Source organism: Lepidochelys kempii, chromosome 1, assembly GCF_965140285.1.
Source record: "Lepidochelys kempii isolate rLepKem1 chromosome 1, rLepKem1.hap1, whole genome shotgun sequence".
Lineage (NCBI taxonomy): Eukaryota > Metazoa > Chordata > Testudines > Cheloniidae > Lepidochelys > Lepidochelys kempii.
In genome coordinates, this window is record NC_136380.1 from 221201623 (window position 1) to 221273711 (window position 72089).

A 72089-nucleotide genomic window follows, 5' to 3' on the forward strand; every position below is an offset into this window, starting at 1 on the left:
AAGATTTGGCAACACCAAAACATTTAGCTGATTTGTGTCGATTTTTGCCAAATTGTTTCGGCCAAAAAAACACCCTTGATATTCTGAAAAATTGAAACATTTTCTAAATAAAACATTCTGATTTTTCAGTTTGAAATGATTTATTTCAAAATTTCATTTAGTCTTATTTTTTAAAAAAAATTAGAAATGCTCAATCAAAACAAATCATTTCATTATGGGTTGGACTAAATGTTTTATCCGACACAAAACAAACTTGTTTTCAACTTGTCAGTTAATTCCGAAATGATTTTTCTCTTTTTTTTCCAATTGCCAGCAAACTGAATAATCCACTATTCTCCTAACTCTAGCATCCAGTCCCTTGCTTTAACCATTAGACAGCACTGCCCTTTTAATCTGTGGTTCTTGTTTTGCAGTGCAAAGACGTGAGAGGAGCAACTCATGACTGAGCAGTTGCATGTAGGTGGTTTTGTTTTAACCATCAGGAGGATGATGATGATGATTGTTATATTGCCATAGCACCCAGGAGCCCTACTCATAGATCAGGAGTGCAATATGCTAAGTGCTATATAAACAAAGAACAAAAAGACAACCCCTGCCTCAAATTACACTTTTTATAAATTACAAGGAAAGAGCTGACATGCTTATTTAAACCATGGTAATTTTGATTCATTGAATTACACAATGTATGTACCAGAAGAAACAATGGGACAGGAGTGGGTGGGTGGGGTTTTATGGCCTTCAGTGCTCAAGAGGTCTGACTAGATATGGGGTTCTCAAACTGGGGGTCAGGACCCCTCAGGGGGTCATGAGGCTATTATGTGGGGGGGGTTGCGAGCTGTCAGCCTCTACCCTGAACCCCTCTTTGTCTCCAGCATTTATAGTGGTGTTAAATATATTTAAAAGTTTTTGTAATTTATAAGAGGGGTTGCACTCAGAGACTTGCTATGTGAAAGGGGTCACCAGTACAAAAGTTTGAGAACCACTGGACTAGATGATCATGATGATCACTGCCTTAAAGTCTATGAGTTTGTGAGATTCTCAGCTGGTGTCTACTGACTTCACTGGAGCTACACCTGTGTACATCAGCTGAGGATCTGGCCTCCTGTGTGCAAACCTAAGCTGTTTACGTAAAGGTGTCCTCTACCAGGCCAAAGAATTTTATTTTTGGCCTAGAGAATGGACGTTTCCGTACTTGCCACATATTTATTGTTGTGTTTACAGTAGGCTACTGACAAAGTCTTAAAAAAGCCTCCCCAGTGGTTCCACTGGTATCCGCAGTCTTTAACCAGACCAGAGTGAGTACAGAGAATGCTGACCTTGCATTGCAAGGAATTAGAAGCTGATTAGCTTGCCAGGGTCATTTGTCCTCTGACTCTTCTACACAGGCAGAATATGTAGGTACAAATTGGTGCCAAGGATGTTTAGACTTAGATGCTCGCTAGTGAAGATGTACTTTTGTACCCCTCAGTTATCACACCAGATCCTCAGCAGTGAAAGACTCCATTGAAGTATTTACTTCAATGGAGCTATGTTGTTTTACACCAGCTGAGGATCTGGTCCCATGGGTTGGTTTATCAGGTATAAATTATTCAAAATGAAAATGCAACACATTAAAATACAACTAGAATGGTGCTTCATTTCAAAAGACACATCTACTGTGGGTGGGGAGCTAGGGCAAGTTATCTCAAGTGCCTATTCACAAATGTAAGAAGCCTGGGAAACAAGCAGGGAGAACTGGAAGTCCTGGCACAGTCAAGGAATTATGATGTGATTGGAATAACAGAGACTTGGTGGGGTAACTCACATGACTGGAGTACTGTCATGGATGGATATAAACCGTTCAGGAAGGACAGGCAGGGCAGAAAAGGTGGGGGAGTTGCCTTGTATGTAAGGGAGCAGTACGACTACTCAGATCTCTAGTATGAAACTGCAGAAAAACCTGAGAGTCTCTAGATTAAATTTAGAAGTGTGAGCAACAAGGGTGATGTCATGGTGGGAGTCTGCTATAGACCACCTGACCAGGGGGATGAGGTGGACGAGGCTTTCTTCCGGCAACTCACAGAAGTTACTAGATCGCAGGTCCTGATTCTCGTGGGAGACTTCAATCACCCTGATATCTGCTGGGAGAGCAATACAGCGGTGCACACACAATCCAGGAAGTTTTTGGGAAGTGTAGGGGACAATTTCCTGGTGCAAGTGCTGGAGGAACCAACTCGGGGCAGAGCTCTTCTTGACCTGCTGCTCTGCTGCTCACAAACCGGGAAGAATAAGTAGGGGAAGCAAAAGTGGATGGGAAACTGGGAGGCAGTGACCATGAGATGGTCAAGTTCAGGATCCTGACACAAGGAAGAAAGGAGAGCAGCAGAATACAGACCCCGAACTTCAGAAAAGCAGACTTTGACTTCCTCAGGGAACTGATGGGCAGGATCCCCTGGGAAAATAACATGAGGGGGAAAGGAGTCCAGGAGAGCTGGCTGTATTTTAAAGAATCCTTATTGAGGTAACAGGGACAAACCATCCCAATGTATAGAAAGAATAGTAAATATGGCAGGTGACCAGCTTGGCTTAACAGTGAAATCCTTGCTGATCTTAAACACAGAAAAGAAGCTTACAAGAAGAGGAAGATTGGACAAATGACCAGGGAAGAGTATAAAATATTGCTCTGGCATGCAGGAGTGAAATCAGGAAGGCCAAATCACAGCTGGAGTTGCAGCTAGCAAGAGATGTTAAGAGTAACAAGAAGGGTTTCTTCAGGTATGTTAGCAACAAGAAGAAAGTCAAGGAAAGTGTGGGCCCCTTACTGAATGAGGGAGGCAACCTAGTGACGGAGGATGTGGAAAAAGCTAATGTACTCAATGCTTTTTTTGCCTCTGTCTTCACGAACAAGGTCAGCTCCCAGACTACTGCACTGGACAGCACAGCATGGGGAGGAGGTGACCAGCCCTCTGTGGAGAAAGAAGCGGTTCGGGACTATTTAGAAAAGCTGGACGAGCACAAGTCCATGGGGCCGGATGCGCTGCATCCGAGAGTTCTAAAGGAGTTGGCGGATGTGATTGCAGAGCCATTGGCCATTATCTTTGAAAACTCATGGCAATCGGGGGAGGTCCCAGACGAATGGAAAAAGGCTAATGTAGGGCCCATCTTTAAAAAAGACTAGAAGAAGGAGGATCCTGGGAACTACAGGCCAGTCAGCCTCACCTCAGTCCCTGGAAAAATCATGGAGTAGGTCCTCAAGGAATCAATTCTGAAGCACTTAGAGGAGAGGAAAGTGATCAGGAACAGTCAGCATGGATTCACTCAAGGCAAGTCATGCCTGGCTAATCTAATTGTCTTCTATGATGAGATAACTGGCTCTGTGGATGAGAGGAAAGCAGTGGATCTGTTGTTCCTTGACTTTAACAAAGCTTTTGACACAGTCTCCCACAGTATTCTTGCCAGCAAGTTAAAGAAGTATGGGCTGGATGAATGGACTATAAGGTGGATAGAAAGCTGGCTAGATTGTCGGGCTCAACGGGTAGTGATCAATGGCTCCATGTCTAGTTGGCAGCCGGTATCAAGTGGAGTGCCCCAAGGGTCGGTCCTGGGTCCGGTTTTGTTCAATATCTTCATAAATGATCTGGAGGATGGTGTGGATGACACTAAACTGGGAGGAGAGGTAGATACGCTGGAGGGTAGGGATAGGATACAGGGGGACCTAGACAAATTGGAGGATTGGGCCAAAAGAAATCTGAGGTTCAACAAGAACAAGTGCAGAGTCCTGCACTTAGGACGGAAGAATCCAATGCACCGCTACAGACTAGGGACCGAATGGCTAGGCAGCAGTTCTGCAGAAAAGGACCTCAGGGTTACAATGGACGAGAAGCTGGATATGAGTCAACAGTGTGCCCTTGTTGCCAAGAAGGCCGATGGCATTTTGGGATGTATAAGTAGGGGCATTGCCAGCAGATCGAGGGACGTGATCGTTCCCCTCTATTGGACATTGGTGAGGCCTCATCTGGAGTACTGTGTCCCGTTTTGGGCCCCACACTGTAAGAAGGATGTGGAAAAATTGGAAAACGTCCAGCAGAGGGCAACAAAAATGATAAGGGACTGGAACACATGACTTATGTGGAGAGGCTGAGGGAACTGGGATTGTTTAGTATGTGGAAGAGAAGAATGAGGGGAGATTTGATAGCTGCTTTGAGCTACCTGAAAGGGGGTTCTAAAGAGGATGGATCTAGACTGTTCTCAGTGGTAGCAGATGACAGAACAAGGAGTAATGGTCTCAAGTTGCAGTGGGGGAGATTGAGGTTGGATATTAGGAAAAACTTTTTCACTAGGAGGATGGTGAAGTACTGGAATGCATTATCTCGGGAGGTGGTGGAATCTCCTTCTTTAGAAGTTTTTAAGGTCAGGCTTGACCCTGACCTTAAGCCCTGGCTGGGATGATTTAGTTGGGGATTGGTCCTGCTTTGAGCAGGGGGTTGGACTAGATGACCTCCTGAGGTCCCTTCCAACCCTGATATTCTATGAAACACCAAAGCATCACACACGACTGTTATAAAACACACACACGCTGGTGGCAATCCGAAATAACTCAGCTGAAGGTCAGTGAAGCTGCATAAGTTCACATCCAGCGTGAGTGAGATCAAAATCTTTAGAATGGCCCTGGTGATTAAATTAGACATCTCAAATGAATACTTTCGGCCAGATTCTCAGCTGGAGCTATGCCAACTTATACTTGCTGAGGACGTGACGCTTAACCTGACTGAATATGTTAACTGCTGTTTGCTATTGTGAGACAAATGTTTAAGAAAGTTTTGTTCTGTGTTTGTACAACACCTAGCGCAAAGGAGTCCTAGTCCCTAACTACAGCTTCTAAGTGCTACTACAATACAGATTATTATTTATTAATTATAAGTGAGCTTTCATATCCTAGTTACAAAATTCTGCTCTCAGGTCTCTACTGTGTTTTTTTTTACTTCCTTCCTGTATATAAAGGTGTATGGGACTTCTACACAGGTAGGAAGAGCAGAATAGGGAAGCTGATCTCTGTTGCATAGATCTCAGAGCGGCATTTTTTCCGCTACATGTCATATCACGTGTGACCATTGGCCAGTGATTAGATCCCTGGACTGGGTTTCTGGACTCATGTGGTCTAACTTTCCACTACCTTGCATAGTCATTTACACCTGAAGCTAAATGGATAGAAACTAATGTTTCAATCCTACAAACACATACACATCCGAGTAATTTTAAATGATCAGATCCATTGATTTAAATGGAACGATTCAGGTGCCTAAAGTTACTCATGTGTGAAAGTTTTTAGTGGCTAAAAATTCTCCCTTGTGAACTTGTTAAACCCCAGTATTTGACTTGGTATTTCAGTCTTTCTAAGTTTAAATTAAATGCACATAAAATCGTATGACTGAAAGTGACCTAGAGAGGTAATCTAGTCCAGTCCCCGGCCCTCAAGTCAGGACTAAGTATTATCTAGACTATCCCTGACAGGTGTTTGTCTAACCTGCTCTTAAAAATCTTCAATTATGGAGATTCCACAACATTCCTAGGCAATTTATTCCAATGCTTAACCACCCTGACAGTCAGGAAGTTTTTCCTCATGTCCAAGGTAAATTGCCTTTGCTGCATTTTAAGTCCATTGCTATTTGTCCTATCCTCAGAGGTTAAGGAGAATAACCCTTCTCCTCATCACAACCTTTTATGTACTTGAAAACATGTCTCCTCTCACCTTCTTAGCTTATCTTCTCCAAACTAAAGAAACCCATTTTTTTTCAATCTTCCATTATAGGTCATGTTTTCTAGACCTTTAATAATTTTTGTTGCTCTTCTCTGGACTTTCTCCAATTTGTCCACATATTTTCTGATGTGTCTAGAATGGACACAATACTCCAGTTGAGGCCTAATCAGCATGGAGTAGAGTGGAAGAATTACCGTACTTGTGTCTTGCTTACAACACTCCCGCTAATCCATGCTAGAATGATGTTTGCTTTTTTGCAGCAGAGTTACTCTGTTGACTCATATTTACCTTGTGATCCAAAGAGACTTCTTTGGAAATGCCACTTACATTTCTGCTAAGGTGCTGTTTTATCACTGACGGGATGAGTTGGGTTTTGCTGAATACACAGAACATCACAGTCCTCTAGTGGTAGAAAATAAAAATGTATAAACCGGCTATTAATGTAACAGTTCCTGGTGGTTATTATTCCACTCAAATATTGTACACTCTTTTAGTGGTTGGGACTGATATTTTAATTACTTAGGTAAATAGAAACTGAAACTAAATAGAAAACTAGATGTTTGGCAAAGTTTTCTGATAAACTGGAAACTTTATTCTTCATTTAAAAATAACGTGATTTTAAAAAATATTGTGGATTATTTTGATTCTCCTGAATTTCAGTGGCTATTATCACTATCCAGAGAACCAAGGGAAATTCACTGAGAACTGTATAAGAAGTACAGTCTACATATCACCAGATTGGCCTGCAGAATCTTAACACCCTGTCTAACATGCAGCATCCTCTGGTATTACAGTTTTGGACCATTCTCAGCACCGCCAATGTCCAAATTCTGGACCCAGATCCATAGTCATTCTGTGACCTCACGGGGCTTTGCCACTACATTTGAGTGCTAAACTGCAACTATGTTTGTTTTGCACGGGAAGAAATGACTGTACAAGGTACAAGACAGGGAAGAATCAGCCCCTCAATGATTTTGTGAGGTAGACAAATAGCCCCTAAATGTTAAGGATGACCAAACAGATCTTCACTTCTAACCTAAATCAGATGTGAATTCAGTGCTCCCTGGATGGACTTCTGTATTATCTCTGCTGCCTACTCTCTCTCTCTCTCTCCAAATCTGTATATAATAGAAGAGTAGAAATACAGCTGAAATACTCAAATGGAGGGAGTGAAAATAGCACCAATACAGTTCAAGAAGTTTCAGATTGCATTAAATGTGAATGTGCTAATCAAATCCCTCTCTAAAGAAAACAGGGAGGGACCATGTATATTTTGGAAGACAGGACTAAAATATATGCAATCTTGACCAATTAAATAGCAGCAGCAACATGACCACTTAGCGCACATCTAGTGCCTTTAATTCAAAGATCTCAAGGTGCTGTACAAACATTAGTCAGTTAAAGTCTCACAACACCCTTGGGTGGTAAGCATTCCCCCCATTTTACAGATCAATAAAAAAAGAGGTCCCATAAAGGCAACTGCAAAGTGGCTCACATACACAGGAATCATCATATGTAAGGTGTAATAAGAGGGCAGGCTGAACCACTGCCGAATAGGAAGTGGGTGGTGGGTGGATGGATGGGGTTGATAGTGGATTCATGAATCAACAGCACCACACTATTGCAGCAACAACAACAAAACAATCCCACGAATGCCATGTTGCCAGTATTAACAGGACTATCTTAAAATAAGTGAGGTTGTTATTCTGATCTACTTGCCACTCAGGCCGCTGTTGGAGAATTGAGTTCAGTTTTTGTCACCCCATTTCAAAGAAGATGTAGAGCATTCAGAGGAGAGCAATTAAATGGATAAATGTTTTGGAAGTTAAGACCCAGAGGGAGGGATAAGTGAATGGGGTGTGACCATTCTGGATGACAGACAGCTGAGGGGAAACACAATAAAAGTCTGTACATAAAGGGTTGTTACAAAGAGGGCAGGGATCAATTATTCTCATTAGTCAGTGATACCAGAACAAAGAGATGGGCATAATCTGCAGCATGGAAATTTGGCTGCATATGGTAAGAAGCTATGTCTGCTAAATTCACCATCAGTGTAAGTAGGTACTACTGACTTGATTTCGGTTATATGACCTCCTTTGGCTTCACTTCTGCCACAGATGTTGACCACGTATACCAATGGTGAATTTGACTTTAGAACTCCAGGCAGTGGAACAAGCTGCTAAGGGAGATGGTAAAGGCCCCATGGGAAGAGAGATTTAAGACAGATTTTCAAATTCAGAAGGGATATATAGGGTGGTCTAAGTTAGACTCTCTGATATTCAGATTCCCTTTGGCATACTTACATCCACTTACCACTGAGTAAGGGAGTCTCTTTAAGCTGGGGTCATTTACATGTCAAGTAGATATAAAGGGGTAACCTACTTAGACATTCTGACACCCTCCTATAGTTTGTTTTCCTTGTTAATCTCCTCTCTTCTGGCCATTTGTAGACTCCCTCTACACTTAGCCTCACCTCTGAGTTCAGACACCGCCTGTAGTGGGATGGATGAGGGTTAATTAAATGAATCTTACTGCAATATGAATGGACTGGAGGTCCCTTCCAGCCCAATGGATTCCATGTGAGAGTGTGGGAAATCTGCCTTACTATTAGAAAACATCCTGATGGGTTAAGATGCTTCCTCAGCTTAGTGTCATCCCTTGTGCTGCAGCCACCATACTATCTTTAAAAAGAAAAGGAGGACTTGTGGCACCTTAGAGACTAACCAATTTATTTGAGCATAAGCTTTTGTGAGCTACAGCTCACTTCATCTGTAGCTCACGAAAGGTTATGCTCAAATAAATTGGTTAGTCTCTAAGGTGCCACAAGTACTCCTTTTCTTTTTGCGAATACAGACTAACACGGCTGTTATTCTGAAACCATACTATCTTTGTTATGCCAACTCACAACCACTTTTTCAACACATGACTGTATATCTGTAGAATCTTCACTCAGTCAAATATCTGAGTGGGGAAAAAGGGCAAAGCTGTAGGAAACGTGCTTAAATACTCATGTCTGCCATGTAAACAAATACTCTACGAATAAAGCTGCCCTCATGCTCCAGCCTTCTATTTCGCCCTGCTTTTGTGGCTGACTTCTGACTGGCACATAGGGAATGCATTTAGCACAATGCTAAATCTGTGTGGCAAACCTTAGCTCCAATATTCTGCTTGCCCCGCATGTTGGGAACTCCTTGGAAGTAGTTCTTCGGTACTGAAGTGGGAGTGGGGAAGACAGTAATTCTATTAAGAAAAGATCAAAGGGAAATGCACAGTGGCCTCCTTGTGAAAAGACTTCCATAATTCTGTACTGGTGCTGATTGAATTCCATTGCTGAATTGCTAGTTTCCCAGAATATTATGGCAGACACTAGAGTGTGAGTGTATGCTCTTAGCTCACCTTTTTTTTGTACAGTGGCAGCAGTTGTTTGGCTGAGCTGCAGGCTCTAAGAGCTGTGAGGGGAAAAGACCAAGAGCTAGTAACATGAACTACTAACATGCTACCATGTATTTGAGTTGTGGGGGGAAGGGCAGATTAAATGGCTCTTAGGAGCCTGGCAGGGAAAAGTCACCCAAGAGCTCATTGTGTCAATGTACCCAAACAACGAGCCAGACTGGAAATGCTCTTCTTTTATTTATATGGCTTCTGCCTTTGCAGGGAGTGGAAGGGAGAAAACATTTATGCCTGTGCTTTCCCCTTACCCACTATTGTAGTTTAGGGCTTGTTGTTAGAGTTGGTCAGGACTTTTTGACCAAGTCTTTTTTCATTGGAAAATGCCAGTTGATCAAAACCAAACTTTTTGTGGGACTGTGTCAGTTTTCAGAAAATTTTCATTAGGAAGGTTTCTTAGATCAAGGGTGGAATTTCTGGTCAAATTGGAAGGGATAGAGAGAGAGAGAGAGAGAGAGAGAGCGTGTATATGGGGTGTGGCGGGGAGGATATCTCTCTCAATTTCACCTGTTGGAGCTTTTCCACTTTGCATAAATAGAGAGAGAAGCTGGGTGAGGTAATAGCTGTTGTTGGCCCAGCTTCTGTTGGTGAAAGAGACATGTTCCGTTAAAGGATTTAAAGAGACTCTTCTTCAGCTCTGTGAAGCTCAAAAGCATCCTGGGACCAACGCAGCCACAATAGCACTATAAATATTCATTGGGTCAGACAGAGAGAGACTGGCTCTATTGACCTGCAGTTATGGGTAGGACACTTTTGTCTGGGATGTGGTGAATCAGGCAGAGGAGAGATTTGAACTTAGGTCTCCAACATCCTAACCACCAGCTTACTGGGTAGGGTGTCTATGGGTGGGGTGTCAGCTTACTGGGTGGGGTGTCTACTCCACCTATTCTGGTCTTGGTTTCATCCCCCTGCAGAATAAAAACAAATTCTAAAACCTCAAAGTTTTTCCTGAAACAGAAGTCCAGTTTTCTAGCCAGCCCTACTTGTTTTGGCCACCAGGTCCTGAGACAGAGCTTCAGCATATTATATTAATCTGAATTCAGATGCAACAGGAACTTACTGAAGGTGCATGGTCTCTTGGATAGGGCACTGGACTGGAAATCAAGAAACCTGTGGTTCTAATTCTGGCACTGGCTGACCTTGGGCAAGTCACTTTGCCTTTCTGTGCGTCTCTTTCCCTTATGTCTCGTCAATTTAAATTATAAGCTCTTCAGGGACTATTTGTTGCTATATGTTTGTGCAGTGTTTAGCACAAAAGAGCCGTAAAGTTAGAGCAACTAGGCTCTTCTGTAATAAAAATAAATAATATTTCAAAACAGAGGACATGAACATTACTGAGATGACACTGCCAGGGGCCTATTTACAAATCTTAGTGGCTCCTGCAGGAAAAAATGAGGCCCAGAACCTAGCATGGACACTTAAAAAAACATGCTGAAAACCGTTCTTTGCTTAGCTCCAGCAGGAGCTGTCATTTCCAGATACAGTCTGATAATGAATCTCCTGAGCTAAAGGGAAACCAATTTAACAGGGAGAAAAAAATTAGGGCAGCCAGCAATACTGATTAATAAATAGTTTAGCACTGGCTATGATGCCAGGGACCCCAGAGGAGCTGTGAACATGATGGGGATTGAACCCTGGGAGTAAAGAGACAGCGGAGAACTGGTTACTGAGGCCCAGAGGTAAAATGTATCCCAGTAGCCAGTTCTCAGCTGTCTCTTTACTCCCAAGGTTCAGTCACCATCACGTTCACAACTCCCAGAGTCTGGTCCCCATAATGATCTCCGCTCCAGGTCTGTCTTGTGTCCTTATTGCTTTTGCGCTTCCTAGATTTAGTCCCCCTACAATGCTCTAAGCTCTGTGGACTTGTAGAAATCTGACATTTCCTGGCAGCTCAGCAACTCAGTTTTTAATTTCTCCTCCTTGCCAATGTAATGGGCTTGAGACTATTGTTTGCCAGATCTCCAATCTGTAACAAGTGTCAGACAACACAAGTAGCATGTAGCTCTACTGAGGTATCCCTGCTACTTGAGTATTTCCTAGCAGCACTGAAAAGAAGAATAAAACAGTGCAAAACATGGGCACTCTCTATAGAAAAAGAAATTCCCTTCCACTGTAGAGCCCTGGGCTTTTTTTCCTTTTCCACTAGTTGCTGCAGTCATTTTCATACGCTTGACTTGTACAATCTTCTCCTGACAGAAAGTCATTTGAAAGGCCTCCTTGCTCTCTGTTAGACATGAAGGGGGCAGTCGTATGCAACCATGTCTCCAACAGACAAATGAGACAGAGGTATGCGATCGGCATATTAAATAATTAGCCATTCTTCCCAGTGTCAGTTACTGCTTCGTGTTGCACTGTGTCCTGTTACATGGGACAGATGAGTGCTTTCCTCTCTAAAATGTGCCAGGTTGCTTTCAGATTAGATACATAGTAGGAGTATTAGGAATGCCTTTGATTTACTAATAGAGACTAACATGGCTGCTACTCTGAAACTAATACATAATGACTTTTATCCCAATGAGTCATAGAATCGTGGGTCCAATCTGACAAGGTTGAGAGCATATGCAAACCCAGCAGAGCCAATGGGCCTCATACTTCAAGGTCCTGGGCACCTACTTCAGTAGGTGTCAGGGATAGAAGGCACTCAGCACCTTGGATGGTCATGGTGTGTTGAGTTGAGTAAGAGTTACTGGTGCATAATGTCACTCAGGATTTGGCCCATAGACCATAGAGATGAAGAAGATTATGGCGCATCTAGTCCATATCTGAGTCACAGCAGAATTGTTTTCTACAGTATGCTATTTTATTCCAGAGGAAAGCACTGTCCAGTGGACACTTCAGCAGTCAGCCTTTTCCTGTGTGATACTCTGTGTAGTTTGTAGCCACTTTTGTGTGGATCACACTAGCCTACAGCAGCAGTAAAAATCATTCTTTCCACTTGCCTTTTATCTGAGGATCTTGAAGCATCTGTAAATGTTAATTACTTAAGGTGCCCACCCACCCTTGGATACGCTTCTGGAATGCACCATGGCAGCTGTTTAACAGCACACAGCCTCGCTAGACCATAATGGCTGAATTTGCCATTAGTATAAGGGGATGCAAATGCATAGAAGGCAATGGAGTTGCAGCCAATGACACCAGTAGCGAACTAAGCCCCGTCCGTGTGAGAGAGTAAATATATACGGCGGTATTGCTCTTCAGTGCTGGTTTCAGTACTGCTGCTGAAGTGTCATAAAGAAAATCCAGTTAAAATTCTCCCCATGAATGTGATCAAAGTTGGAGAGGCGCAATGTCCCACTAGTGGACTCCAGAGAACCCTGCCTTCTGGTTCAGAAACTGCCCCAAACGTCTCATCTCTGCTTTTTCAGCCAGTTACACAGCACAGGACACAGTCTGACCCAGGCAAAAAGCCTGGTACACCTGTTTGCTTCTCAAAAGCAAATCTGGCTCTTTGATGTGAGTTTTATTAACATGGTGCAAAGCTTTCACACTTCCCTATCACGCAGTGCACAAATACATACCAGAAGTGGGACATCACAAAGCAGAATTCCTTTTCCAATTGAAACAGCCAAGGGAATTTTGGGGGAATGACAAGCCCTCTCTAAGTGGAATTTCACCAGCTGGCTAGAGAATGGAGCACAGAAGCCTGACTTCTAATCACAAGACCACACTGCTCATCCCTGGTTTGTGAGGATGGGGAAGATGAGTTGAATCATTCATTTCCTTCCTCCTATAAATATCAGCCATCTTCAGCTCCAGATAACTGGGAGCGTATGCAACAGAATTTCACTAGAATTTCATGTCCTATCATTTCTTGTTACGATAAGTGCTTAGGAATCTGGGTCTCTAAATCAGTTTGTGGTGGTCATTGTACAAACTAGTAACAAGCAAGAGAGTCCTTGCCCAGATGGCTCACAATCTGTATGTCACACAGGATGCAACAGTTGGATGGAACAGACAAACAGGGTTGTGGTGGGGTGGGAGGATGTGATACTAAAGTGACCAGAGTTTAAAAACAAGTCAAGGCTTGCCATTTGCCCAACCAATGCCAGATGGCAGAGATTGGTAAGCATCATGGACAAGGTAGATTTTAAGGAGGGATTTTAAAGGGGTTAAGATGTTGGCTTTTATGAATTTTGATGGGGAGATTTGCACGTGGGAAGGTGGAGGAAGCATGGCAGAAAGTACAATGGAGATTTACTTTATAGGGAGATGCAGGCAGGCCTGCAATTGAGGCTGGCATCATTGGAAGAGTGAAGATGGGGGGGGTTGTCTTCATCTGCCATATGATCAGATAGGGGAGTTTTGTCTTTAAATTGTCAGGAGTATTCTACTGCAATACCTGCGGTGATGTTGGATTTATAAGTAATAATACTTTGTACTTCTGTAGCACCTGCTTTCAAAGGGACCCAGAGCGCTCTTCATATATTAATTGATTGATTAACCCTTACAACATCCCTATGAAGCAAGTGTTCTCTCCATCTTATAGACAGAGAAACTAAGCTATAAGGAGGTTTAGTGAGTTTTCGAAGATCACACAGCGTATTAGCAGCAGAACCAGGAATAGAATCCAGGTGACCTGCCTCTACTCTTCTGCCTTAAGCACAATATTGTCCTCTCCACTGGGTGGAACTCACCCTATGCACAGAGCTTGGACAAGGTCTATGTGCCACATAAGTCTCATCTAAGCCTTCAAAATAGGGCCTAAGTGGGACTCAAGTGTTACATAGGTTTGGTGCATGCCATCTGCCCAGGGGTGAATTTCACTCTTACTGATAGATGAGGTAATATCAATTGTGAATGCATGGGATAAAAAACAATCTCCCTTTTCCTGGCTTCGAAGGATAAGCTAAAGATAATACATTTTGCTGTGTGCAATAGGAATAGTCAGTCAAAACTGATTTCTCAAATTATTTTCAGTGCTGATAGTGGTTAAGCTCAATCAGTTGTCCAGGAGGGAAATAAAAGGCGAAGATTCTCAGAATCATCGACAAGGTCAGATCTTCAGAGCTGTTCTTAGAGGCCTGGTGGCAAATAAGTCGATGATTCATTGTACTCCTTCTCTGATGCTGGGCAGCAGAACTATAGAGAGAAAGGTCATAGTTTTGATATTGTTACCTATCAGCTCTGTGTTCTTGAGGAACCAGGGTGCAGTATTCAGCCTGTCTGACTCATGAAAGACCTTTCTCCCTCTCCCCCGCCCCCCCACCTCTGTTTGAACCAAAACTGATCAGAAAAAAGACTTACCGAAAGCACTGCCTTTTCATTGTAAGACACACCTGAACCCCTCTGGACAAGGGTGACAGGATAAAGGAAACTCCCCTAGCCTCATTTGCATCAAGGGTGGGACAGGAAGGCATCCCCATTAGCATATTGAATGGGGAAGAGAGATTCCAAGGCAAGAACTGCACAGAACTCTGAGATCAGAAAACCAGGGAAGCACTGCATGATGGGGCATCTCTGCTCCAGATGTTAATGAACCCACGCCTGCACACACCCAGCTCAGTAGTTATCAGACCAATTCTAGTAATCTTTATTGGTATCCAAAATACTGAAGCTGCCTAATTTCCTTTGAGGGAGCTCATAATGCACACAGCCCATAGCCAGGAATGAGCAGTTCCTATTGTCAAGCCTGAACAAAGCAACTTGGGTACACTCCCTTGAGCCACCAGTTTACCCATAAACGCTCCTCATACCTAAGCTAAAGATCCCTGCAATGCCCCAAAATCCTGTGGGGTTTGCTCATCAAGTGGGTTACTACCAGAACAATTGAGAGAGAGAGAGAGTGTGTGTGTGTGTGTGTTCGTCTGATTCTGGGGCTGGAGAAACCCAGCCCTGGGGAACCTAGGTCCTGCAGGGTAGCTCCATTGGGAAGGGGACTTGCAGAAGGGAAAAGTGGAGCTCCATATGAACTCACAAGTGACATAAGCAGTACATTGATAGAATTACAGAGCCCGCCCTGCCGAAGAATAACCCTAATAAATGAGCGTACCCCAAAGTAAGAAGCAAATCTGGTAACAATACTATGCCCTTATGTGGGTACTACACAAACTGCAATGACTAGACACGCATCCTGCTGCTGGCAGCTAAGCGAGAGGTGTACCTGAGATGTTCCGCTATCCAAAATGCTCCTTCTACCAGAGGCCTCCATCAATTATAGTTTAGTACGGTTAATATTCTCTGCTCTACAGAGCACTACGACAGAGACAAGCTTCTGGACACTTTCTCTCCTTCAGCTTCCCACATCTCTGGCAAAGCCACCGTAAAGCGCTGCAGCTATCTTTAGGGAGCTGAGCTTTGAATATGTGAGGAATTTAAAATGTCACAGGACGATCACCCCGGCTGATCGAGTTAGATTTGCAACTCTTGGGACATGGGTGCTGAAAGGTCCAGGGAGTTAGAACTAGGTAGCAGGGCCTTTCTCTTCTAAAGTTACCAGTTAAAATCCAGCCCGGGAGCAAAAGTGATCAAAAATCATGCTGAACTGTCAGCTGTTCAGCAGCCTTTGTCAAATGAGTTGGTGATTTTGAGCTAGGTCCTACTGGAGTGGCATCATCATCTTCATTATTATTATTTTATTATTTCTATGACAGTAGTCTGTAAAGGTCCTGACTAAAACTGAGGCCCCCATTGTGTAAACACATAATGAGAGGCACAGTTCCTGCTCCAAAGTGCTGATAAGTTGAACAGGCAAGGCAGACCAAGTGGTTGCGGGGGGGGGGGGGGTAGGGGAGAACTGAGGCACAGAGCGTGATTCGCCCAATGTCACAAAAGTTAGTGGCAGAGATAGGAATAGAACTCATGTCTCCCATTCAAAATTGACTGAATATGACTGACCATACAGTTCCTTTAAAAAAGCATTACTCAGTAACCGTCACAATACCCTGGTGAGGTATGTAGATAGTATTATCTCTATTTTACTGATGGGGAAACTGAGGCACAGATCCTCAAAGGTATTTCAGTACCTATCTCCCATTGATTTCAAGCACCTGAATACTTTTGAAGATCTGGAACAGAGAGGTTAGCTCAGTGCTCCTCAAATCCGGCTTTTCTTGTGGCCGGAGCCTCCTGGGCAGTGATGGGGGAGAGGAGAAAAGCAGTGGCCCCTCCCCCTTGGCCACCAGGAGGGGTTGGGCCCTGCCCCCCTCTGGAGACACAAATGCTGAAGGTGCAGGCTGCTAGTGAGCTCCCCACCTTCCCTGGGGTGGCGGGCAACAGGCTCCGGACCTGGACACAACCCCCATCCATTCCCCCCTGGACTCCACTGCCTTCCCTGGCCCCTCATCTGGGGCTTAATTTGTCCCTGGGCTTGCCAGGGCTAAATAAGTCTGCTGCTGTGAAAAGTGATATCTGTATGTTTGTTAATATCACTTTTCACAGCAACACTTACTAGCTAGCAAGTCTTAAATAAAGCACCAAAAAAGCAAAATAAACAACAACAAAAAAGACAAGAACATGCAAAGTACCTTATTTGTGTTTCTATTCCATTTAGGTCCAGTAAAAAATAAAGAAAAGTGTACCTTATTTTTTTATTGAGTCTGCAAAAAATCCCAACATAAAAAAATTGCAATGATTTGGACATGTATATGGGCATATTTTTTGTCTTTCCTAAACTTAATTAGGATTTTTAGTTAAAATTGTCACAGCTGTCACCAGCAAGAGTTGGTGGCCTCAGAGTGTGGCCACCAAAACTATTGTTGTGAGAATCCCTGGGTTAGCTGACTGAGTAAAGGCACACAATGAGTCAGTAATAAAAACAAGAAATAGAATCCAGGTGTCCAGATTCCCAATTCCCCCTTCAACTGCTAGACTTCACTGGCACTGACAAGAATAGGGCAAAATTGTTTTTCACCTGTGACTTTTTATTTTTGTTCCCATGGAGCAGGGATTCCTCAAACAGGGCCAGCTGAAATCGCAGTGCTTTCCATAGTTACTCAAATATTATTGATAGTTGTTTGCCTCCAAAAATCCACCTGAAAAATCTTGCTCCATTTGTATACCGTTAAAAAGGTTCAGGAGGTGTTAATTGCGTATTAACGTAACAAAATGAGTGTTTCAGCACTGGTTCTGTAGGAAATTATATTGCTGTAAAAACATCTATTATTTAGTTACCAGTTGTTGAATGAAGACTCATCAAAGCAGCTGTTATTTATTTCTGTCATTAACAGTGTGATTATGAAAGAGTGTGCTAAACTGAGATCACATAACTCTACTACACACTTTCCAGAATATTCCCTTCCTGACAATTGGGCTTAGCAACCGTTTATGAAAACACCCATTACAACAGTTAAAAACTTTCCAAATAATATTCACTTATTTGCACAAGTCATATCCATTCTTTATCTACCAATAGCACGAAGGGTCTAATCCAACTCTCACTGAAGTCATTGGAAAGACTCTCATTGACTTAAGTGGGAGTCAGATTAGACTCTGTTCTACCTCAGCTGTTTGTTGGCCTGGGTAAGCAGTAGCACCATGGACTAATTCAGTGGTTTAACCCCACTGGAGAACTGGATTTAGATTCTGTTTCGGGTGCAATGAATGTAATGATCTCATTCAAGTTTTCAGCGAACACTGGTCCGTGTAAATTTGGGAAGATTAACATATCTGATCAGAAGCAATTACAGCTGCAGGTTAGGACTACCATGCTCTGACAGAGGGTTTGGCCAGACTCTCTGCTGGTGTATATCGGTATCATTTGGTTGACTTCGGTGGAACTATGCCATTTTATGCCAGCTGGGGATCTGTCCCAGTTTACAGAGATTCACTTTCTCCCACTGCTGCTATAAGTACTTCATTTTCACAACTACCCGGTGCCCCTTAGCAATTTCAGAACTTAAAACGAAAGCAAATTGGCTTGGTCGCTAAACTGGTCTTCAGCTGCTGCTCTTGAAAATGAGCTAGAAATAAGGAGGCATTGTTGTTGCTTAAAGTGACATGAAACTACCCAAGGAATGTGAGGAGAGCTTTTGCAGATCCCCCACCACGAGCTTGGGCACCCAAGCTTCAGAAATGCAATTGGTGAATTAATTAGCTAATTAAGAACTGTGAGCAGGTTCTTGTCCCCAAATGCCCTGCAAACACAGTAGGCAGAGTCCAATGTCACCCCCTTCCTGGAGTAGGGACTGACAAACAAAACAACATTAAGATAACAAAGGTCCACTCAAACCTTTCCCCAGGCTTGGCTGGTCCTATGGTTTCTCTCTAATGACTGCTCAGCCCATATGCTCTACATCTTCCTCCCCAAAGAATCACTCCAATTTGCCTTGTATCCTCTATGAGTCAGCAGAACCAACTTAATCCTTTCCCAACAGTGTCAGCATCTGCTAGCAAGGCAGGGTATTTCAGTCAAACACTACAAGACTCTTACAGGAGCTCATACTATATCCTAATTTTCATTTCTTTTAAAATTGAAGTAGGAGATTAGACTACATGTTTTTGCTCTTCCGAGTGGTTTGTGGTATGTCTAGTAATAAGCATGTGGAAGTGATATGGGGGTGAAGGAATGTTAACCTCTGAGATTACAAATTTGGTTGATACAGGTAATAGTGTAGATGTAATATATGTAGACTTCTATGAGACATTTGTCTTGCTAGCACATTACATTTTGATTTAAAAAAATCTAGAAAGATATCAAATTAACATGGCATACATTCAATGGATTAAAAACTGGCTAACTGATAGGTCTCAAAATTGAATTGTAAATGAGGAATCATCATTGAATAGGTATGCTTTAGTGGGATCCCGCAGGGATCTGTTCTTGGCCCTATGCTATTTAACCTTTTTATGAATGACCTCGAAGAAAACATAAAATCATCTCTGATAAAGTTGGCAGATGACAAAAATTGGGAGAGTGTTAAATAATGAAGAGGACAGAGCAATCTGGATCACTTGGTAAACTGGGCGCAAGCAAACAATATGCATTTAAATATGGCTAAATGTAAATGTATACTTCTAGGAACAAAGAATGTAAACCATGCTTACATAATCATAGAATCATAGACTTTAAGGTCAGAAGGGACCATTATGATAATCTAATCTGACCTCCTGCACAACGCACAGTGGGAGACTCTGTCCTAGAGAGCAGTGACTGAAAAAGATTTGGAGCTCAACATGAACTCCTAGTGCAACGCTGTGACCAAAAGGGCTAATGCGATCCTGCAATGCATACACAATGAAATCTTGAGTATGAGGACAGAGGTTATTTTATGTCAGTATTTGGCAGTCTTGTGACCACTGCTGGAATACCATGTTTTGGCAAAGGTTCAGAGAAGAGCCACGAGAATGATTAAAGGATTAGAAAACATGCTTTATAGGGATTGAGTTTTTTAAGTCTATCTATTTAGCTTAACAAAGAGATGGTTAAAGGGTGACTTGATTAGAATCTAACGTACCAATATGGGGAACAAATATTTTAAAATAGGCTCTCTGCTCTATCAGAGAAAGGTATAACATGACCCAATGGCTGGCAGTTGAAGCTAAATAAATTCAGACTGGAAATAAGGTGTAATTTTTTTCACTGTGAGATTAATTAACCATTGGAAAAACTGATCAAGTATCGGGTGAATTCTCCATGACTGCCAGTTTTTAAATCAAGATGGGAAGTTTTTCTAAAAGATCTGCTCTAGGAATTATTCACAATGTCCCCTTCTGGCCTTGGAAGCTATGAATCTCATGATATTACACATTCACTGGGAAAATCATAGATTCCAAAGAGTTAATCCTGCTCTCAGGAATGGAAGCTGGAGATCACAGAGGGGGAATTTCCAGCCAGTGCTCATTGGTGGTAGCATTGAACCCACCTTAAAACACCTGAAGAATGAAAGTTGGTGATTGTGCAGGGAGTTCTCCCTGTCTCATTTAAAGATGGTCCATGATGCTTCCCCCCAAGGATGGAGGCTGGAAATAATGAAGGAGATGCTCTGTGTCCCCATCCCACATCCCAGTGAGGGTTTATTTGCTGAGTGCTCTCAGCACTTTCTCTGCTGCCATCATCTGGTTTGGACATGTTACTTTTGGAGATGGAAAATTCCATTTAACAAATCTTCCAGCGGGGTGGGGGTGGGAGGGAGCGTTCTGTAAGAGTGCTGCCAACAGTACTTTTTCCAGTTTTGCCCAATCAAGTCGCCCCACCCTTCCCCATCTCTCAGGGTTTGAAAAGCTGCCACAGCATGCCCCTGAGGCAGAATACAGAAGGCTTTCATGGTTCTGAACATGAAGACTTGGCATCATTCCCAGGCACGAGGCTGAAGGTCAGAGGTTCATTCCTATGGAAGCTCAGCCCAGTTCAACCTTTGTTTTCTCAGCCCTTCCAGTCCCTTAATCTGACAAAGCACGTGAGGAGCAGGGAAACGGGGTTGGGGAGGGGAATGTGATGTAACTCCAGATCCGGCAAAGTCAGAGACGGCCTTCAGCAATGGTGGTGCTTGCAGCTCACAGTCACTGGTGGTGAACATCACACCCTGAATCTTGTCAAGGAGCCAGAATTCAGAGCATCTGTGTGGGAACCCAGCGGATGAGACACCTTCTTCAGGTGAGGAGAGGGAAATATGACAAGGTGCCTGCTCAATGGCACAGACTCTGGCAGCTCTTTGTTCTGCTGTCTCTGGGGTGTGTCAGGCGGGAAACAAAGGTTTCTGCACCCTGACGGTATTCCTGGAAAAAGAGAGAAGTTACAGTATCTCCCCTGGAATGGTAAGTCTGCTCTATGTAATGGGGTTCTCTTTCACTTGGGGGTTCAGCTCACTGTTGTGGAAGAAAAGGAGCTGGAGTGGAGCAGGCTGGGCTGTATGTAAAGTGTGTGTGTGTGTATCTATCTATATATATATATAAATAACCACAAAGAAATCCTCCTTGGTTTGACTCAGAGTCAGCTGTTAATCCCTTGACAGATCTCTGCTGGAGATTTCTGTCCAGGTGATGTGAGCGTGTACCTTTTGTGTCGCAGTGTGTATATAAGTGATCGTGTCAGAGGGTATCAATGCCGGGGTGTGTGTGTGAGAATGACAAAATGAAAGTGGAGGTGCGTGTGATTGCTACATGTGTGGGAGAGAGAAAGAGTCTTGGGTGTGTCTTCGAGGGTGATTGCTATGTACGTTTTAGAGTATGATTGGGTGCCTGTCAGATTGCATCTAGGTTCTCAGGTGTTAGGAGCGCTATAAACACCTAAGTAGGGAGAGCCAAATTTGGCTCTGTTTCACCAATGTAAATCTGTAATGAGACCTTTAACTGTAAAGGTTTTCCTCCAGATTTGCAATGATGTAAATGGGAACAGTATTTGGCCCATAGTCTCAAGCCTGGTCTAGTCCTCGTTTTTGTACTAGTACACTATGTCAGTTAGAGGTGTCTTTCCTCACTCCCCCCCCCCCCCGAAATAGTTGCACCTGTACAACCCCTAGTGTAGATACACTTATACCAGTCTAAAGCACCTGTATGCAGATAGACCTGCAGCTGTTGTCACTGTGGAACCCACCTCCACAGATAAATAGCAGTGCTGGGAAGGCTGGCTCTGACCCTGGAGCCCTGGTCAGCTGGGGATAAGCAGAAAGGAGAAGCTAGTCTCTCCACCCTCGCCACACCACTGGTTGGCTAGAGAGCTGGCAGAAGATCCTGTGCCTACTTGCTTCCAAGGGAAGTTGTGATGGAGGCACCCAGTTATATCAATGCAATAACAACACCCCCAATAACGCAAAGCCAAAGTCTACCTTCTTCCATCCAATGTAGTGCTAGTGTAGACACTGAATTACCTGTGTCAATTCTAACAGTCCTCCAGCAGCTGTTCCACAATGCCCCTGTCCCCACAATAGTCGCCACTGCATTCTCTATTCTGAACTCCACTGTCCAGGGGTCACAGATGCCAGAATCCCCTCCTTCCCCTTTAAAAGAAAAATGCTGTTTTTTTTAAATACCTTTTCCCCAGTTGAACACCTTGGCAAGCATACCCACTAGCCCATATTTCAAGCATCCAACTATGCCTGCTCAGCACAGACAGAGAACTATACCTAGACACACTCCTGCCTGGAGCAGAGCAGAAGTCCTGGATCTCCTTGTTCTATCAGCCATCTCAGGAAGTTTTAAAGAATATGTTAGACAAACTCCTATCAGGGATGGTCCAGGTATATCTGGTCCTGCCTCAGGTGCAGGAGGCTACAGTAGATGGCCTGTCTAGGTCCTTTCCAGCCTAACACTTCCATAATTCTATGAAAATTTGTTGAAATTTCAACACAATTTTAAATTGTAATTTTTTTAAATTGCTAATTCTCTTTTCCCTCAATTTTTTTTGACCAGCTTGAGTCCTAAACCTGTGTCTATGAGTAACCAGAAGGCTCTGCACACTGCAGGACTTGGAGCCTGGGGTGGCATAAATGGGGTTAGGTGATCACAGACAAGTTAAATCTTATTTTGCTTTCTGTTCAGGGATCCGGGATGGCTTCAACTTGGCAGAAAATTCAAGAGTTCTACAAATGGGCCCTTGAAAATGGAGGTAGGTGGAGAAGCTGCCTTGCATGGGAATTGCCCAAGGATATCATTAGGTGGCACTATGGAAAGTACAAACCATTAATAAGAATTGTCCCCCACTTGAGCTCACTTTCTTTCCCTGGACACATGGAAAAATCTCTCTTTTCCCTACCAAGATCTTGAGCTTCTTTAGAGCCCTGAGCTATAGCACAGGGAAACACCAGCTTGTGGGGTGAGGGTAGGGATTTAAGCATCTTCATTCTCGCAAAGGAAAACCCTTTAACCCTCATCCACATTTGTAGGGTAATGTTGTGCACCACGAGCATACATGTTCTGATAATTCATGAAGTAGTGGTCCTCCAATTATACTGTTTTAGACTTTGTCACCTAAGCACATGTACACAATTCAATGAAAATTTTAATTTAGCATAAAAACACCTTTTCTGCATCAAAAAGCATGTGGGGTACAAGTGTACCCCAAACATGCTGCACTGTTATACTGTATTTTTAGTAGTTCTATGTATACATGTTTGCTTCCAGTGACAATATCTGTCTAGTATTGTAATACTGGTAACTGTCTCCACACTTAACAGGCTAGGTTTTTTTGCATAAATGTAACTTGCATGTTTGAACTGATGATGCATATGTGGGGTAATATTATACCCCACAAGGATGTATGTTGTGACACCTCATGAACTAGTGGCTATCCAGCTATGCTGTTCTAGGCATTGCATATGCTAACTGAAAATGCATTGTATCAACAATGGTTACTGCATACAGTCACCCTAAGTAGAAGGTATTCCAGGGATGAGTGACTAGTGCATATTGGTTCACAGTGGCTGCAACTCCTTTCTTTCAATTTGCTGTTTAGATAAAGTCTTTTCACCTAAAACTTTAAAGAATTGTTTTTGGTTTCTGAATGCATTTGGGGTTCAAATTACAGTTAATGTAACTTTTTTCTTGACACCGGATTAAGGTTAAAGAAGGCAGCCCTTTATGGGTTCAGCGCGGGGCTCTGAAAGTCTGTCCAGCAAGAAGTGCACCTTGCTGCTTGTAAACTCTGAAAGTGACGTCTTAAAACATACATAGGTATGTCATGGCCAGGCTTGATAGACCAGGTGGTTAGAGTTCAGGTTTTGACTGCTGAAGACCCAGGTACAATCCTACCTCGGGTAGCAAGTGAAATGTTGAGACAAACCAGTGAACAATGTTTGCAGAGTCATCAGGGTGTACTTAGGAGAGATCCAGGACTGGAATAACAGGAGGTGCTGCAGAGTAGCATGGCATGTCAGGAGTGGAATATGCTACAGATCAGAATTAAGGTGTATTGGCAGCTCTGTGTGCTGGCCCAGGATTTGGATAATAAGAGAAGGTTGAAATCTGGCTTCAGGAGCATTGAGTGGCAGAGTGGGGGCTCGAGACTAAAAAAGAGGGAATTCTACAGGCAAGTTGAGAGGCATGTTGCCAGAGCTGTGTGGGTCCCAGGACTGGAATAGCAGAAGGGCTTCTGAGTGGAGATTTAGGAGCACTGGCAGACTGTGGAACCCAGAAGTAGAATATTAGAAGAGTTCTGGCACCAGAGTCCATGGCAGGAGTAACAGGGATATAACAAGCAGATATCTGTGTAGACAGGAGATCTGAAGGACAGGGAGCTGAGAAGGTCAGTACTATGGAGCATTGCCAGCGCTGTGTAAGGAATGGGTGAATGGAAAAGAAAGGAGGTGATGAAACAAACTGGCTGTGTTGTGTGGATCTTCAGCACCGGGATAATGGGTGAGGGCTGACATTTATTGGCAGAGCTATATGTGTGGGGAGCCCAGGATTAGAATAGCAGGGGTGCTGCAGGGCAGGACTGAGGGGCATTGGCAGTGCTGTATGGGGAGTCCAAGGCTGGAAAATCAGGGGGCAGCAGGGCAGGATTGGGGGCCATTGGTAGAGGCTGCATGTGGAACTCAAGGATGGGAAAGATAAGGGGATGCTGAGGCACATTGGCAAAGCTATGTGGACGGTCAGGTCTGGAAGAATAGGAGAATCAGTGAATGAGGACTGAGATGTCTTTGTGGACCTGGGTGTGGGTTCTATGGCTGGTGTATCATAGAGTGCTACATGTTAGGTTTAAGGCAGTACTTTTGGGGGATGGCAGGGCTGTAATCCTGCTGAGCTACCTCCTCATGGCAGCACTAACAGAGAAGTGTTCAACCTTCTTCTGCCAAAACACTGTGCTATGAGATGGAGTGTAAGAGGAACAAAAATAGTGTGCGGGTTATCTGGGAGACAGAAAAAATATGGCAGACCCCAGGGATGGAGGGGATAAACTAAAACCAAGACAGGAGCAGTTTATTTAGATATAAAGTCTATTTTCCTCTCAAGGTCCACAAGCCACACTGTTCTTTGCATTTGTGCAATGTGTTTTGCCTTGCAGACCCAAGGACAGACCCCTGGCTCCTGGTTTACTCTCCTCTTCCAGTCACACTGCTCTTCACCCTCTACCTCGTATTTGTGGCATTGGGACCACGCCTCATGCGGAAGTGGGAGCCACTGAGGCTAAAGGGTCTGCTGACTGCCTATAATCTGACCTTGGTGGCTCTGTCAATCTATATGTTCTATGAGGTAAGGATAATGGATCAGCTCCATTTGGATAAACATTTGGGGGGGGGGGGGATTTGAAGCAGGAGCCCTTTAAACTCCTTCTCTGATGAACAGGTTTCAGAGTAACAGCCGTGTTAGTCTGTATTCTCAAAAAGAAAAGGAGTACTTGTGGCACCTTAGAGACTAACCAATTTATTTGAGCATAAGCTTTCGTGAGCTTGCATCCAATGAAGTGAGCTGTAGCTCACGAAAGCTTATGCTCAAATAAATTGGTTAGTCTCTAAGGTGCCACAAGAACTCCTTTTCTTTCTGATGAACAGGTGACGAGGATATGTTTTCATTCTGCCACTAGAGGGCACATTCTACTCTGTAAAATATGTATTGTGGTGAATCCTCTATGGCAGAGGCTCTCAAACTGAGGGGGCACGGAATGTATTCTGGAGGGCCGGGGGGGGGGGGGGGGGAAACGTTAGGGGAAAAAACTTACTGCACACATTCAGAGCTGAGTGGCTGGAGAGCAGCAGCTGCTGGCTGGGTGCCCGGTTCTGAAGGCAGCACTGCTGCCAGCAGCAGCGCAGAGGTAAGGGTGGTCTGGTCTGGTATTGCCACCTTTACCTCTGTGCTGCTGCTGGTGGCGGCGCTGCCTTCAGAGCTGGGTGGCCGACGAGTGGCAGCTGCTGGACAGGCGCCCGGAGGGGGGTGGGGGTGGGGCATAAACTACTACAGACACAAAGAAGGGGGCGCGATCAAATATCTTTGAGAACCACTGCTCTGTGGGTATTTCTACACTGCAATTAGACACCCGCGTTAGGGAAGGTTGCAACATGGGGCATGTCTATACTGCAGCTAAAAACTCATGGCTAGCCTGTGCCCACTGACTTGGGCTAAGGGGCTGTTTAATTGCAGTGTACATGTTCTGGTTCGGGCTGCCGCCTGAGGTCTGGGACCCTCCCATCTCTCTGGGTCCTAGAGCCCAGGCTGCAGCCTGATCCTGAATGTCTACACCACAGTTAAACAGCTCCTTAGCCTGAGCCCCGCACTCCTGGGCCAGCCATGGGTTTTTAGTTGTAGTATAGACATACCCTTTATGGCAAACACAATTTCTCCCATGTTTCAACCTTGCTTAATACACCATCCCTTCGAGTTTCGGAGAATTAATGCTGGTGAAAGGTTTCTTAATGACAAACCTGGAATATAATATCTGTTATGTAGCAGCTACAGAACACATGATGTACATTTGTCCCATACATTGTGCCTCAGCCTGACCAGTTCTATCTGTGAGGGTGTGAGAGGAATTTTATTTTCCAAACTCTTGCAATTATGTTTGCTGAGACCTCCAACAAGGGTGCAAATTAATGCCACTGGTAGTAGAAGGGATGTTTATTTGTATTGTTGTTGGGGTTTGTGGATGGGCAACTTTCCGTTAGGAACCGAACTGAGATCTACCAACTCTTTTCATGTGCGTCACTGAATACCCACCAGATGACTAGAGCTGAGTACATTTGAAATGAATGATCTAACTAATGAACTTGGCTTTTTATTTACTGTTTTCAGAAGCATCATGACATTCTCACACTTATTCAGAAAGAATTGCAAATGTATTTAGCAAACAGTTTGAGTCCTAAAGATTGCTCACAACCAGGTAAAAGTGAATATTCGCTTCTCATCCTTGACCAGTCAGTTATAGGGGCCATGTGGTGTGGTTTCAGCTCCCTAATTAGATGACAAATGCAACTTACCAACACAAAAGGAACGATGAGGTTTACAGTCCAATACGCAATTCAAAATTTGCTTTCAGAGAATTCTCAAGCTTATAATTCACTCTTCATTCTAGAAAAGCTCAAGAACTCAAATATCTGGGGCAATGGGTAACAAACATGATCATATAGAAATTCACTTTCAGATTCTGACAGATAGAAAAAAAATCTGCAAATATTTGTAGCTGTAGTGATGAATTTGAATCACTATCAGCCTGTGCTGGATTGGGACTGGTTACCTAGCATTACAATGTAAATCTCCTTGAGACCAAGGGAATATGAAAGATGGGATAGATGCAGGACAGAAAATGGGTTTCTCCTATTAGTTTTTTTTTCTTTTCTTTTCTTTCAGTTCCTCGTAACTTCAGTCTTGGCCAACTACAGTTACCTGTGTCAGCCAGTGGATTACACCCAAAGCAAGTTGGGAATGAGGGTACAGTTTCATACAGAACTAGTCTTTGGTCCCTCTCATTCTTCAGAGATAGATGGGTTGCTTTGCTGGAAGAATGGTGCCAAACTGCACTCTGGCTACCTTTGCATGTCCTAAGAAGGCTTTTGCTCCTATTCCTCTACTTTCAAATCCATTTCACTAAAAGATTTGCTTCACCGCTCAAGGAATCTCTCTAACTCATGGCACATGGATAAGCCTGTATTGTCTACCTGAAGTTCATAAAAGCTTATGGATTCAGTAATTTTCATTACAAAATCCATGATTTTTGTTGATAATTCTGTAATTTTGCCATGTTCCTATTTGTCTGCAAATACAGCCAGGCTTTGAATGAGTATAGGTGTGGATCTGGATTTGTGGCTTGGGCCCGCCTCCCATGCTGATGAGTCCACTGCTTTGCCAGGAGGCTGAAAATACTTGGCAATCAATGAAATGATACTCTGCCCTTGCCCCACCAAAAATAAACAAGCAAATCAACTAACCAACCAACCAAAATAAATAATGCAGGCTAAATGTTTACCTGTGAAAAGGGAGATCCATAAAGTCCACTCGGAACTTCACTATACCTATAGATTTTATGTAGAAGACAGTCAGATACAATGAAGAACGTCAGCCGTATAAGACCCTCAGGGGACAATGTACTGAAAACATACATCAGCATAGCTATGTCTCTCAGGGGTGTGAAAAATCCACCCTCCCCAGAGACACAGCTATGCTGGCCTAACCCCCAGTGTAGACAGTGCTTGGAAGAATTATTCCAAATGCCTTGATCCATCACTCGGGGAGGTGGATTACCTATAGCAATGGGAGAACCCCTGCCGTCATTGTAGTGCGTGTTTACACTGAAGCACTACAACGGCGCAGCTGCGAGGCTGCAGCTGTGCTGCGATAGCGTTTTAAGTGTCGCTGTTCCCTCAGGCGGACAGATATGTGTTGAACAAGGATTTTTGTCTCGGTATCAGATGGCATTTCCTTCTCTTTTCCAGCAGATGGCGAGAGTGTGTTGGTGGTTCTTCTTCTCCAAAGTCATCGAGCTGCTTGATACGGTAAGGTGGGCCTGGCCAAAATAACGGGGCTGAGGCTCTGTAATAAACCGTTGGCTCTGAGCCCCCTCATGGGACAAAGACATGGTGCCAAGGCCAATGCGCTGTATTTATTCTGTATGTGGCTGATGCCTTTCAGTACACACTCACTTTCTCTCTCTCACACACACGCTGTCTGCATGCTTCAGGGAATAAATCCTGACACTGTCATGGGATGAGGACACAGCTTCAGGGTAGTGTCATATGGAAACCACTTGCCTTCAAGCTTCTAGCCTTGCCACTGGCATCAGCCCAGTAAGTTTCTTTCCAAGCACTGGCTGTGCCTTTTCTGTCCCAATGACTGCATACCTGACATCATATTCTCTGAGTGGACGTTCCCTTTAAATCTAGGATCAGCCCCCTTTACACAAGCACACACTTTCTGATGTTTAAGTAGCTCAGACTGTCAGGGGTTCATGCAGGGCCAAAAGGAGAAATCTGAACCTGAGCGGTGGGTGGGTGGGAGAGGGACTGGTGAGGTTACACACCCACACGCTGGGAGAGTCCACTCCCCAAATGTGGGTGCAGGGTTAATTTCACCAATTAGTCAAATCTATTGTAGCGTCTGCCCGTTTTGCAGGAGACCGAGGCTAGTCATTGTCCCTCTGACTAACGTATGATATTAAGCTGAAGAGTAAACAGCCTAGGACTATGCAGGTGCCCCAGACTCTCCACTGCTGCATGTGCATTGACAAGATGAGATTATTCCAGGCCGTTGATCCTGGGATAAGGGTTTGTGCCCCGGGTGAGTTTCACCTTGAATTTCCATCATGGAGGCCAACTGTTCCATAGTAATATACCAGACCTTCCCTTGCACCTCAAATGGCATACTGGACCCTATGTGGGAACTGGTCAGCAAGGGCAGGGTGTTTGCTGGATTGCCTAGAACCCCTAGAACCGATCCTGGCTGGGGAATACTTTGACACCCTCTATGCCCAGACTTTATTAGTGTAGGGACTGCCTATGAACTGGATCAACTGGAGTGAAAGTTGCATGGCTAATGGGCTGGCCTACCCCTCTGCATTCTGAGTAGCAGATATGGGCTGTTCCCCCAGTCATAGAATCATAGAAGATCAGGGTTGGAAGAGACCTCAGGAGGTCATCTAGTCCAACCCTCTGCTCAGAGCAGGACAAACACCAAACAAATCATCCCAGTCACCACTGCCCAGAAAGCAGTTCTTCCTGGTAGTGACAAAGCAGCATATGATTGATTGATATCACCCTCTTTCCTAATGGGAACACCATCAGAGCCTGGCTGCTCAATGTGATGCCTCCCCTGGAGATCTGTGTCCGGTGCTAGTAGACTATATGTAACTTGTGCTTCTGCATCATGGACCTCAAACAAAACCCGAGATCCAGACACCTCCAAACTACATGGATGTTCAGGTCTGGATCCAGATGTTGTGTCTTGGGCCCATCTGTGTGGGTAACCACTGAGAGAGTCTGCAGTGGAATCCCAAGGTACAGATGGCTGAGGCTTTGTGGAAGGCCTCTCCTCTTCCAAATAGCATAAGGTCCGTGTGTGTGTTGGATTTGCCAGTCTTCAGCTTGGCTTCTAAAGGGAAGGATGATATGTCACCAAGATGCAAGCGGAATGGAGTTGGGGTGCTTCAGGTCAAGTGCCGGCCACCCGTAGCCCCTTGTACTCCTAGGCCCTGTCTATACATACAGAAGAACTCAAGATTTTCTCTCTTCTGACTTCTTTCAGGTCTTCTTCATCCTGCGCAAGAAGCCTGAGCAGGTGACTTTCCTGCATGTGTATCATCATGGCACCATGCTCTTCAACTGGTGGGCTGGTGTCAAATACGTGCCTGGAGGACAGGGTAAGCTTTGCTTCACTGGGCATACTTTGTCTCCCTCTCTCTTGTTCTGGAGATAATCTGAACCCTGCATCTTGACTGGTTAGTGGACAGAAACCTCACTGTACATTATCCACTTTGGTAGTGAGAGACGAGGGTATCACCACTGACACCTGTTGGATGCTTTTTTGGACTGTCCTGTCCACCTTTAGACTGTTCTAATCACTGCCTCATCCAGGACAAGACTGCCCCATTCACTGCCCAGACAGAAATGAGAACACCAAGTTCAAAGCCTAAGTTTGCACCTACTTGTTTTCCTTCCCAGAGCAGGACTGCCCTCATTCTCTGTTCAGCTAGGGCCTGTCCCATTCATTGCTGTGCCAAGATCCAGACTGTCCCATTAACTCTCTAGCTCATATCCTGACTATTCCCCACTCCCTGTCTAGCCTGACTGCCCCCTCTGACTAATCCACCCTAATGCACAATGCTAGAACTATAGAGCCAAGCTTGGCATAGGAATTCATGGTGCTTTTGCATGGGAAGCAGTTTTGTAAAAGGCCTTGGTATCTGAGTGATCTGCACTATCCAATCCAGCATTCCCTCCTCTGTCTTTGGACCTCCTGTCTGTTCCTTCTAGAAACCAGTTATGGCTCGGGCCCACACAGAGGGAGCAGGGTGGTGTAGGGTGCTCCTTGGAGGGTGTGAGATGGTATAGGATGATGGGTCATGTTTCTAGGGCATTCTTGGTGATGTTTAGTAAATGAAGGGTGTCACACATGTATGGGTCACAAGGGAACAATATTTTGGACATGTTACCTAGGGAACTGTGTCTGTCAGTACAGGAGGATGAGTCTGATAGACTCTGTGTGCCTTGTTCTTCCTGCTTTCCTGTATTCTCTATCCCACAGCCTTCTTCATTGGGATGTTGAACTCCTTCGTGCACATCTTCATGTACCTGTATTACGGGCTGGCCAGCCTGGGACCACAAATGCAGCGCTACCTGTGGTGGAAACGCTACCTTACCATCCTGCAGCTGGTAATTAATTCCATACATCCACCTCCTCCCTCTCCAGCCCTGGGATAGGGTGGCACCAGTTTTCTGTCTGTCCCCTCCCTGGCTCTCTCATCCCTGGTCTAACCTACTGGAATGGCCATCTCCCTAGGTGTCCTACTGCAATTGATCAGGGAGAAGTCTGGGTTGAGTGGTACTCAGGAATAAGCCAAGAGACATTTCAATACTTACAGTGACTTTTTCCAGACAAGTTTTATCCCCACAAGGGGAAGAAAACAGGCAGAAGACTTTTACACGTCCGTTACCCTCCCCACCCCAATTTATAAAAGAGTTTTCTGCATCACAGCATAGTACATTTCAGCTAAGGATTCTGGGGGAAGATCATTCCAACCACTGATTCCTCGTCAGAAAGACTTGACTTCTTATGTATGGTGGCTGTTTCCATACCCCACCTCCCCACCCCCAAAGTCCTTAACAAGTAGTTTGATTTTTGTGTGTGGAAGTGTTGAGTGATCACTGGAGTTTGTGGGAGCTGTGGTTGTCCAGTAACTGTGGAAATCAGACCTCCTTTTATTTTGATTCCTCAGTGTGGATTTAAGTTGTATGTACCCAGGTTTAAAAAACAAAACACAAAAATGGTAGGCCTTATCTCCTAAATTGTTTTCTCTTGGCTTTCTCCTTTCCTCATCTCTGAGGATGTGGCAAATCCTGACATTTCAACCATGTGTTTCTCTGGTTGCTTAAGGCTACGACATAAATAGAAATAGTCCAGAGAAGGGCAATGATTACAGCCATGTGCCTGGGGGAGCGGGGAGTTAATTCCACATACAAAGAGAGATTAGGAAGACTAGGATTATTTAGTTACTAAAGAAGAGTAAGAGGAGATATTGTAAAGTGAAAATAATAAAGGGTGTAAAGAAGCCTGTTACAGAGCTCTTTTTTACCATGTGCTGTAATACAGGGACAAGAAGGCACTGCATGAATGAAAGATTTAAAAATACATGTTTACACAACATACATTCAATGTATAGAACTCCATGCTGCGAGATATTAAGGCAAATGGCTTAGTAAGATAAAAAATGGATTGATGCTTACATGAATAAGAGTAATAGCTGCAGTTACACTGGCTAAGATAAAATGTAAAGGGCTCTCAATCCAAATGTTTAAAGGTATAATCTGAACACCATCTGGTGAAAGGAAGGATTCTCCTTACCTTCAGACACCTATCCCAAAGCATCAGTTACTGGACAGTAGCAGAGAAGGGACACAAAAGAAGACTGACTAGTGATCTGCTCTTGAATGGCATGGGGCAGGATACTAAACTTTATGAACTAATTTCCTGCTCCCCCATGGCAGTGGGCAGGATCCAGTACTTCATGGACCCATGATATCCTTCAATATGATAGAAGCTGAATATTGGACTTGGTGAATAAATGGTTTCCTCCACTATGGTGGGAGATGGGATATCTGACCTGCTCCAGTCTAAAAGAAGGCTTGTTCTGGACTGAGTGGACCAATGGTCTGTTGTGATGTGGCTAGTGGAGGATGCTGGACTGGAAGAACCAATAGTCAGTTGTAGTTTGACTATTTTGCTATGTAGCATCTCTAATCCTGCTTCTGTTTTTTTCCCTCACTGGCAGTGCCAATTTGTGGCCATCGCCGTTCACTCCTCCTATAACCTCTTCACAGAGTGCCCATTCCCCAAAGGCTTCAATATTGCAGTCTTCCTCTACATCCTCAGCCTCATTGTTCTCTTCCTGAACTTCTACTACTGGACCTACACCAGGGGGAAGTGGGAGAAACTAACATGAAGGAGAGGGACATGGTCTGAGGACATTGCCAGAATTCACATATACTCCATTGCCTCTTCCTCGATTCCACTTAGAAGATGTATTTGGAGAGGGTGAGGGAGGATCATACAAGAAGATTCTTGGCTGCCTTATCATTATCAGTTGGGAAGGGAAAAGGAACTAGAGGGCTCAGAAGACAAGTAATGAAGTACTGATGTTTGCTTATTGAACATTGGTACAAATATAAGCCAAGCTGATAGATGATAGTCACCAACATTTGGTGGCCTGTGTGAAACTGGTTGTTTGTCTCAGGTCCAGTGCTAGCAGGTAAGTGTCCAAAGCACAGTTGACATATTTGTTACAAGTAACAGCAGAGGCCAGGAACTCACTGGGATTCGAGAATGTACTAGCTTGTCATCCCTCCATATCAGGGAGCATGTAGTCTCTCTCCATATTCTATCCCTCCATATCCGGAGCACACGAGCAGAGAGTGGACTTCATCCTGCTCTCTCTTTCACAAGTGTGTAACCCCACTGACTTCAGTTTACACCAGTGTAAGTGAGAGGAGAATCAGGCACTAACCACAGGAAACTTGCTGTGCTGCTGAACTTGCTCTCTGGCTCAAAAAAGGTCGTCGGACCCCAGAGCTGTCAAGACAGCACTGACTTTCACCCTAAGTAAGAAATTAATGTGATGAAGGAAAACATATTAACATACCATTTTCTGCCTTGCATGTATTTATCTTTTGATTATTGTTGTAACGCTAAAGCAATAACTTTTTAGTAGGGATGTCAAGCAATTAAACAATTAATCGTGATTAATCATGCAATTAATCGCACTGTTAAACAACAGTGGAATTCTTATTGAATACCATTTATTTAAATGGAATAGAATATCATTTATTTAAATATTTTTGGGTGTTTTCTACATTTTCAAATATATTGATTTCAATTACAACACACAATGCAAAGTGTACAGTGCTCACTTTATATTTATTTTTAATTATAAATATTTGCATGGTAAAATAACAAAAAAAATAGTATTTTTCAATTCACCTAATGCAAGTACTGTAGTATAATCTCTTTATCATGAAAGTTGAACTTACAAATGTAGAGTTATGTACAAAATAACTGCATTCAAATATAAAACAATGTAAAATTTTAGAGCCTGCAAGTTCACTCAGTCCTACTTCTTATTCAGCCAATCACTCAAACAAGTTTATTTACATTTGCAGGAGACAATGTCACCTGAAAGTGAGAACTGGCGTTTTCATGGCACTGTTGTAGCTGACGGTGCAAGGTATTTACATGCCAGATGCGCTAAAGGTTCATATGTCCTTTCATGATTCAACCACCATTCCAGAGGACATGCGTCCATGCTGATGACGGGTTCTGCTCAATAACAATCCAAAGCAGTGCAGACCGATGCATCTTCATTTTCATCATCTGAGACAGATGCCACCAGCAGAAAGTTGATTTTCTTTTTTGGTGGTTCAGGTTCTGTAATTTCCACATCAGTGTTGCTCTTTTAAGACTTCTGAAAGCATGCTGGGAGGGGTTGCAAGTGCTTTGGAAGTTAGGTTTAAAATTGAAAGTCGTCTGGACAAACTGGAGAAATGGTCTGAAGTAAATAGGATGAAAGTCAATAAGGACATATGCAAAGTACTCCATTTAGGAAGGAACAATCAGTTGCACACATACAAAATGGGAAATGACTGCCTACGAAGGAGTACTGCGGAAAGGGATCTGGGGGTGATAGTGGACCACAAGCTAAATATGAGTCAACAGTATAATGCTGTTGCCAAAAAAGCGAACATCATTCAGGGATATATTAGCAGGAGTGTTGTAAGCAAGACACAAGTAATTCTTCCACTCTACTCTGTGCTGATTAGATCTCAACTGGAGTATTGAGTCCAGTTCTGGGCGTCACATTTCAGGAAGGATGTGGACAAATTGGAGAAAATCCAGAGAAGAGGGACAAAAATGATTAAAGTTCTAAAAAACATGACCTAAAAGGAAAGATTGAAAAAATTGGGTTTGTTTAGTCTGGAAAAGAGAAGACTGAGGGGAGACATGATAATAGTTTTCAAGTACATAAAAGGTTGTTACAAGGAGGAGGGAGAAAATTTGTTCTTAACCTCTGAGGCTAGGACAAGAAGCAATGGACTTAAATTGCAGCAAGGGCGGTTTAGGTTGGACATTAGGAAAAACTTCTTAACTGTCAGGGTGGCTAAGCACTGGGATAAATTGCCTAGGGAGGTTGTGAAATCTCCATCACTGGAGATTTTTAAGAGCAGGTTAGACAAACACCTGTCGGGAATGCTCTAGGTCAGAGGTGGGCAAACTATGGCCCACAGGCCACAACCAGCCCGCAGGACCCTCCTGCCCGGCCCCTGAGCTCCTGGCCCAGGAGGCCAGCCCCTGGCCCCTTCCCCACTTTTCCCTCTCCCCCGCAGCCTCAGCGTGCCGTGCTGCCGGTGTAGTGTATTAAACTGCTCCGCGTAGGAATGTGCTACCGCTCGCAGTTGCGGAGAGCAATTTACTACACTGCACTAACGCAACGCTCTGGGTGGCCGGGCAACACTCTGGGTGGTGCGGCTGTAGCGTCGCCAGCCGCCGGTGCTCTCTGCTGTGCGGTAAGGGGCCAGGGAGTTGCGGCGGGGGGGGGTGGATAGAGGGCAGGGGAGTTTGGGGTGCTTGTCAGGGGGCGGGGGTTTGGATGGGGTCGGGGCAGTCAGAAGGCGGGGAATGGGGGGGGGTTGAATGGGGGCAGGGATCCCTGGGGGGGCAGTCAGGAAGGAGGAGGGGTTGGATGGGGCAGTCGGGGGGAGGGGTTCTGGGGGCAGTCAGGGGACAGGGAGCGGGGTGTGTGTGTGTGGATGGGGCAGAGGTCAGGGAACAGGAGGGGTTGGATGGGGCAGGAGTCCTGGGGGGTGGGGCTGTCAGGGGGCAAGAAGCAAGCGGGGGCAGATAGGGGGCGGCGGCACAGCCTCCCCTAACCGGCCCTCCATACAATTTCTGAAACCCGATGCGGCCCTCAGGCCAAAAAGTTTGCCCGCCCCTGCTCTAGATAATACTTAGTCCTGCCATGAGGCTGGGGACTGGACTAGATGACCTCTCAAGGTCCCCTCCAGTCCTATGATTCTATGCTTCACACCTCATCCCTCTCAGATTTTGGAAGGCACTTCAGATTTTTAAACCTTGGGTCGAGTGCTGTAGCTAACTGTAGAAATCTCACATGGTGCCTTCTTTGTGTTTTCTGAAATCTGCAGTGAAAGTGTTCTTAAAACGAACAACATGTGCTGGGTCATCATCCAAGACTGCTATAACATGAAATATATGGCAGAATGTGGGTAAAACAGAGCAGGGGGACATACAATTCTCCCTCAGGAGTTTCAATCACAGATTTAATGAACACATTTTTTTTAAGGCGCGTCATCAGCATGGAAGCATGTCCTCTGGAATGGTGGCCGAACCATGAAGGGGCATACGAATGTTTAGCATATCTGGCATGTAAATACCTTGCAATGACAGCTACAAAAGTGCCATGCAAATGCCTGTTCTCACTTTCAGGTGACATTGTAAATAAGAAGCGGGCAGCATTATCTCCTGTAAATGTAAACAAACTTGTTTGTCTTAGCGATTGGCTGAACAAGAAGAAGGACTGAGTGGACTTGCAGGCTCTGAAGTTTTACATTGTTTTGTTTTTGAGTGCAGTTATGTAACAACAAAAATCTATATCAGTAAATTGCACTTTCATGACAAAGAGATTTCACTACAATACTTGTATGAGATGAATTGAAAAATACTATTTTTGGTTTCACAGTGCAAATATTTGTAATAAAAATAATATGCACTTTGATTTCAATTACAACACAGAATACAATATATATGAAAATGTAGAGAACTATCCAAAATATTGAATAAAGTTCCCTTGGTATTCTATTGTTTAACTGTGTGATTAAAACTGTAATTAGTCACAATTAATTTTTTGAGTTAATCGTGTGAGTTAACCGCAATTAAACGACAGCCCTACTTTTACCCCATTGGGCATTGCTCCTGTCAGTTCTTAGAGCAAGCAGAAAATCTTTACTTTCCCCATTTATAATTTTTGTTACTGATGATTATTACCATTACTTATTTTTCCACTCAGAATTGGAAGAGATTTAGACCAACATTGATAACTGCCTACACTATTAAATCATACTTCTACATAAAATCCCATATAAGGCTCCATCCTCAGTTTGTATAAATTGGCACAGATCCATTGAAAGTCAATGCTGCTATACATCAGCTGTGACATGTGGGTGGGGTTTTCTAAAAAAGACTGAATGGCTCTTTAGTGCTCCTAAGTCACTTAGCGACAGTTTCATTTCCAAAGATATTTAAGCACTTAAAGATGCAGCTAGTGTCTAGTGGGATTTTCAAAGCATCTAGATACTTAACTGAAAGTCATTTAAATGGAACTTAGACACCTTTGGAAATCCCATCCATAGCCCATAAATGACAAACCTGTATTTATTGCATTCTCATTTTTAATTTGGGGTATACATTTAAGTTGCACGTCTATTACGGTGTCTTTAAAGAGTTTCCATGCAGCCTGCTGGGATTTCACTTTTGGTGCTGTACCTTTCAATTTTTGTTTTACTAACTTCCTCATTTTTATGTAGTTCTCCTTTCTGAAATTAAATGCTACCGTGTTGGGATGTTGTGGTGTTTGCCTCACTACAGGGATGTTCAATTTAATTATATTATGGTCGCTATTACCAAGCGGTCCAGCTATATTCACCTCTTGGACCAGATCCTGTGCTCCACTTAGGACTAAATTAGTGATCATGAACTCCTTATTTGCAGTACTCAACTTTTTTTCATTTAAACTGGGTGATCAAAGTTGTTATTATCAGACTTAGGCATCCTGTCAGGTGGCAACAGTTGAAACTTGGCAGTAGAGGTATATCCTTCTTTTTAAAAAAAAAAAAGAGCAAAAAATGTAAATTTCCCTTTAATGTCATATCCCTAGAGTTTAAGATTACATCACAGTAATATACTGTAAGTAGCAAAAGGATGGAGATTAAAAATATCAGGCATGTGTTTGCAAGTCGGAAAGATTCATGCTGTCTGGTGGAGGCCAAAGCTTTGAGAGTGGAATGGAAAATACCGTGTAACTGCTGGATTTGTAATAGTCCCTGGGCCCAATCCTGCTTGTTCTAAAATCAGTGATAAAGCCCCCACAGATTTCAGTGGGAGCAGGATGATATTGAAATATGGCCTATACACAAAATAGTACCTAGAAGCACCACTCTAGTCTAATAGATGGCCTGATTTTAAATTTTTTCTATTTCTTTTTTTTTTTTAAGAGGCAGAGTGGGCCAGTGCGTAAGACACTGGATCAGGAAATCTGCATTCTATTGCCCGCTCTGCTGCTGAATTCTTGTGTAACATCGAACAAATTACTTCATATCTGTGTACTTCCATTTTCCCCTTTGTAAAATGGGGCTCATTAGGTCTTCCTTCGTATAGCACCTTGAGCTCTCCGGATGCAAATCACTATATAAGTGGATGTAAGTGGCCGGATTTCCAGAAGTTCTGGGCACTCACTGCTGCTCTTCAAGTCAATGGGAGATGTGGGTCTTAGCACTTCTGAGAAATCAGGCCACTTTCATTCTGTGTGCCTAAAAAATGTCCAAGTTTAGAAATTTTGGCCCTAAAGCACCAAATTAACCAGGAAATTAGCCTAATGTTCAGTTTTAAGAAAGAAAATATCCCTGAGGGATTATAATCTTAATCAAAGCAAAATTCAGAAAATAAAAGAAATCTCGATTTTAAATCTTTTCCATATATTATCACAGATGCCGGTAAGGTGCTAAAGAACGTGTGTATTAATTCTAGGGAAATAGAAAGGATAGGAACACTCGCTGGCTTTGTTATAATTCTCAGAGCTTTTCAGCTATTAACAGTGTATGTGATGCAGTGTACAGTCCAAAAGCAAAGGGCTGAATCTCCAAGCAGTTTCTGCATCTCACTGGACAAAGCGGGTAATGTAGGAGATTGTCACATGAAATAAATAAAAAATCAGTGGTGCAGAAATACACATCTGCACAACTTACACTAAAATGGATCAGCCAGACACTGTAGATAGAACAGTGTGAATGTCTTGAATTCATTAATGAATTTCTTTGTGGATTAGGCCTTGATGGAGAGAGTGCTCACATACAGATGTTTATTGTGATTTGTCAATGGCCTTGTACTTAATCCTCCTGAACAGGAAATAAGAGTCTGTACAGGGGACTCCCTCAGGGACTATGGCAGTTTGCAGAAACTCTCTCTCTCTCTCTCTCTGTGGCCTGAATCATCACAACACAGGATCAAGCTGCTGGAGGATTAGCAAAGGGAGGAAATGGATTTGCCTTTAACCCCTTCAGCAGCTTCTCTGCTTCAAATGGCATCCTGCATCTGATGAAGTGAGCTGTAGCTCACGAAAGCTTATGCTCAAATAAATTTGTTAGTCTCTAAGGTGCCACAAGTATTCCTTTTCTTTTTACCCAGGAGGGATATGTTATTTATAGATCAGCTATGGCATGAATGGAGAGGAAACAAGGGGGAAGATCTAGCAGATACCCACTTCCACAGGTGGCTCGGCCCCCCATTCCACCTACCAGTGGAGGCCCATTATTAGCCCTACACCAGCTGAGGTCAATGGTAAAAGCTGATCAACATCAAGGGAGAGCTCAGCAGGGCGAGTTACAGCTCAGTGTCATATGTATTTCTAGGGTGATGCACCTTTGCAGCACTAGTGAGGATGGGATGCATCCAGGGGCAGAGCACGTGGGCACACAAATAAATGAAACTGGAAGCAGCTAGTCTCCCCAAGATGATTCATAGCCAAGAAAACAAAATTATTTGTGTACGTGTCCAGAGTGTGGAGCTGGGCAGGGGGCATTTGAGCTGTGCGAAAGGCTAGGGTTGGGGGCGGGGGCAGCTGGTTCACTGGCAATTCTAAAAAAAAAAAAATTAAAAAAAGGTTTAGGTTGGTTCGAATTTTTTTTCCCCAAAACTATCAGTAAATAAAAGTTTTAAAAAATTCTTTGGGATAACAAACATTTCATTTAGATGTTGAGAATGTTTTAAAGGGTTTTAATTAAAAAAAATAAAATGGAAGGGAATTTCTGAACAAAAAGTGGTTGTGCATCAACATTTTGACATCTTCCAATTAGAAAATGTCAAAACAAAATGTACTGATGTAAAAAACAAACAAACCAGTTTGAGACACAAACAAATTGGTGAAACTGACAAGTCGCTCAGTGTTTTGGTATGGTCAAATATGCTTTTTTCACTGCAAAAGGCTTTGGCTGAAAGGTTTTTGCCCAGCTCTAGGTGGCACAGCCTGTGAAGCTAGTACATGATTCCCATCCCCATTTCTACCACGATGGAGAATGTGGCCAGGGTGGAGGCTCTGGACCGACTGAAAAACAAGTAAAAATGGATGCTTGGGGGTGGGAGGGGTCCTTCCATGGAACATTGTGCAATTCCCTGCATTTTAGGAATAGTATTGACCTTTCAAAATAGAGGTTTGACAGTAAATCTATGTATGATTGTATTATTTATCTGTACCTGGGAGGGAGCTGGCAGAGGGATGTATGCGTGAGTATAGGGAGACAATGGTTGGGTACAGGTCTGCCTTTCTCAGGCACTGTTGCTATGGGAAGGCCTTTCTGAGGCACTGGTAGGAAAGGATGGGAGCCTCAGCCAGACACTAGCTCCTCTTCCTGTCCACACTTAAGATTCTCCTCCCTGGGGAGTCCTCATCTCACAAGCCAGTGGGAGGGGATGTTCCAGGGGAGCAGCACTCTTTGAAACCAGGAAAAGGGAGACATTTCCCTCTGCTCTTAGCAAAGGGGAAGAAGCTGTCCTTCCCTGTGCATCCCCCTGGCCAGGGGAAACCAACAGCAGTCAGAAGGGGCCTGCGCACCTAAAGAACCAGAGGAATCCCATTTACCAGCCAACCAACCACAAGAGGAGGTTTGTTACTCAGGCCACAAGCCAATCCACCTGCTCCTTCTGTGAGGAACAGGTAAGAGAGCCATGTAGAAGTACCTCCCTGAAGCAGGAAGTATGGCAAACTGAGAGTGGAAGTGTTGATCCCTTTGATGCATGGATGGTGCTGGAACGAACGGAATGTTTTGGTGTGGACGTGAGTGTGGTTGAGGTTATGTAACCCAAGGAATGTCACATGTATCACTGAGTGAAGTGGAACATTTCTGAGAAAGACCCTTGTTAAAGTATTGGCAGCATTACTACACTATCTACAAGTCAGCCTATTTTCCATGCCTCCCTCTCTATCCAATGCCACATTCCTGGGGTTTTCATAGACACTACTACCCTTCAAGAAAGCATTCAGCCACACAGCCACTGCTCACTGCACTCAGAAACGTGGGGATCCTGAACAAGAGCTGCTTTCATCATGCCCCCCCTCACATAAAACACCACATACACACAACCTGACAACCTGCCCTGTATAGAGGAAAGGGACACAGACTCAATCATACATGGAGGTGAGGGTTCCAAGGATGGTTAAACTGGGAGGCTGGTGCAGGGAGGAAGGGAGAGAGAGAGAGAGAGAGAGAAATAGTGGTATTCTACTCAAAAACTGCCCACAATCCCAAAGTAGTTGGATGTTTCTGCTAAAATGATCAGGAGGGCAAGAGGTAAGGAAGTTGCCATTTTAATTTCCTTTATTAGGTTTCAGAGTTAACACTCTACCTGAGCTGAATGAAGAGAGCTTATCTCTCTTTTAGTGCTATAATTCCCATTTGCCTCCAAAAGCGGGAAAACAGCACTGCATCAGTTCACCGTCAGAAGGTTACCTTCACAACTGTTAGGGCTAGAATTTTATTTCAAATGAAAGCTTAAATTCTGCAGAAACTCCTACAGGCATCAGAGAAATGCTGGTACAGTGTGTCACAGAGTGTTGAATCTCTCTCTCACCCTGATTGGGGCTAGGACAGAACACTCTGGGAGAGAGAAATCTGCCTGTCCTTTCCCAACTCTCTCCTCCCCCGGCTCTCCGAAAGAGGCAGTAGTATCAACCCCTAGATGCTGTGCCAGGGAAGGCTGTGATCTCCACCATAATACTGCACTATGTGTGTTAAGTGGGGCGGGGTGGCGGGGTGTGGGGAGGAAGAGAGAATTGCAGAGGGTGTTTCTGGGGGTGAGTATAGGTGGATGCTTCAAGAATATGCATTGAGCTGTGCATCCACCTATACTCACCTCCAGAAACACCCTCTGCAATTCTCCCTCCCATGAGTGTGGATCTGTGAGATGTGTGTATGAAGGGGTGAAGGTTGGTATTATGGGATGTGTTTGGGGCTATTTATCAAGGTGTACCCAATGCCATGGATGGATTATTGTGGTTGCAATGTAGGAAAACTGTGTAAAGAGGATAGGATATGTGTGTGTGTGCTCCCATGGATGTACTGTATTTACATAAACCCACTACACCTCTGCACTTACCCACTCACATAGGTGTGAACACAAATGCCATGCATGTGTGTGTGTGTGTATATATATATTTTGCAGGTTTGAATTATTATCTAAATAATTGGTATTGCAGAATAAGGGCCCTGTGTTGCAAACGTACACAGAATTTTGCTCCTGGGCAGGTAGTCCCATTGGATTCAATAGGGACTGCTCATGTGAGTAAAGTCACTTGTTGGACCCTAGGTAATAGCTGCATAGCCTTACATGTCACTGATATTGTGTTAGCTCCTGGAGGCAAATTATAGAACAGTACTGTGTCGATGGGAAATAATCACTAATGACAGCCATTTAATATAATTATGTTTTTTTCTATTTCAGGAATGGTTAATATTTGTAGGCATATGTTGTGTACAGAGATAACATTTTACATTAAGTGGAAATGAATTAATTAAACTAGGCAAATCATTATATAGCCACATGACTATAACAAAAGGATGCAATAATGAATAATGTTCCTGCAGTGGTGCATAATAGAGGAAGGAAAATGGTTTTCCACTTTAATATTAAATATTTTACTCCTGATTATTTCAGAAACCCAGAAATCCACAGCAGTTAAAAAAACAGGTACAACACGTTGTAAAATTCTGAATATTACAATATTCTTACATATATATTATATTCCCATATAGAAATTGAGGAGATGTACTGAAGATGGCAAACAAATAATATCTTAGTATTGATTCCACTCGGTGTGATAAGGTAAAACAGATTCAACCTGTTTTCTCGAATAAATTTGCATCTATTGACATTTACAAAGTTTTGATGTGGTTTAAGAATGGTATATGCTTGGATTATGTCAATGGGAAACATGATCAATGGTATTGATATGCTGAAATCCTAAATAGAAATTTATTCTGATGAAAATATTTTGTTTTCTCCTTTGGGAGGCTTTGAAACAGGTATAAGCTCCTGTCTTCTGCAGGCTAAACAAACTCAGAGAAGGCACCAAAACCCCATTTCTTTGTTCTGTCTGAACTTGGAAAAAAATCGAAAGGCCAAAAGAATCCCCAAAGTGTGTTGTGATTATGATTTCCATTATGTGTAAATGGGGTTTTATAGCCGGAGAGACTTTACAGACCCCTCTCTACAAAATCCCTTTAACGAATAATCCATGAATGGGGACAGGCAGTATAATCCTTTCAGCCTGAACTGGTTTCAGCCTGAACTGGTTGTGTGTGCAGGCATGTGGGAGCCTGTGTGTGTTTTGGAGTGTGGGCGATGTCTATACATTCACTGCAGGGCAGGCTTAATTGTATAGCTTCAATCGCTCCTGTATCCCACGAAGGGAAAATACCCTCTTGTGGTGCGAGATACAATTTGTCATGTCCTTTCTTGTATCACATTATTACAGCGGTTCTGGATTCTGTCTAGCCGACCTTTCTCACATCAACCCGTTTCTCCTGTTACACTGCTGCAAACGCACCGGCATCTCTGGATCTGTAACTGAAAGGAGACTTTCTCTGGGTCTGAGCTGGATGGTTATAGTCTCACTAAAGCCCACTGCGAGCGCTGCCCCACGGATCCTAGTGGGAACTTTGCGGAGTAAGGAGCTCGGGAATGGTCCCCGCTTTGGTCATATTTGCACTTCTTCTTCCCTGCCATTTCTCCATGCAGAACCCTTCCCCATCCCCACCCGCACCCCAGGACCAGATTCAGATCCCAGTGAAACCAGCGTGAACCCGGAATAGACCCACTGGGTCTGCTTGGGGGTGACTGAGGTCCGAGGGGGAGAATTTCCACGGTGAAGTCATCTACCTGCCGTGCCCTTCTCCCCCGCTGCAGCCCCCCCACCCCCCACCCCGGACTCCCACGCAGGTCCCACCCCCGGGAGGCATGTGCCCCGGAGCATCCCCTTGTCCCCCGGGGGCCGCCGCCGCCGCGAGGGGCAGGGCTGGGCGAGGGGCAGGGCGGCTGGCCGGGGCGGGCCGTGCTTGCCAGGCAGGGATGCTGTAGCCTGGTAACCGGGGAGGCTGCTGGCTGTTTGCATTGGGGGGCGCGGGGAAGCAGGGATCCTCTTTGACGTCAAGCCTAATGCTCGCTCGTTCATATCCGGGTCCCCGCGCGGTTCCCCGGGGCTCGGCTGGGCTGCCTGTCGCGGCGCAGCAGGCGGCGGCCGGGGGCAGCCCGGAGCTGGCCGGCTCGGAGGGAGGGGAGCGCAGCATGCCCGCCGCCTCCCCTGCGCCTCCCGCCCGCCGCTGCCCATGGAGATCGCGCTGGTGACTTTGGAGAACGGAGGCGCCACGGCCATCGGGGGAGGAGGCGAGGATGCGGGGGGCGGCCGGGCGCGGCGGCGGGGGGACCGGCTCCACGTCCCCAACTCCGCCGCCGCCCCCGCTTGGCTGAACGGCTGCCGCGGCGCCCCGGAGCTGGAGCAGGAGCAGGAGCAGCCCCGGGCGGGCAGCGCCGGCTGCCGAAGCAGGAGCGCCAGCCCCGGCAGCGCCGGCCGGAGGGTGCCCGCTCCCCGGGGCGCCTCGCCGCCGCCTGCTGCCGCCGAGCCGGGCGGGGGCGAGGAGGAGGCGATGGTGCTGCCGGAGGAAGGCGGGCACCGCTTGGGCATGGGCATGGGCATGGCCGCGGCGGCCGAGGCGGAGGCGGAGGCGAGCCAGCGCGCCCTGCACCATCAGCGGGTGCTGATCAACATCTCCGGGCTGCGCTTCGAGACGCAGCTGGGCACCCTCAACCAGTTCCCGGACACGCTGCTGGGCGACCCGGACAAGCGCATGCGGTACTTCGACCCGCTGCGCAACGAGTACTTCTTCGACCGGAACCGGCCCAGCTTCGACGGGATCCTCTACTTCTACCAGTCCGGGGGCAAGCTGCGCCGGCCGGTCAACGTCTCCATCGACGTCTTCGCCGACGAGATCCGCTTCTACCAGCTGGGCGAGGAGGCCATGGAGCGGTTCCGGGAGGACGAGGGCTTCATCCAGGAGCAGGAGAAGCCCCTGCCCCGCAACGAGTTCCAGCGCCAGGTGTGGCTCATCTTCGAGTACCCGGAGAGCTCCAGCTCCGCCCGGGGCATCGCCATCGTCTCGGTGCTGGTGATCCTCATCTCCATCATCACCTTCTGCCTGGAGACCCTGCCCGAGTTCCGGGACGAGCGGGAGCTGCAGGCCCCCCTGCCCCCGCCCGGGGCAGCCCTGAACGGCACCGCCGGGGAGGCCCCCCCGATGCAGCCCCCCAGCAGCCTGACCGACCCCTTCTTCATCATCGAGACCACCTGCGTGATCTGGTTCACCTTCGAGCTGCTGGTGCGCTTCTTCGCCTGCCCCAGCAAGCCCGAGTTCTCCAGGAACATCATGAACATCATCGACATCGTGGCCATCATCCCCTACTTCATCACCCTGGGCACCGAGCTGGCTCAGGAGCAGCAGGAGCCCGGGGCCCCCAGCACCGCCAGCAACAACAACGGGGGCCAGCAGCAAGCCATGTCCCTGGCCATCCTCAGGGTCATCCGCCTGGTCAGGGTCTTCAGGATCTTCAAGCTCTCCAGACACTCCAAGGGGCTGCAGATCCTGGGGCAGACTTTGAAAGCCAGCATGCGGGAGCTGGGGCTCCTCATCTTCTTCCTTTTCATCGGGGTGATCCTCTTCTCCAGCGCCGTGTACTTTGCCGAGGCGGACGACCCAGACTCCCATTTCTCCAGCATCCCCGACGCTTTCTGGTGGGCCGTGGTGACCATGACCACGGTGGGCTATGGGGACATGAGGCCTGTCACCGTAGGCGGCAAGATCGTCGGCTCCTTGTGTGCCATCGCTGGCGTGCTGACCATAGCCCTGCCCGTACCTGTCATCGTGTCCAACTTCAACTACTTCTACCACCGAGGAACTGACAACGAAGAGCAGCAGTCTGTTCTCAAGGAGGAGCCCAGCAGCGCTCAGGGCAGCTCAGCTGGGGGGGAGCTGAAGAGAAGTCGCAGTAAAAACTCTCTGAACAAATCTGTTGTGCACTTGGAAAACAGTGAGGGGATCAACAACGGCACTGGATCCTTAGAGAAAACCAATATCAAAGCTAAAAGCAACCTAGATCTTAGAAAATCCCTCTATGCACTCTGTCTGGACACCAACAGGGAAACAGACCTGTAAGGAAGGGAATGGATTTGGGTTCTGAGGTACAGCAGGATTTGTTGATGTTGGATATATATATAAATTTTTTTGTATCACTTAGACAGTATTTTAAGTCAGCCTATATTTTATAATTGAACAGACCTCTAGGAGTACATGTTTTTATGTTCTTTTTTCCACCACATAAAGGGCCACCTATTTTTAAAATAGACTAAGAATAAGCTACACTCCATGATGCAGGAGCTGGTAAATTATTACAGTGCAAACTGGTGTTATTTGTAGACACTTACTTTAGCAAACTGTGATTTTAAATGCGTCATTTGTAACTAATTCACTTGCTCAAAGTTTAGTATTAAAAGATTGGGAGGGGCAGTTGTGTATGGAAAATGAATGGATTTTTTTGGTACTGTAGTTTCAAACTGAAATTATTCCACTATATTTTATATATGTGTAATTGTATTTAAGAATGAATGGGGTATTTATTTTCCTGTGAAATATGACTTCATTAAAGCACTAGAAACATTAGCTAAGAAACACTTTCAGATTTCTCCCTTGTGATCAGTACAGATCTGGTTATCTAGTATGTGAAGTGAATTTGCTGCTTTTAACCCTTTAGCAGAAAACTTTTGATTTGTTGTTGAGAAAATGTTAGGTTTTTGTGAGCCTTAAATGATTAAATATTGTAGATATATTTCTTTATAAGTACTTTTATTAACAACCTTACTGTTTCAGAATTGCTAATAATTCAGCCCTGTGCTTTTTATTCCAGAAAAAAATGGTGACGCTTTTTGTTTGTTTGTTTCTTTTTCTACCACTGGTATAATTTGGAGATTTTTTTATAGGCTATTGTCCGCTGCTCCTAGTTTTTATCCAAGTGCACAACAGATCAAAAACAGTGGGAACGGGAGGAAACAACTTGAAAGCTAATCATGTGTGCGGTATCTGCAAAGCTTTTTCAATTTACACTCCAGATTTCTTTAGCACATGAATCAGGCACATTGCGTACCCATGCCATTTGTATAAATGGCTTGCTGTTTTTCATGATAATATTTCCCAAACGGGTGGCACTTAGAGTCTGACATGGCACAGAGTGCTACTTAAATAACCATCATGTGGCTTATGTCTTGGACTGAGGAGGAAAGAACCATCTTTCATCAAAATGTTTTCTTTTCGTTATTTCAAAGCAAAACCGTCACAAAGCTCTGGATTTTACAGTTTCAATCTTCCTAAATGACAATGACAGACCATCTTCATTTTGATGACATGGCACTGTGCAGCTACCTTAATGAACACTGAAATGAAGTTGATTCGTTACTTCAAATCGAAACGCTACGTTATCATTTCTGTTGCAAAGAGCTTACAATTTTTTTTACAAACTCCTGTTGCACTGCTGAAGGATGTTTCATGCCTTTATCATGGCAAGATTAGCAGGTCATGGAAGAGAAGTCTTGATTGTCAGCGCTCAAGGTTTGTTTTTATCAAATTTTCAATGCACTTAATAGTTACTTAAGACAAGAATCTATTGTATGCAATACAGTATTGTATGCACTGTTAGTGTAAATCAACCTTGCAAAAATTTCCTTTAATGCTCCATAATCCATGCACAATATCTACCCACCCATCCTTTACCATGATTGATGCTAAGGAAAAAAAAGTGATATTTTTCCCTCCTGTTCCAAAAAATATGATTCATGCCAGGTGAGCAGGCAAGCAGAATCTTTTCAAGATGGTGTAAAGAAATATCACATAAGGCCCAACTCAAAGCCAGGGACAATTTGCCTGAGAAAGGCGTGCAGGATTCTCCCCGTTGGCATTAGACCTTTGTCTTTTAGTTTGAATGCGATGCTGTAGTCTGTTTAGAAATCATTCACAACAGAAGTTACAAATAAAGGGCCCGATCCTGATGCATTCCTGTTATAGGCAAACCTTTCTTTTTTTTCCAGTGGGAGTTCTGCCTCCATGAGAAGTGCAGCCTAAAGTGCAGGTTGAGCAAAAATGTTTTTAAAAATAGGTGGCACAGTCTGCCTACTGCAGCTTTTAAGGTCTTGATCCTTTAAGGCCTTATCAGAGTTGCCTTTATGGGCAAATAGTCCCACTGACTTCAGTTAGTCCTTTTTTGAGATACCTGAGTGGGGCTTGCAGGATCAGGCCTTGACTATGTCTCCCTGTCGCCATTACCCCAGTTCTCCCTCCCTAGTGTTCTCCATTGTTTGTTCTCCCGCTTTGGTCTTGTATTCAGGTTAGACTGTAATCTCTTCAGGGAAGGGACCTGAATGTCTCTATAGTGCCTGGCAAACCAATGGGGTCCTGATCCTGTTTAGGTTCTCTGGCCACTAATGCAATAAAAATAGTACATACTAAATGCAGTCAATGAAGTAGCACTGGTGTAAAATTGGTTCAGGTGAGAGCAGAATCAGACCCAATGAGTTTGGGGAGGTAGCATAGAACTTAGTCCTGCAAGGTGCAAAGTGTCCTTAAAGTCCAATTAAGTCAATTGGCCAAATTTTGCCTTCAGTTATGCTGGATGGTCCCTGGGGTAATTGAGGGGAGCATTTCTCTGGGATGAGTTGTGGGTGCTCAGCATCCATCAAGATTGGGCCCTAGGAAAGCAAAGGAGTCTGCTTCTGCACAATGCTGTTTACAAGCTCATCAGATCATTCTTCATCCTTCAGTCTGAACGCTCAAATGGACTGTCTAATGCTTTCTCTTGGTATTTGACTGTCTCACGTGCTGTGTTTTTCCCCAATAAAAGGAAAGAGCTGTCAAATAAAAGGGAAACCAATTATTCTTCAGATATGATTGAAAATATTTGTTTCGCTTGGCTTTTTAAACTGTCAATCACACATTTAGATTTCATGGCTTTTCAAGGACAAGAGATTGCTGGAGGCTTATTAGGCAGAAAGAGATAGAGCCTGCAAGGTGCTGAGGATTGGGATTCAAGAAGTGCTTAGGCCCTGGTTCATCAACACACTTAAGCATGTGCTTAAGTCCCATTGCCTTCAGTAACTATTCAGGTGCTTGAAGCTAAGTATGTGCCTAAATGGGGACTTAGAGCCCTTAGTTCCCATTGACTTCAAGGGGAGGAATTGGGAGCCTTAGTCCTTTTCGGAATGTGCTTCATGGGTTGCAAGACTGGGCCTTAAGTGCTGTGTGGTACACCAGGATCAGAACTCAGCTTTCCACGTTTCCTATCATATTCCACTATTCTTATTATAAATGAGTACCTGCAGCCCTTACTCCTGAGAGTAATCCTTCCTCACTCAAACAGTCTCATTAAAGTCAGCAGCACTAACCACTCTAGCAGGAACTATTTGCATGAATAAGAGTTGCAAGTTTGTGTCCTGACTGAGAATATCTATAAATAAATTTCCAGTAGAGAGGGCCTGGTTCTGCTCCCATTGACTTCACTGGCAAAGCTCTCATTGATTTCAGTGGGAGCAGGCTCTGGCATTGATCACTCCTATATGCAGTGCTGAAGAGGTAAAACAATGAGGAGGAACAAATTGTTACCCAATTTACTGCTGCAAAAGAAAATCGGGGGAGAGGGGGAGGGAAGGAGGAGAAAACCAAAATTAGAAAGTTCACACATTATGAGTGAAATTTGGAGAGAGTTAATGCTGCTTTCACCCATTCTCCACCATTTCAGGAAGAAAATCTGCCGCAGACCATTATTGATTTTATGTTAGCTGACCTGGAAATTAACAACAAACTTAAAAACCTCTTTAATCCAATCCAAGGCACAAAATGTAAGAGTTTAGTAAAAAAGAAATCAATCAAAGTTTGAAAATAATAGTGGTTATTGGTCAGGACTTCTGGGCAATGTACTGCATCATGTGAGGTCTCAAGATCAACCTTCTTCAGTCACTGAAACATATGTAATGGTTATTAATGACTTGTCATTTGGGGCAGGATGATACAAGGTATTGAAAAGCACTAGCCTTTCATTTCTGGGATGCTGGCTTGAATCATACCTTGGGTCACCAGCGACACGAGTTTTGGTTGCTCAGCCTGATCACTAGTGGACATTCTTGCACATCAGAGCCTGTCATTCTACAAATGATAATACCATAACTAACAGTTCTAGAACCCCCTTTATCCCCAAAGTGCTTTCTGAACAATGGATACTGTATTCCTTTCCCACAGAGAAAAGTATAAACAGAAACACCAACTGAAAATGTCTGCAGAGAAAGGGAGCTGTATTTTCAATACAGCTTCTCTTGTGCACTGGGCCAGTAATGCTGCACAAGTGCCACTGGGCAGGGCCTGACCTGATATATAAAATAGGGATCCCGAGACCAACCCCCCCAAAGGCTGAGCAGTTCACTCTCCGTGTTCCTTTATGCTTTTCTGCACTCACACCCAGCAGTGGCAGCCTGGCTGGCTGGGGGGCAGTGCAGCCATTGGCTCTGAGCCAGCATCTGTGCTCGGTGACCTAGCTAGCCATCATTGGATGGATGGATTACCCTAAAGGCGATTTACCAAAAAATGTCAAATTATCACAATAACGTAAAAAATCTTGTAACTCCTCTGCTGAATCATCTGTCACCTCAGGTTCAGTATCACCAAGGGATTAGGTTCCCAAAGAAAGCAAGAAGGGTTGTAGCATTTGATGACATTCATGAGGGCGAAGTGAAAGACAAATCACAGCTCTGTGTTTTGGCTACAGTGTGGCATGAAGAATGTCACTCGCTACCTTGCAGAAAGCAGCTGAATAGCAGGGGCCAAATTCCATGCTGTTTTACACCCTATGCCCAGGTGCATTGATATACATTTGGCTCCACTGACATTTGCATCACATGCTTCTGTCCCTTCCCATATTTTGAGCACCTCAAACTTTAAAGCCCCACGTACTGACAGCTGCTCATCTCAAAAAGTGAGACCTTAAGCATCCTGACTGTGCCTCCCCTCACCACCCTCTCCCTTACCATCCTGAGAGCGCCCCACTTACAGACCTAATGTGTGCCAACCTGAGAGCCCTCATCTTTACCATGCAGCTTTACCTCACTTCTCTCTCAAATCACGCCCACCTGCAACCCAGATAGTGGGAGGCAGGGAAGCCCACTACAATATTATATATTCCATATAGGTGATATGTACAGTGTAATCTTGCTGCTCCAGCCTTCAATAACCAGTACAATGGCAAATCCTCATAATCAGGTTTGTAGTTTGCTTGCACTCGGTTACAACAGGGTTGATGAGGGCATTAGAAATACGATGGCTAGGTAGACAGTAGTGCAGACAATTGAGGGTCTGCAGCTATGCTAGGAGCAGGGTCAGCAGCGGTGACATTCCAGGCTGTGTGTACAGTAGAATTTCATTCCCTGCACTGGTGTCATTCCAGCACTTGGTTATCTTCAGACATCACAGATCCATGCCAAGGTTCTCTTTGCCCTCCCTAAAGTTAGTAGGGATTAGTGAGATTCTACTCTACTTAATTCTTTTGGGCAAGCTCAAGGCACTTTTAAATCTTTCCCTCCTCCCTCTCTCCCCTGCTGAATCTGCATATCCCTTCACATAGCTGGAAATGCATGTGATTTTTGTGGACAGCTGAAAAGAGATTTGCATGATAGAAAGAGCGTAGCCTTGTAATTTCTCTCTCTTGTTAAATGTTTTGGAAATCTGAGGGGGAGTAATTGCGGGAAGTTTTTAATGTGAACGAACTTTATGATTTTTTTTTTTTTTTTTTGCTTTAGGAAACACTATAATTTTCAAGGCATAAAAGGGTTATTTAAAGATGAGAAAAGTTAATGTGAAAAATAGTTTGTTGTTATACAGTGAAATTGCTGAACATTTCAATTAGATAAAGTAACCATTAGTGCAGTGGTAAGTTTCAGACTGCTTGCCAAATGATTAATTAGGAAGACATGATCAGTCTGAAAAGAGACCTTTAATGATAATAATAATCATCATAATAATAAACAACAAACACCCAGCTTTTGTATAGCACTTTTCATCTGTAGATCTCAAAGCCTTTTGTGAAGGAGGCCAATATCATGATCCCCATTTTACAGATGGGGAAACTGAGGCACACAGAGGCAACACAACTTTGTCTAAGATAGCATGGTCTGGAGGAATGAGCTCATGGCTGGTTCTGAATTCTAACTCAGCCACTGACTCATTGTGTGACCCTGGGCAAGGCACTTTGAATGTCTTGCTCAGTTTCCCCATCTTTAAGTGAGATTGACCCATGTACCTCTCTGGAGTGTTGTGAAGTGGAACTAGTTAACAGATCTCCATTGCTTGGAATAGGTAAAGCACCATGTAAGCACTAAATACTATTATTATTAAATACACAGATATTAAATATTATTAGTAGCTGTGGGGTTTTTTAGCATATTCTGCTGATTTTATATATATATATTTAATGCAGAATGAACTTGACTGAATATTAGTATGGTCGGAAGTGTCTCAGATTTTGGTTTTACCTAAATTTTGGCCATCTTGCTTTGCCATTGAATTCATACCTTGTTAAGCAGGTACTGTACTGAGGGGAATGGACAGAAATAGTATCTAAGAGATATGTGATAAAAGCAAGAGTGTAGGATCAAAAGTGGCTGGGTCAGAAGTGTGGGGAGAAATCGTAATGCAAGGCCTGGAAGCTCCAGGGATTTCAATGTGGTGTTTACACTGACTAATGCCAGTGGGGACCTGTGTGGGTTCTATTCCTATTGAGGGATCTGGAAGTTTTGTCAAGGAGGAGACCTGAAGTCTCCTACCCATCCTGTGTCTCCCAACAAAGCAAACCTGTGCACATTCAGCTTTAGATGACAGAGGGGTGTAGATGCACCTGCTGTGGACCGGCAGTGGAGCAGAGTTCAGTGTCCATGGGAAGAAGCTGGATCCACTAGGAATAGTGGACTATGGGTCCCATATTATATTGACTCTGTCAACATGACCTTATTTTATATGTTGTCAGTTTCCATAGATTGGAAAGGGTTGTTGCTGTAGAGTCCAGTTTGGTTCTGGATGTCCCCCATCCACCCAGCGATGCCATTCAACAGAGGCCCAAACTGGTTGAATTCTAGGGAAGGGCTTCTGTGACTTTAACAAAGAGGGGAGGATGCTGCTGCTTTACCTTATGTTCTACACTAACCTTCTTGTATCCCACCCACACAGCAACACTGTAGACTGGCTATTGGCATTTTAACCACCTGGTAGTTAAGCTGCCAATGGCCATTGTATACTAGCTGGAGCTTCGCTGGACTTAGAAATGATGGGAAATCTTGCAAGTGTCAGAAGAATTCTCTTGGAACCCTAGGGACATTCTCTTTGTCAGTAATTGCTATACTGTGGTCTATAGGAAATAAACCATTACTAGAACTCTCTTGTAACTCTGGGGAAAAGCGTAAAGTCCACTAGAACACCCCTCCTAACACAGGGAAGCTGACTCAGATCCAAACACAGCAGGAGGGGTTTGCCTTCACCCCTTCACAATTCAGGATGTTCGTTCAGGTCCATTGTTATTGGAAATAACCTCAAATAGTCAATTATCATGTCTTAGTATTTTGAAGCACTTGGAGGAATGATATGTTTGAAACACATGCTTGCCTCAGAAAACAGGCTCAGATTTGTGAGAGGACAGAACTGCAGTTCATGGACCAGTCTCATCCCCGGTGGAAGTGGACATAACTCCCATTGGAGTTAGTAGCAGATGTGCCCATTATGGAGTGAATTTATGCCTTTTTACTGATTCCTCTGCAGTGAGAAGCTGCTAAATATAGAATTAAAAATGGCAATGGACAATGAAGTGTAAATTTCAACTAGCTTAGGGGACAAATTCTGCTCTCAGGTCCACCAGTGTAAATCTGGAGTAACTCCACTGAAGTGAACCTTTGACCCTCCCCTGGGTCCTGCTCAGGTAGACCTGGGAATGGTCTGTTTTCACTTCATCCTTAATATACCTATTCAGCTGGGCTCTCACTTATATGGCTAGTAGGATGAGTGGACGTGTTGGTGCAGGGAGAGGGAGAGTGTGTGGGGACCCAACCGTGCTTATTCCATATGCTTGACATGCAAAATGGCTAGATTGCACATTTTTTTGTATTTCCATATTTAGTTCACACCCTGAATAGGAGTTATAAGGAGACTAGTCCCAAAGTGATTATACCTGGTGGGGACCAAAATCAGGTGATGAAATCATCTAGGGTTGATGATTGGTGTGAAATTGACATGCCACGGCATTGCACTCCCCTTTCTGGGGAGGACTCCTAGAGCCAGATGCCTAGCTGCTTAGCTGTCTGTTTTTAATTCCAGGATTGGGGAGTAGGCTTGGATTTTAGTGCCTCATGTAGGATTTTTTCCTATATTCGGTAATACACCCTAACGTGCAGGAATCAGGCCTTAATAAAGGTCTCACATAAAATCCATTGTTCATAAATTAAAACTAAAGAGTTCTCGTTGCTCGTTTTCAAACTGTATTACCATGACTGTGCCATCGCAGGGTCCAAAAAATGGTTTCTCGGTATCATTGGACCAGGGTTGTAGACATGGGCCAATATGACATACCTGAAATTTGTTTTCCCTTTTAAAAGTACTTTGTGATTTTTCCCCCCAATCTAATGTACATCTGATGTCGGGCTTCCCATACGAGAATGGTTACAGTGAGGTTGACATTTTTAGAAATATGTGCGAATGGAAAATATCCCGGGAGAGCTGCCAATAGCAGATTCTGTGAAGTTTTAGTCTCCCATGAATAGGAAACATGATACAGGTACATTTCCTGAAAAGGAGCCTAATTAATGAAGTTGGTTCTTTAGGTGTGTGTAGTTCTTGCCTTCTGTATTTAGGGAAAGAGTAGAAATGAATTCTGGCACATCTGATATAGTGAGGACACAGTCAGTTTCCTTTTCTTACCAAAGGATAAGCAACCAATCTTACATTTACTTCCCAGAAGAAGGAAAAATATCTGTGCTGCAAACGACAATGGTGAAAAGAGGATTTTCCAAGGTTTAAACCTGATGGCAGTGAAAAAATTGGTTAATACTGTTCTTGGGTCTAATTCACCACTGCATTACTCCAGTTTTATGCTGGTGTAATTGGAGTAAACCAGCATAAAACAGGGCTAGCACAGAGGTGAATCAGGCCCGGGGCCTTTTATTGTACACGGAAACACTAGAATTATAAGAATGAATGGGGCTGATTAATAGTACTGGGCATGGCAACCAGGTTTATAGGCTTCCCAGGGTGCTTGTTTTAATTACCTTATTAAATCAACTATGGAGTTAGCATACAGAAGTATTTTACACTGAGCAGGCCAAATTCTGCTGTCAGTTACAGAGGTGCAACCTGATTAAAGTTAATGGGGTTGCACGTGGGGTAAGTCAGCACAGAACTCAGTTCATGTGATTTGTACGGGTGCATCCTAAGAACAGATTTTGGCCCACTGTATGCTAATGCCCTCGTGCTGTCATTGCGATAGGTAGTATTGCTGAATAACAGGGAAAAAAACATCACATTGGCTTTAGCTCGTGCTGATTTTTCTTTTTCGTCTCTCTTTTGCTATGTAACAAACAGTGATTAGAGGGAAATTACAAAATACCAGTGGGAAGTAGGGGTCTGTTATAACACTGGAAAATAATAACCTTGCATTAAGATAGTTCCTCCCATCCAGTGATTCCGGAGCCTTTTACAAACATTCCGCCTGCTCCACAGCCCACTGAAATCAACAGAGAGACTCCCATTGATTTCAGTGGGCTGTGGATCAGGCCTATTAAACCTCACAACACCCTTAGGAGGGAGCTAAATTATATTAGCCCCTTTTTACACATTAGGAAAATGAAACACAGAAAGATCAATAGTCGGATTTTGTCCAGCTGCACAGCTGGGTGGGTGGCTGGGTTACAAAGAAACTAGCTCTACCCCCATTTGCTTTTTGCACCCCCAGACAGCAGTAGGGACACAGTTGCAGCCCCTTTGCTTCCTGGACCTCCGGGATTGCTTATTTATTTTAATTGCAGGGGCACAAGAGCCCCTAAATGGGGTTGGGTGATGCCTCCCCACGCCATGCATCAAGCAGCTATGTATGCTGCACCTCGAGAATTGGCATAGGAGTTGGCGTGCTCCTCCATGGAGGAAAAACTTTTCCTAGAACTTTCCTTCAGGTAGTGGAGCTCCACATTGTCCTCAATACAGGGCTTTGCTTACAGGGCACAACTGAACCCTAAGCACCCTGCCCAAGGGCACACAACCTCAGGGCCAGGAGTAAGACACACAGTTCCTGAGCCTGAGTCTTATGCCTTAACTCCAAGGATTTAGGACCAGATTCTTGAAGGTATTTAAAGCCTACAGGTGCAGACAGAGGTGCCTCGTAGGACACTTTTGAAAATCCCAGTAGGTGCTTATCTGCATCTTTAGGCATCTAAATACCTTTAAAAAATTTAAAAGTCTGGCCTGCAGTCACTCTGGTCATTTGGTATGTTACACTGCTTCATTGTGCTGCTCTTTTTTTTTTGGTGCAGTAGCTGTATGAAAAGGGTTAAGAGCTCCCTCATTAGGGGTCTCTTCCAACACCCCTTGGAGTCACTAGAAACACTCCCATTGAATCAGGCACGAGGGCCTAGATTCGCAATGGAACTTAGGCATTGGTTTGCTCCGTGTCCCAAGAGCCAGTGCACTAGGTGGGGAGCCGCCTAAACTAGCCAGTGGGTGATGTCAGTGAGAAGGGTGTGTGCTAAGCCCCACCCCTCTCAGAGAGACAGTTGCCTACATCCCAGCTGCAGGGCGGCGATAATCTCAGCTAGCTATTTACAACCAGGAACCACTGTCCTGGAGTTAGGCGGTTCAGGTGCCTCAGGAGTTTCTCAGAAGAATTGCTTACGCAGGCAGTAACTACAGGCAGAGGAGGAGGCAGCCACACCACCCGTCTTTTCTCCTCCCTATTGCTGGAGGGGAGGGTGGGAGAATGGATTTGAACAGGGCTCATCCACCCCTCTAACGACTGAGCTATGGGGTAATCTGAGGTGGGGGCTCCCTCAATCTCTTCTGTTCTTCTTTCGTATGGCAAGAGAGGTGATGATTAATGTTCAAATAACCAAGCCCAGATTAGTGAGCCAGTAGGTAGCTGTTGAAGCTGTTCCACTGTGGATAGATCATTATGGAGAGATTGGAGCAGGGACGAGGCACCCAGGATCTCCCACATGGGTGCCCTAACACTGGACCACAGAGTCATGCTCCCTCCTGCTCTCTCACACTCCCAATGACTGTTCCACTGTGGATAAATGCTTAAAGAATCATTGGGCCAGAGAGAATGACTCTGTAGCCCAGTGATTAGGGCACCCACCTGAGAGGGCACAGACATGACCACCACCTCCTCCTCTGGTAGGATTTTGAACGGGACCCTATCTGGTAGATGGCCTCTGAGCATGCCTACCAGATCGGGCCCTGCACAGGACTAAGGTAGCCAAACACCTGTCTTCCCTGATTTGTGAATTGCTCTGGAGCTTAGGTGGAAGATAGTTCCCCAGGTGCCTAGAGTGAGGCAGCATTGCATGTACCCAGAGGTAGAAACTTAAGCCCTGTCAAGGCTGATTCCCCACTCTGGCACTTCGAGTAGAGAAGGTGGGTGCCCGCAAGGATTTTAACAATTAATACTGGCCACTCCAGGCTTATATTAAACTCCCAAGGTTACAGTTTTTCTCTGACCTTGGATGGATAGATGCTGCCACCACCCAAGTGCAGAAACCCCTTTGAGAATCCAGGAAGGCGCACTTGGGAATTCCTTCCTGTGGGGTTCCCTCAAGCCCTTTCACCCCACCTCCAGGGAAGAGCTGAGAAAAAAAAGAAGAAATCAGCTGTTGCCGCCAGCTAATTAAACAATGTGCGCAAACCTCTTAAGACACAAAAATCCAATTCTGTTCTTTAAAAAGGTAAAATTTATTAATTAAAAAAAAAGAAAGAAAATACACCTGGGAACTTAGGCATTTGCTAGATTAAAAAAATAAACAAGGACAAGGATTTAGCATCAAGAATAGCTTTCTTGAGGTCCAGCTTAAAGGTTACAAGCAGAACAAAAACACCTGAGGTTAGCACAGAGGAGTCCACAAGCCATAAAGAAATAAAAAGCGATAAACCTGATAGCATCCTCCTAGACATTTCCTGATCTACTTACATATCTGGGGTTTCAAATGAGTAGGTTATAGGTATGATACTGGGGATTTTTCATACTTGGCCCCAAGCTTCTTACAACATAGTCGTTGTCCTGTTCACTTCTCCCTGGGAGAACAACACAGACAGACAAAAGGGGTGTCTTGTTTCAATTTTTAAAAGTTCTAGCCTTTCCATTGGTTCTTTTGGCCAGGTGCCCACTCACTTCCTTTTAACGATGCATAGCAGTGAAACTTTTTAACCCTTTGTAGGTAGAGCAATTAGAGAACAGCTACTAAGTGGGATTTTATAGCTACTGGATGGTTGGGTGTCCATAAATGGGAGCAACCTCCCCCTTTCATTTATCACAGGCCCCTAGGGAACTTTCACTGCCAAAACTTAGCCGCTGAATGAGTTTATGTGCCTTCAGGGTTTGTCATGAGTTTTGTGGATCTCAGTGGAGCCTAAAAGTGCATTGTAGGTACCTACATACCTTTGTAATCTGGGCCTAAATGAAGAAGAGGTTGTTTCATATCTGGATGTTGACCACATAAACTGGCAGAAAATCTGCCCAAGGTCTTTTTTTGTACCTTCATGCTCCACTTAAACCTCTTATTATAATATGGCCAGGAACTTTTGATAAACACTCTATTTGTTTCTGGGAAAACAACATTGCTTCCTTGATTAACTACTGTGAAAACAACACATTCATGCATGCCTCATTTATACAATCAGTTTATGCACTATATAACAGAATACATTTGGCTGCAGCTGTGGTATCTAATGTGTGTATTGGGAGCCACTTACAGCCCTCAGGGATGTAAATTGTGACCCTCGAAGGTGACTGTTTCAAAAAGAAAATATGTTTTTAATGATCATTGGAAAGGAATTCTTTGAACCACACCCTGTGATTATTAAATGGAAGTGTTTGCATCAGTCTTGTCACTAGGGGGAAGGGATCAGGGTCTTCCCTGCTGAGCAATGGGACCCTCCAGGGAGAGCAGGATAGGAGCTTGACTGGCTTTGCCTAAGCCTAAGGGAGTACCTAGGAAAGGATGGCTTCTCTCCCTTTTCCCTCCTCGCCCCCTTCCCCCAATAGCCAACAAGGGCAGCTCAGGAGAAGGGAAAACTAAAGAGAAGATGAGAATCAACAACCAATTACACTTCTCAGGGCAGATTAGAGCAACCCAGGCGCTGCTCTAAATTGTGTCTGGGAGCCAGCTATGTTTTCTTTGTGTCCACTCCCCACTCTGGGGATATCTTCAACAGCGGGCTTGTGAGTGGCTTCCTCTCCCTTTGTGTTCCCAGAACAGCGCAAAGTATCTCCCACTGGCCACGGTTCACCGTTCCAGGCCAACTGGGCCTGTGGGAAGTGGCGCAGGCCAGGCCACCTCTTCCTGCAGCTCCCATTGGCTTGGAACGGCGAACCACGGCCAGTGGGAGCTGCGATTGGCTGAACCTGCGGATGCTGCAGGTAAACAAACCGTCCTGGCCCACCAGCGGCTTTCCCTGATGAGCCACGTGCCAAAGGTTGCTGATTCCTGTTCTAGTATAACTATGCCTGCAATAGGGGTTGTACCAGTATAACTCTACCAGTACAAAACCCCAGACCACTATGAAATAGTTATACTGGTACAACTTTCAAGTGCAGACCAAGCCTTACACCTTTTGAAATCAATGGGAATTAGGTACCTAAATACCTTTTGAGTATCTGGGACTAAATCCCATTTTCAAAAGGCACATAGATGCTTAGGAAAGTCACTGAAAGCAAGTGGCACTCAGGGCTTGTCTACATGTGGGGTAATGTGCTCTACAGGGGTGTGATTTCTAACGTGCACTAATGTCTTGTGCATTAATTGGTCCACGTAGACCCTGCTAGTGTGCACTAATGGTTCCCTAGTGCACTTTAACATAGTGCTGTTTGAGCACACCAGCAGGGTCTACATGGACCAATTAATGTGCAACACATTAGTGTGCTTTAGAAACCGTACCCCCATAGAACACATTACCCCACCATGTAGACAAACCCTTAGATTCCTAAATAACCAATGAAATGTTACCCATCATCTATAGTCATCTATACACCTACACCAAGGCCTAATTCTGCAAGGTGTTGAGTACCTCCTGTTGGGTACTAAGTGCCCTCAATGCCCATTGAAGTCATTGGGAGTTAAAAGCCATCAGCAGTTCCCAGAATGTGCTCAGCATCCTGGAGGACAAGGCCCAAAGAAGGCACAGAGGCTGCTGCGGTTGCACTATAGTGCTTGATGTGCAAACGTACTATAGGTCTCATCAAGGTTCATGGGCATTATAGGCAAACACTGACTGGAGAGTAAAACCAATCCTTTAAGGTGTGAAAATTTCTGTTCTATTCCTGCCCGGAAGGCACACCGAGGGACAGAATTCAGGTCACACACAAACCTGCTGAAACCTCTTTGGTTTGTTCTATAACTTGAACCCCAAAGGCCTGGTTTTGCACCATATAGATCAAAGAGACTTTTGCCATTGGCTTCAATAAGAGCAGGATTGAGCCCCAGGAGCACGATCCTGCTCCCATTGACTTCAACCGGCATTTTCCCACTGACGTCTATGAGGGCCTCAGTGTGGCTCTGAACTAGCAGTGAGATGAGAAAGCATTTTGGAAAAGGCTGGAGGCAATATAATTATTATTCATTGTCAACTCTAAAGCAAAGTTGTGATTCAGTCTGCATCTAGACTGTCTAGAAAGACATCACATGACATTATATAAGGCCTGATGTCACTGTCAGTGCATAACGTTTAACCTGGAAAATAGAATTGCAGAAGGAGTTCTGAGTCAAGTGGTGCTTTGTATTTTCCCTCTAAAATCAATCTGAGAGCATATCACAGATGATCTGATATTGCAGTGCATCATAATACCACAGTATAAGAGGATGTTAAGAAGTATTTTGAAGGGTACCAGAAATAACTATTGGAGCAAACATGTCAGTTCAGATACATTAATTCTAAATGAACTCACTGCATTAAAAAATAAGCCTGGAATTTTTAAAGGCACTTTGTATTGCCATAACTGTGCTCCCATGAAGCCAGCGGAAGTTCATCGATTTCAGTGGTTGCAGTTGTGCTAATGCTGTATGCTTTTGAAAATCTCATCCTAAATATTTTCTTCTTTCTTGGCTTTGCAGTTATTTTCAGCTCTGGCCTGTGGAGCTCCCTCTGTCACAGCAGCGAAGCAAAAGTGAAACCGCTGGAAGAGATGAGGGGGCTTTATACTATCTTGTTGATGTTCTCCTCCACAAAGTAGCAAGACTCAGATGTTCTCGCTCTTTGTTCTTCCTTAACTCTTCTTTTAAAGTAGTTGCACCAATGTAGAGTTCCATCTGTCAGTCTTCAAGCAGTGATGCACCCTGCTATTTTTAGGTACTTCCAAGACTCTTAGGGTTTCCTGATGCTTTCTGAATAATAATAGTAATGAATAATAAATAAATGTCCATCTATTCATGTAGCATAGATGCCTCACATCTCTCTTTGTCATGCATTTCTTTGGTGTACATTCAACCATGATCCAATTTGCAAATGACACCAGAATTGAAAAGCAACTCATCTATGTCTAATTCAAGGGGTGCTTTCATGTTTGTCTTGAGATGACTGACTACTAAAAAAGGTTAAGTTCTATTGCTATTAGATTTCATTCTATTTAAAATATTGGGTTGCACAGGGCCTGATTTAGGAACATAGGACTTGCCATATTGGGTCAGACAGTGGTCCGTCTAACCCAGTATCCTGCCTGACAGTAGCCATTAGGTCTCATCCTGGTCTCTAATAGTTAGAGACTGGCATAAGCCCTAAAGCACAAAGTTTAATATCCCTCCCAATTTTTTATTGTCATTTATGATAACTCTGGGTATTCGTAATATCCATATAAATAGCCAATCCCTTTTTGAATCTGGTTAAGTTCTTGGCCTTAACTACTTCTTGTGGCAGTGAGTTCCACAGCTTAGTTCCCCGTTGTGTGAAAAAGTATTTCCTTTTACTGATTTCAAGTTTCCCACCTCTTATTTTGATTGAATGTCCCCTTGTTCTTGTGTTATAAGACAGAGATAGCGGAAGCTTCCAATCTACCTTATCTATACAATTCATTATTTTATAGACTTTTATCATGTATTCCCTTATTCATCTCCTTTCTAAAATAAACAATCCCAGTCTTTTCATTCTCTTTTCACATAACAATATTTCTAGGCCTGTGATAATTCTCATTGTCTTTGTACCCAGATGACGCTGCACCATTGATTTGTACAATGGCATCATAATATTTTTTTTTAATTATTCTCCCTCTCATTCCTTATGTATCTTAACATCTTGGTTGCTTTTCTGAGTGCAGGTGCACATAGAGCAGAGCTCTTCCTTGAGCTGTTTACAGTGATGCCCCAAATCCCTTTCTTGAGTGGATACAGTTAATTTAGAACCCTTAAAATGTAAGGGTGGTTTAATTCCCCCCCCCGCTGAAATATTCACTGGCCATTGCCCATCATGTTGTCCATTCCACTAACTTGTTTAGATTTCTCTGAAGTTCCTTATAGTCTTTCTGGTCCTAAATAACTTTGGGCCATCTACAAATTTAATTGCCTCACTATTCATCCCCTTTTCCAGATCATTATAAATGTTTTAAACAACATGAGACCTAGTACAGAAGCTTGAAGCACACCACTACTAGCCTTTTGCCCTGATGAAAACTGATGATTTATTCTCAAGTCTGCACTAGTGAAAGTTATTGATATTGGTCCACCCAACCACAACACCCACCCAATCTGAATGTACCCTTCTGAAAACATATTCAGATGTCACAGGAACAAATTACTGGGAGGCTATTGAAAACGAATCCCTTGAATACAAAATGGTATTTTTCAGTCTCCTAACAATGTGTTATTTTCACCATTGTGCATGTGTTTTCAAATTTTAGGAGGCAAAAGTAAGGTTGGTAAATGGTGTTTATCGGGTGGATGGTGAGTGATGAAGGATTATAAAGCCATGAGGAACTGACTGGACACGTTAACTTTTCATTGCCATGTATTTTAATGATTGTATTTTTTAAGAAATGCAGAAGTTGTATGGCAAAAGTGTAATGTTGTAGTTTGGCTGTTCACTGGACTACAATGAAACATACTTTCAATCTAACAAATTTTGTTTGTGTGGTATATTGGAAACTGGCTAAAAATGACTAGCTATCATTTTAAATGTGAGCCATTTCCTAGTTCTGCTTGCAGGAATGAGGGCTCTTACCAAAGCCATGTGATCTGGGTCATCTTAGTCAGTCAGCAGACAGTAAGTCTGGAAAAAGCCAGCTTAAAGCAAGGTGGGGTCAGCTGTACCTCATTGCCTTAGGGACCTACCTGCTTTTCTCTCTCTCTCTTTCTCTCTGTCTCTCTCTGTCTCTCTCTGTCTCTCTCTCTCTCTCTCAATCTTCTTGGGTTCTTATGAGTTCTTGTTCTGAATTCTGTGAAATAAAGTAGTGTTATATTGCAGTCTTCCAGCAAGTGTATTTATGTTTTTATCTAACTTTTCTGGGGTTTAGTCTATACTTGAAAAATGTAGGCTGGCAGAATTACCTCACTCAGGGGTGTGAAAAAACCACAGCAAGATGAATGCAGCAAGGTTAACAGAAAAATGCTTTCACTGATCTCACTAACATCGCTAGGGGAGGTGGTGTTCCCACACTGCTGGAAAAAAACCCTTCTGTCCGTGTAGACGGTGTTACACTACCAGGTTATGCCAGCATAGCTACAGTACCATAGCTATGCAAATATAGTCCCTGTAGTGTAGACATACCCTATGTGTATGATGAGAACATAACAGTTTGTTTATGAATGACACCGTTTTTTGAACAAGCACCAATAATTTCAATCAAATTGGTTATAAAGTCTCCAGAAGAGGAATCTAGCTCTGACAGACTTTAAGAGGCTCATCAGAGTGGAGGTACCTTCCTGTAGTCCCCACTGTTCCAAACTCCGTCTTTGTGGAGGGGCAATTGTTAATTGCATGGTGAAGGACACCACACTTTGTGTTGACAGGATCGGTATTATTTTGCTTGGGTAATCCCTGCACGTTCTGGGAGGGTGATGCTCCAGTTCTCCTTTCTGATTCACAGAGAGAGTACCTTCACCATGGAGTTTCCTCAGGACCAGGGAGAGGGACAGATGATGTCACAGAGCTATTACTCCCATCTTTCCCTGTATGCCAGGTCAGATCTACTCAGTCTAGTTCTCTCCCATGCTTGGAAGTGAAAGGGATAATCTAACCCTAACAAATTTGAACAGCTAACACATGCAGGTTAGTTGTGAGTCTCTGTATGGAAAATAGTGGGCCCAGTCCTGATTCCATGGAAGTCTCTGGGACTTCGCTATTGACTTCATGGAGTTGAAGAGTAGGTTCAATACTGTTACATTATATAAAGAACACCTGTAAAACACTTGTCAGTGACTTTATGATATTGAATGCAACAGAATGAAATCAGACTCTTGTACCTTTCTGAGGGATGCACTGTACAATCCTAAATATCAGCATCAGGTTTCAGTGATATATATGATGACTTACTCTTTCAATGGAAACCTGTAATAAGAAAGACTGTTGGCTTCCTCTCTGTAACTGATCTCACTTAAATTCCAGCAAGATAACCAACTAGTTCATGTATGCATCCGATGAAGGGAGCTGTAGCTCACGAAAGCTTATGATCTGACAAATGTGTTAGTCTCTAAGGTGCCACAAATACTCCTTCCTTTTTATGGATACAGACTCACACGGCTGCTACTCTGAAAATAGTTCATTCAGGGTCAGATTAAATATAAATGTGGCCTAAATCAGCCAAAAAATGCAGAATCCCACATTTGCTCATGGATTTTTGAGGGCAGATAGTCAGGGAAAACACACACAATGTCTCCTGGAAAAGAAAATTCCAGCTCCAGAAAATTGAGCTCTCTTAATTTGGAGGCCTCGACACAACATGGAGAAAACATAAAATCTCAAAAATCAAGGGACATGTCTGATGCGGATAAAGGAGGAGAATAAAATGGCAGTGCTAATTTCTTCTGGGATTCCTTTCCTTCAACTGTCACACCAGCTAAATTACTATACCGAAATGGTATCACTTTATATTGGGGAAGATTTCTGCCCCTTTAAAGAGCCTATTCTGTTCTATTAAGTCTCTAACCCTGCTCCTATTACTGTACCTTTCAATGATGCATTCAGCAAAGTGACTAGTGTCTCTACATGCTTCTTATTGAAATGTTTTTCTTCAGTGCATCTCAAGCCAAGCCAACATTTATATTCTAGTGTGGTCCTTCATGTACCATGAAGTTGCCGTTGTGTGGTACATGGAAGACAAGTGACTTGGTCAAAGTCAGCCAATGAGATATAGCAACTGAGAGGGTTAGGAGTCCAGACCCCCTAGGTGCCCGTTTCTTTGCCTTAACATCTAAATTAGGTCGATTTTATAGAAGTCGGTTTTTAGAATTCAATTTCATACAGTCAATTGCTTATGTCCACACTAAGTGCATTAAGTTGGCGGAGTGTGTCCTCACTACCATGGCTAGCATCGACTTACAGAGCGGTGCACTGTGGGTAGCTATCCCACAGTTCCCCCAGTCTCCGCTGCCCATTGGAATTCAGGGTTAAGTTCCCATTGCCTGATGGGGCAAAAACATTGTCGCGGGTGGTTTTGGGCACATGTCTTCAGGCCCCCCTCCCTCCCTCTGTGAAAGCAACGGCAGACAATCGTTTCGCGCCTTTTTTCCGGGGGCCCGTCTGCTGGCCCCATTCAGCCCCTTGCCTGTCTGGATGATTGGAACCCCAGGCAGACAGTGGGCTGAGCAGGGCCGGTGGACAGAACCCCAGACCGGCTGCGGCCCATCCCGCTGCTGGTCTGGGGCTCTGTCCACCAGCTCCTGCCAGCCGGCATCCCGGCCGTCAGCCCCGCTAAGCCTGCTGCCATGCTTGCGATACCATGGCAAGCATGGAGCCTGCTCAGCTCACCATCACCGTATGTCTCCCGGGTGCTGCTGGCCTACAAGGTATGGCATTGCTACACAGCAGCAGCTCCTTGCCTTCGTGGCAGACCGTGCAGTAGGACTGATAGCCGTCGTACGTCTCCTGGGTGCTCTTGGCAGACCTCGGTGAGGTTGATCGGGGCACCTGGACGGACATGGCTATCCTCCTCTTAGAGCACCGAATAGGAGTGACTCCAGGTCATTCTCTTCTTTAAATTTCATCTCATGGAGATTCAGTCCTGCCTGGAATATCATGTGAGCTGGAGGCTTCTGCCTCAGGCTGCTCTACCAGCCGGCAGCACCACGCGGTAGCACTTACCCCAGCCTGCCCCTTGCTCCCATGGCTCATGAAGCCTGGACTGTAGTAAGGAGCAGTTCAACTTGTGGAATGACAAATCCAGAATGAAGGGTTGCACTCTGTGGGCCACGTTAAGATTATTTCAGAGTCCTAGATAGCATTTAGTCCCTATAAAAGGCTTCATGAAAATTTCCCCCCGCCCCTAACAAAAATGTTAATTTATCAGAGCAGCTGAAAGGGTAAGGAACCCAGGACTATAACTTAGAGAGAGCTTCCATATTATTTAACTCATAATTCATATAATTTAAAGTAAAATTTCACAGGGCGGTCTGTTCTAAGACTAAAAATGCAGGAGGGGAGTCAGAAAAAGGTGAATGTGATAACCACTACACTATGCAAAAAGAAAAGGAGTACTTGTGGCACCTTAGAGACTAACCAATTTATTTGAGCATGAGCTTTCGTGAGCCACAGCTCACTTCATTATCCGATGAAGTGAGCTGTAGCTCACGAAAGCTCATGCTCAAATAAATTGGTTAGTCTCTAAGGTGCCACAAGTACCCCTTTTCTTTTTGCGAATACAGACTAACACAGCTGTTACTCTGAAACCTGTCACTACACTATGGAAACCCAACTTGAACGTATCCCTTGCGTGTTCCCTATTATACCTTATGTAACGTGTGGTTGTGTATTATTAATAGTTTGGTGTGTCATGGGGCTTCTCCTTTTTTGCCCCAGACTTTGCCGAATGCACAGGACTGTTTTCTCTAGCTACAGAAGCTACCTCATGCAATGTCTATATCTGTGGCCTTCCTGCTCACACAGCGGTCATGCCCCCGCCCAAGGCTGACACAGCGACCTGGCTCGGGCAGGATCGCTAGCGAGGCATGATACTTTTGCTGTTAAGCAAACACAGCAATTCTTTCCCGGCCTCTGCCACCGAATCCCTCCATGCATTAAGCCGTGCCCTATCAGTGCAGGAAGACTGCATGAGCTCGGAAAACATGTCATCGCGAGTGCATTTTTTTCGCCTTCTAATCTGTGATAACCTCAGGGACGGAGATGATAGGGAGAGCGTAGAAATATTCATGGGGGACTGCATGGTGCTGCTGAGTGCTGCTGAGTTCGCCATGCTGGCCAAACAGGAAATTAAATTCAAAAGTTCCCAGGGCTTTTCCTGTGTACCTGGCTAGTGCATCGGAGTTCAAAGTGCTGTCCAGAGCGGTCACAATGGAGCACTCTGGGATAGCTCCCGGAGGCCAATACCGTCGAATTGCATCCAGACTACCCCAAAATCGACCCAGCGATGTCGGTTTCAGCGCTAATCCCCTTGTCAGGGAGGAGCACAGAAAAACTGATTTTAAGAGCCATTTAAGTCGACAAAAATGGCTTCGTCGTGTGGACGGGTGCAGGGTTAAATTGATCTAACGCTGCTAAATTCGACCTAAACTCGTAGTGTAGACCAGGGCTAAGAGACCGACTTCCTAGTTACATCTTTCCTAGGCTGCCTATTTAAAGCCTCTTTTCAAATGAGAAAGACAAACCAGTTTGTAGATTAAGAAACATCTTTGGTATCAAAACTAGGAGTGAGGGAGCTACCTATAGGTCTTGCACTAAAATAGGACTTGTCCTTAAGGAACAAATTATTTTCAGGCCCTGATGACCCAGAATAATTTATTGTCAGGCCCTGATGGCTCAATGTCATTGCGCTTCCATTTGACTCAACAAAAGGGTCGGGGGGAATAGGAAGCTGATTATGGCTCCCTGATTCTCGATGACACTCTGGCACAGGTGAGAGCAACCTGGGGGTGCTCTAACTGTTGCCAACTGGCTATGTTCCCTGATGGTCCATACATCAGTTGAGTCACAGATAAAGCACAGTGTATTTCACCCAACCTGCCTCCCTCTCGCTATGCTGGGGTTGAGTGGATGGGATGGGTCTAGCACAAGGCCTCAGTACACAGCTCTGTGACAATGGAGAGTTCCCCCTTGCCAGGCGGATTCATAGCAGTGGCCAGACTGGCTGATTTCCAGCACCTTTGCACCTCTCAGATGGTGGGAAGAGGCTGGGGTGCTTGGGAGAATCTAGCAAGATATTGTCAGAGTCCCACTCAAATCAGACAGTTAGATGTCAGAATGACCTAGATAGGATGGTACTAGTTCAAGTCAAATGAGCTACAAGCTCAGGAAAAACGTAGGCTCAGGACAAGAGGCTAAAGCACAGGACAGGTGTTGCTGAACAGTGCCTCTGAGCAGGGTTTGACAAGCACAACCTGTTACTGATTTGATTCAGTAACACCAGGGTACTGGGATACTGCAGCTGGGATCGAACATTCACAGGTGCTGACAGCAGGATGCTGCACTGCTTTGAGAGCACTGCTTCTTCTTTGGTCTACTTTGATTCCCTTAGCTTTCCCACTAAAAAAATTATCATTAAAATGGCAATAGGTTTCATTTCAGGTCAGTAACCACAGCCTCTTCAGGCTTCTGCTTCAGGGTTTCTACAGCTGGGAAAGATGGTGAGAGGCAATGACATGACTGGTGTGCTAAGGACATGCTTCCACATTCAGGATGTCCTGCTATTTGGACTGATGGAAGGCCCTGACATTTGAATCTGGGGAGTATGAGTAAGCCTTCAATCTTCCTTCCCTCTGCTGCACATCCACTCCCTTTCAGCCAGTTAGTCGTACTCTAGCTTTGGGCTGGGTGAGAGAGTAGAACAGAGGACACAACGGGTGACCTGACGTAGCATCAGCTTATAGAGCAGTAAAATGTCTCTGGCAATGGCAGGCCACTTGGCACTGCTGTATGACTGTCTAGCTCACCATCAGCAGTGGACCTAGAAGAACCTGCTGAAAATTGAGCTGACAGGAGATTAAGCTTGCTACAAAGCTAATGGATCTGCAGAGAACATAATGTAACTTTCATGGGAGTGCATCATGCTTCGGCGTCTCCTTGGGAAGGTTTTGGGGGTGTCTGTAGGACCAGGCATGAAAGACTGAGGGAGAACAGAGGGCCCAGGGATCTGACTGGGAGTACTGGAGAGATGAAGAGCTAGATTGTGCCATTAGGCACAGCCCTGTGTAAGGGTCAGTGCATATGTGTGCAACCGCAGCAGCAGTGCAGGGGAGGAGTTGTAAATCAGAAAGTCCAAGTGCCTCTCTGTTCCCCCTTGCTGCATGGGCAAGTCATCTGCTGCGGCCCCAGAACAGGGGCAGATTACTTCCTGTCCATACCAGCTCAGTTCCACAGGCTCACACAGAATGTGGAGTGGAGCCAAGGATTCTCCCTCTTCCTGCCCCTCTTTGCTCCCATCCTCACCCATTTGATTGCAGTGGGAGTAGTGGCCATATGGAGCTTGCTTTCCCATTTACATCCTAAGCAGCGATGTGGGTTGGAGGGAAGGGTCCTATGCCCCACTGTAGCCACGAAAGGTTGGACCACCTAAGAGAGTAAGAGGTCATGGATTGAGAAGGAATGATCAGAACTTCACATGCTATTCCTGACCAGGTGGCATCACTGAATAAAGGCATTATAATATTTTCAGTTTGATTCCCCATCTCATTCCTTATGCATCCTAACATTGTGGTAGCTTTTTTTCTTAATGCAGCTGCCCATGGAGCACAGGTCTTCACTGAACTGTCTCAACTGACACCCAGGTCACTGTCTTAAGTTGATACAGCAAATTTAGAACCTTGTAAGGTTTAGGAGTCATTTAAGCTTTTCCCTCCAACTTGCATTATTTTGCATTTATCCACACTGAACTTCATTTGCCCATCTCACAAGAGCCTTCATAAAGGCTTCTGAAATGTAGGTTATCCATGCGATGGTCTCTCTGTATTTGTATTATCTACCTGTCTTCGGTGTTTCTATCATCTAGGTTCCTAAGTGTTGACACTTATGTAAAAAGAAAAGGAGGACTTGTGGCACCTTAGAGACTAACCAATTTATTTGAGCATGAGCTTTCGTGAGCTACAGCTCACTTCATCGGATTTCTGTGTGTATATAAAGTCTGCTGCAGTTTCCACAGTATGCATCCGATGAAGTGAGCTGTAGCTCACGAAAGCTCATGCTCAAATAAATTGGTTAGTCTCTAAGGTGCCACAAATACTCCTTTTCTTTTTGCGGATACAGACTAACACAGCTGTTACTCTGACACTTATGTAATAAGCTAAATCAATGCCATATCCCCACTGAATGCTAAAAGCACTTTGCTAAACAGACTGCAGTAGCCACAGTAATTGTGATACACTTTTTTGTTCTCTAGAGTGACCTGGAGCAGAGACAGTGGTGCTGTTCTTGAGAAGGCTTCCCGGGGCATAGCAGTCCACAGCACACCCAATGAGACACAGTACTGGGATGGAAATTCCAGTCTGGGAAGGGTGTGAGTCATGAGTTGGTGAGTGAAAGAAACAGCAGGATAAAAATAACAGAACGAAGTGTGATGCTGAATGTTAATCTGCTACGTTGCATTATCCTTGCTTGCATTACCCATAACAAAATAACATGTAGTGTGCACTGCAGTGCATAACACAGATTGTTGTATACTATTCTGAAAGTATATGGTTTAGGATGCTGGATTGGCTATGCCTTTAATTCCTCTTTTTAGGACTGACTGAAAATTATTAATCACATTTTTCAATGAAAAATGCCTTTTCAAACAGTATGGACATTTCTGTATAAAATTTTTGCATCATTCAACATTTCCAGATTTTAGACAAAACAGTTTAAAATGAAAAATTTTCATTTTAATTTGAACTGAGTAGAATCAGAATGATTTTTTTTTTCCTTTTTTTGTTTCCTTCCTCCATCTTTTCTATCCCCTTTCCAGGAGTAAATAGATAGAGAGGAGGAAAAAGCCTCAAAATTGAAACATTTTCATTTTGCTTCTATTTGATGTGAATCAATATGAAAACGTGTTCTTCTGGATTAGTTTGAAAATTTTTGTGTGTTTGTTTTGAAGTGTTTCATCAGAATATTTT

The 72089-nt window shown here is 44.3% G+C and overlaps 2 protein-coding genes across 5 annotated transcripts; both read left to right on the plus strand.

Annotated features, from left to right (window-relative positions):
- The first annotated feature begins 20579 nt into the window (after positions 1 to 20579).
- On the plus strand, positions 20580 to 33936 carry LOC140906001 (very long chain fatty acid elongase 4). Of its 4 annotated transcripts, none has more exons than XM_073329491.2 (8): positions 20580 to 20875; positions 22598 to 22664; positions 25062 to 25249; positions 27338 to 27418; positions 28420 to 28479; positions 30224 to 30338; positions 31223 to 31350; positions 32967 to 33936. In XM_073329491.2, exons 1-8 carry the CDS (start codon positions 20750 to 20752, stop codon positions 33135 to 33137), a joined length of 936 nt encoding a protein of 311 aa, XP_073185592.2. In that variant the 5' UTR covers positions 20580 to 20749; the 3' UTR covers positions 33138 to 33936. The 4 variants fall into 4 exon arrangements, with proteins under 4 accessions (XP_073185592.2, XP_073185601.2, XP_073185609.1 ...); XM_073329500.2 differs by having other exon boundaries at positions 28423 to 28479; XM_073329508.2 differs by having other exon boundaries at positions 20580 to 20714.
- A 10724-nt stretch (positions 33937 to 44660) lies between these two features.
- On the plus strand, positions 44661 to 46760 carry LOC140899412 (potassium voltage-gated channel subfamily A member 5). Its single transcript, XM_073314920.2, has one exon. It carries the CDS (start codon positions 44854 to 44856, stop codon positions 46732 to 46734), a length of 1881 nt encoding a protein of 626 aa, XP_073171021.2. The 5' UTR covers positions 44661 to 44853; the 3' UTR covers positions 46735 to 46760.
- Positions 46761 to 72089: the final 25329 nt, after the last annotated feature.

What these genes read in the sequence shown, in the direction of transcription:
- LOC140906001 (XM_073329491.2), top strand. Translation starts at nt 20,750, where the DNA reads ATGGCACAGACTCTGGCAGCTCTTTGTTCTGCTGTCTCTGGGGTGTGT. An exon ending in AAAGCAAGTTGGGAATGAGG is followed by an intron (nt 27,419 to 28,419) that starts GTACAGTTTCAT and finishes TCTCTTTTCCAG; the next exon opens with CAGATGGCGAGAGTGTGTTG. An exon ending in ATACGTGCCTGGAGGACAGG is followed by an intron (nt 30,339 to 31,222) that starts GTAAGCTTTGCT and finishes TCTATCCCACAG; the next exon opens with CCTTCTTCATTGGGATGTTG.
- LOC140899412 (XM_073314920.2), top strand. Translation starts at nt 44,854, where the DNA reads ATGGAGATCGCGCTGGTGACTTTGGAGAACGGAGGCGCCACGGCCATC.